Source organism: Dromaius novaehollandiae, chromosome 11, assembly GCF_036370855.1.
Source record: "Dromaius novaehollandiae isolate bDroNov1 chromosome 11, bDroNov1.hap1, whole genome shotgun sequence".
NCBI lineage: Eukaryota > Metazoa > Chordata > Aves > Casuariiformes > Dromaiidae > Dromaius > Dromaius novaehollandiae.
The window spans coordinates 26,345,771-26,416,889 of NC_088108.1; positions in this window are offsets into that span (position 1 = coordinate 26,345,771).

Sequence of the window (71,119 nt, forward strand, 5' to 3'; positions counted from 1 at the left end):
AGGGCTGGCTCTGCAGCCTGGATCCGGGCCCTGCCTGCGTTTCCTTGCTGCGAGGACGGTAATACCGCGTTCACTGCAAAGACCCTGAGGTCTCCATCAGACCCGTCGTGCCTCCGCAATGCCCCCCCCGGCCATCGTGCGAGGAGCCCGCAGGAGCTATGCAGGAACCGGAGCCGGCGGTTCCCGGAGAGGCGTGAAGGATGAGAGTCCTCCCGGGAACGGTGAGCTAGGCTGGAGATAGCCTCTGCCAGGTCTCGCCCCATGGGGCTCTGCGTGCCACGTAAAACTGGGAGCAAATAATTTAGTGGCAGAGTTATTTCAGCTTTTTTAAGAAGCCGCTTGTGTCTGCCCTGTGCAGAGAGCATCGTGCCCCAGCAGGGAGGAGGGGGTGGCTGGGGCTGTGCCTGGCCCCATGGGGAGCGCGGGGTCTGCGCTCCCCTCTGATGGGCTCAGCTTTCCTCGCAGCCTCCTTCTTCACCTGACGAGGCTGAAGCTGTGCAAAACCTGCTGCAGCATCTCCCTCTCAGACCTGGTTGTTCCTGAGCTACCTGGGGCCACCCCACTGCCGTCCACGGAGCTGCAGGTGACACTGGGGACCCCCTGTCCCTGCCCTGTCTCTGCCAAGGGACGCCCTGAGCCTCTCTGCGAGGAAGCGTTGGCATGGGGACGCGATCGCAGCGAGCCGGCCGGGGCTGAAACACCCCCCTTGCAGCGGGAAGCAGCCAGCCTGGTGCCAAGCCAGGCCTCCCTGGCGCTGCTTTAGAGGCCGGCAGCAGATGCTGCCCATCGCTGCGCTTATCAGGGCTGCAAGTGGAGACCCCGTCCGGGTCCCTGTCCCTGTCCCTGTCCCCATCCCCTTCCCCACCTGCTCAAGGATGCATGAGCAGAAAGGCAGAAGCCCTGACCCACAGCCCCCCAGATACACCCCAAACCTTTCCCACATGGGCCTGAAAAGAAGGTGGCATAATGATCTTAATTAATTGACCTAATTGAGTTCCCAGCTGGTAGGAAGCTGGATTTCACGACAGCTGGGCTCACTGCGAGGGAGGCAATAAAAACTTCAGTAACCAGGAGGGGTGTAAAGGGAGCAGTGTGGAGCCACTGAGGCCATTAGAAAATGGTACTGGCTTTCCCTGTTGTCAGGTCCATCTGTGTGAGGGCAAGGGGCCCGCTCACCTCTCTGGGCCCTGATTTAGTCTCTTGGCTTGGGCTGGGCACAAGGTGAGGTGTCCTGAACCATGAAGCCCTTGGGTCTTGCTTGCCCAGGTCAGTGCTGGTCTCATGGTGGTGGGGCACCCGCTGCCTCAGCCAAACCTCAGCCCCTGGCTGCTCCCTGGCCCTGCTGCACCCCCAGCCCGTGCCCAGGGCTCTGGATAAGGGGCAGGCTGTTTTGCTATATATGTATTTATATTCTTTAAAATTGTTTTCTCTTTTCCTCTTCTTCCAGCTCTGAAACTTCCACAGTGATCTGCTTTTATTGGTGTTGTGCAGCCCTTGTCAGTGGGTAATGCTGAAGTGGGTGGCTTTAACAGGTAGGATGTGAGAGCAAATGGATGCCTGGCACTTGACTTCACTTGAGGGGAAGGACAGCTGCTTTCCTCAGTCAAATGGTTGGAGACTGGCTTTCTTTATTCCCCTCTTTTTTTTTTTTTTTTTTCCTCCCCCAAGCCTGTTCCCTAATGGACTTATCTCTCATTTCTGTTTCCCAAATGTTCCTGGAAGCTGGATGTGCCCTGGCTCGGATGCTGGTTTAACAACCAAAAGCAGCGCGGCTGGGTAATGTGTGAACGTGGCCTCTGCAGCCGAGATGCTGGAGCTGCTGTTGTTGGTCCCTGCAGCGCAGTGACGATGCCTGGGATCATGTCTCTGTCGGGTGAGGTGTGGGTGCGAGAGCTGTGGGAAAAGAGGATGCTTTGATCTCTGAGCCCTATCTGTGCTAAAGCATGCTCTTTGCTTTTCCTAGTTAACAAGGCTCCTCTTTTCAGCGTTGTAGGTTGAGGTACCATCCACCTCCTCAACACATTACAGTGCAGCAGGAGGTCTGTGCTCTGTCCTTGAAAAGGTATAATAAAGAGCATAATAGGAAGAAATTTAATTGACTATATAAAGAGGCTCCTTTCAAGCCGAAGTACATGGGGTGCAACCCAGCCATTGATATACAATCTGTGATAAATAAACAATTACTCAAACATCATAAAAGCAGACTATAAAAGCTATATAAAGCTCTGAAAACACTGGCAAAATAGCTATTAAAACTGTGTGTGAGAGAAGAGGGTGAATGTCCATGTGCTTCTGTCTGAAAAATGTGGCTATGGTACGGCTGTGACTGAAAGTGTGTGGGATGCAGCGAGTGTAAGAGCAAAGCGGTGCTCGGAGTCGCCCCTCGGCAAGGGAGACGGACTGAGTGCTGCTGGCAGCGCGGAGGTCGGTGATGGCTGTGCTAGGCTGTCCCATGTCCTCCAAGCAAAGCTATCACAAAACCACAACAGCCACAAACTGTTTCTAGCGGGGGGATTGAACCCTGGCAAGAGGAGATGGTCCGTCTCTCCATGTTCCCGTAGATACTGGCCAGTCCATGCTCCCAAGTCCTGAGCTGCTTCCTTTGCTCTGACAAGTCTCTCCTCCGTGCCACTGTCAACAACAGATTTCCCCATTGTGCAGCTGAGATGCACATTAGAAACAGAGTCAAGTCCAGAGGGACACTGTTGTAGATCAGTCTGGAGCTTTCTGCTGACAAAATTAACTGGAGTGGAATTTTATCAGACTTCAACTGGTGGAGAGCGATCTGGAGTGTCTTCTGCAAAGGGCTGCTGTGAGACCAGCTGGAGGATAAATACCAAAGACAGTGGTGCCTTCCCTCTTCAGCTCTGTTGTTATGGATCCTGTTCTCTTCTGCTTGGCTATGAAGAGAACTTGCATGTGCTTTTCCCCAGCTGCTTTGCCCTTTGATCTGAAGCCAAGCATTAGGGAGATGTCCCAAGCTCTGTGTGCTCAGTTCCAGCCTACGAGTAGCTGAACCAGTCTGTCTTGTGTGCTGTCCAGCTCTCCCCAGTTTGACAGCACTGTCAGCATTTTTTAGTTAGGTGTTTCTTTTTTGTTGTTTTGGAGTTGGGGGGGGGGGGGGAATTCATTGGTTCTTTCTGTACTATTGAAAGACCAAAGTGACAGAAGGTGTGGGAATGAAGCTGAGCTTCATATGGGCTTTCAAGTCATGGCTTCATCTGTTCTTCAGCTGCTAACAGCACTAAGCTACTCCAGAAATGGCAGAGGAGCAGCAGTAAGGCTACGTTACTGGCTGAGGAAGATCATTCCTCTGTGCATACTTTCAGCAGATTGCAAGAACAGGAGAGCTGCCATGTAGCTCCAACCAAAGGTCCATCCAGCTCCATATCCCCTCTCCAGCAACAGACACTAATGAGTACCAAGCGAGCAGCATAAGAAACAGGGCATGCACAGCCATCCGTCTCCTGTTTATGCCCTTCCAGGTTCTGGCAGTCACCAAATCAAGAGATTTCCTGAGCCAGATGTTCTGTCGGGATCATTGTGGGAGTCCTTCATACACTTTTCCTCCTGAATCTGACCCTTGGCTCTGTTTGCCCGGTTATTGCTCCCTCCTCCGCAGCATCCTGTGGCAATGAGTTGCACCGTGTATTTAGGTTCTCTGTGATAGAAGACTTCCTTTAATTTGCTTTAAATCTGCTGCTGGATAACTTCATTGGATGTTCTGAGGGTTTCGTGTTCTGAGAAAATGTGAATAATTGTTTCTTACTCACTTCATCTGAATTGTCTGTGATTTTATTGAACTGTGTCATATTTCCTCCTCTTTCCCCTGTAGCCATCTCATTCCTCCTGGAATAGATTCGTTCCATTCTTCTGGTCATTCTTCTCTTCTTTCATTATTTTCAACATTCTTATAAGCTTCCTTCACAAATCTCCTGGCACTCGAAAATATTCTGCCCCTCATCTGTGCTCCTGCTGCCCACACTGTTCAGGGCTAGACTTTCCCTGCAATTCTTGTCCAAACCCAGAAACCTTCCACTTCCCCTTAGGGGACCTTGCTGCCCTTCTGCCTCCTGCTAATATAAGCCTGGGAAGTTCCCTAGTGAGAGAAGTGATTTTTTTTCTTCTGTTCCACAGGTGATAGAAATCTGTGTGGCAGGGAAACTCTTTGCTAATAAACCTCTGCATACTTTTTTCCAGTGACAATGGCAAACACAACACAAGCTCCTCTCCTGCAGCAGGGGCCATGGGGGATACCCTGTCTGTGACTGTCTTCCTCTCTCTCTCAAAATACTCTGCCTCATTATTAAAGTCGACAGCCTGGGAACATCTTTGGGATTGATCAGCGATGCGCTTTTCAGGCCACCGACACAGGATGCAGGTCCAGCTCCCATCCCCAGGGTCGCTGTGAATTTCCTGTCGCCGTGGCAACTTGAAACGCTTGATACCCGCTTGCAGGAGATGAACAGAGCAAAGCCGAGAGCAGGAAAGCAGCGACAAACATGTGAAGCTGGCAAACAGCAAAACATCAGCACGGCACTCTACCTCATCCCAGAGAAAAAGGAGAAGAGGAACAAAGAGGAGTTGAGGGAAGGAGAGAACTGAGAGGATTTATCACACCTTCACACAGTTTCAGCGTAAGCGCCAGCTTTGGCAGCTCCAGAACGGAGCCTCTGAAACACAGCTGAAAACAAAGGATGGGAGGAAGAGGAACTGGTGTCTCGATAAACACGAGGTTGAAAAGGTGATAGGTCGAGGGATTTGGGCTCCAAGAACTTTCTCAAACCGTAAATTTTCAATAGCAGTGCTGAAGCCAGGAAACCTGAAGTGGCTTTCAGAGATATATTATTTCAGGAGCAGACAAGGTCAGTTCTCAGCCTCCTCCCTAAGTTCCCACCTTGTCTTCGTTATGGCTGCGGTCTGCGCTCGCATGCTCGTGAGCGTGCGCCTGTCCCCGCAGGTGCCCACGCAGTCAGGGACCCCCTGGGGCTGTACCGCCGGCTGCGTAACGCAGCCCCCGCTCCGTCCTGCTCCGGCCCTATCCCGCTGTGTGGTGGTCGGCATGGGCTGGAGCAGGGCCGAATCAGCCCTTCGGAGCAGATGCTGTGTCAGGGCTTCTCTGCTCCCCTTTCAGCTGCAGAAGCTTTGAAAATTGAAAACATCTATTATTGTGGTGACTCCTTCTTTATTGCATTCCTTCAAGAGGCACCCACATACCCTGTGTTAGAGCAGGCAAGATGTTCCTCATTTTCTGAACCTCACCAGATATGAGGAAAAGCCTCCTCGTTTGCTGGAGAGCAGCTCCCCGAGAAGAGCAGCCGCGATAGCCAGGGGTGCATCATCTGGTCATGGCTGACCCAGCCATGCTGGGTGCCCTGGGTTGGAATAAGGGCATGGTGCGCTTGAGAAGAGATTGTTCTCCAATATTTATACCAGAGGAGGCTGCTGTGATTGCCCAGCGTGCAAAAGAAGCCCTTCAACCTTGAGTCGTTTGAACTGGGATGTGTTGTCAGTGGAAGGAGATGCTGGCCAGGCTGAGGAGACATCAGCAGAGATGTGTTGGGGCCCTGCTGTAGGAAGGCCATTGCTAACCCCATCTTCGTGTCTCCCTTTTGACTCAGGAGCCTGTTAGCCCTGAGGGCTGCTGTGCAAGAAAAGCATCTCCCTGTTATCAGGGACTGGCAGCTGTAAATGCAGATATGTGGGCACTGCCTCATTCCCACCATCCCGCAGGGGAATGTGCTGTTATTGGCATCTGCCTTGCGTGAGCGGCTTGCCCAGCGGTGCCGGGGCCCGGACCGACACGCTTCCTCGCCGCAGCCAGGCACAGCTCCCCTAACAGCTCTCTGATGTTGCTCAGAAAAAAAGGTAACAAGGTTAGAGAGAGCAAAGTGATTTTTTTCTTCCCGCGTTTTGCAGCACTGAAGAGTGACAATGATGCAGGACGTCAAGCTTGCACCCTGTCAAGGGATGAGGAATCGGAGCCGCTGCCTCGTTATTTGGTGTCATCTGGTTGCTCAGGACTGTGGCATTGAGGGAACCGCAGCCCCCGCCCCACGCTCCTGGCATTGCCAGCCAAAGGCTGGTCCAGCCTCAGCATTAGCTCCATCGATTACCTTCTCTAAAAGCTGTTAGCGGTTTCTCGGCGGGTTCTGGCGGCGGAAGGTGATATCCACCCTGCTGTGACGAGGCAGACAGCAGCACGGCTCCCTGCTGGAGCGGCCAACAATTAAACCACTCGCCAGGGAACAAATTGCGCTAGCACGGCTTCGGGGCGCGCGGCTGGGTGACGGGCAGCTGGGCTTCTCCTCCGCCCGGGGCTTGGCCTCCGCATGTGGGCTGGGCTGGGAAAGGCTCGGCTCTGCGCTCTAATTGCACTGTGTGCGCAGCCTCTCCTGGTCGCTTTGCTCAGAAGTGGTTGGAGCCGCACGCCGTGACCTCTCTGCGGCCGGTGCCCCCGTCTCCGCCAAGTCGTCAAGCCAGGCGGCACCGAGCCGTAGGGAGCGGCGTGAGAACCGACGCTGCTCCGGGGATGTGCGTGCGCCTGTGTCGGAGAGGGGACCGGGGCGTCTGCAGGAGAGGAGGTTTTCCTCGCTGCCCGGGAGCGAGTCACAGCGAGGGGCAGCCCCGCAGCGAAAGCCCTTGCTGGGAGCCAGGCACAGCTGAGTTTATCTCCAGCGTGCTGACTCTCTCCGTGACCCGGGGGGGAAGCTGCTCTCATTCATCAGCTTCCCTCTCTGTGGCAAAGGGCCTGAAACGAGCAGCTCCTGGAAGGAGCTGTGCAAGCCAACCACATACTGTTTGCCATACAGTTTGCAGGCTAAGCTTGTGTTGAACAGAGCAGATTGGGGTGCAACCCCCATGGCAGAAGTTCCCTTTGCATTTCCTGCAGTTTGTTTCCCTGCGTTTTGTGTCCCTTTTGCATTTGCTTTATGTGGCTTCTCGGCAGCAAGTTCTCTGGCAGGAGCATTTGCGGAAACAGCTCATTTAAAATGTAATCTGGCCCAAGAACTAGTTATTGAAATTATTTGATGAATAATTTACAGTAACAATTAAAGTCAAAAAAATCATAAATAGCTCATGAGCAATTCATGAACCGGAAGAGAGGCTAAAGTTTGTCTGATAAGTGATTTGCTACCAATTAGTCTCGCAGTCCTAGTGCTGAGCTGTGCTCTTTAGGAGGGACAGCTGTTACTGCATCCACACAGCCCGGGGTGCTGCTCAGGTGCGGGTCTGAAGACGCCAGTCTTGAGGGCATGGAGAAGTGGGCACAGAGTGCTTGCGATGCAGAGGACCTCCCCGAGGGAGGAGAGCTGGAAATGTGGCTCTTGTTGTCTTGATACCACTTGCGAGTTTGCCAAACAGCTTCAGACTGGCAAAACGGCTCTGGGTTGAGGTTAGTGAGGTCACTCACAATAAGGGCCTCTTTTGCCCAGCTTTCAGGGGTGAAGGCACTTGACCCAGCCCTGGTGGACCCTGTTCAAGCCCCTCTGCCTCTGAAGAATGTGCTCCTCAGACCCGGAGAGGTCCTGCAGCCATGAGGGCTTTTTTGCTGGAGTTTTAGCCCTCCAGGTGCTCATCTTTCTTGCAGGATCTGTGGGGTCCATGGAGGCCACATCTGCCCTTCCAGCTGGCCTGTCCATCTGTGCCACCTACCCATGGTGTGACGGCTCCCTGATGGGCACAGGGTGACCTGCCCAAGAGGCACGGTCTGGTTGTGCACCCAGGTTTGCTAATGGGCACAGGCCAAGCTTGCTCTTGGTGCTGGCTCCATGAAGAGTGCCAAAATGCTGCCAGGATCCGGCGATGCCGAGGAGCCCAGGAACACCAGCAGGGAGGTGCTACCAGCAAGAGCATTGCCAGTCTTGCCTGCTCTCCCGGTGCCCCTCTCTCCTCCTCAGGAGCCCCTGGACAGCAAAGAGCAGCAACAGTAACAGAATTAAGTTTTATTTGAACTGAAATGAACTATTTCCCCGCTGCTGAAATGACCCCGGAAAAAAACATGTTCTTTTCAGCTCAGACAAAATGCTTTGCTCAAAATGAAACAAAATGTTTCAATTCCCATTTGTGTCATTTTTACCAAAAGAAATGGAGTACCGGAGAGCGAGCAACCTGATTAAAGGGTTGGCGTTCTCACTCTGTGCTTTTTCCAGGGAGTTTGTGTCTCCCTTACGGGTGTTTTCCCTTTGCTGCCCGTGGGCTGAGCTGAGAGCGGGTCTCCGGCGCAGCGGGATGGTGCGAGTGCTGCCCCAGCCCACCCTGCCGCAAGCCCCTCGCCGGCCTTGCTAGCCGTGCCTGCATCTCCCGGGCTTTTCCAGCAGAGCTGCGTGATATATCGTTTCCGGAGAAACCTGGGCAAAGATCCCACCAGTGGGGGCATCTCAGCTCCTGCTGAGAATGGGAACTGTTGGAGCAAATTCTCTGGGATTTCTGCTTTTTCCCCAGACCGTCCATGTATGTCTGGCAGATGCAGCTTGGCTGTGCAGAGAAACCTTTCCCCAAACCTATTCCAGGCTGCTTGGTCCGATCTGAGTGAAGAGGGAGGACAAGCAGCTTCCTGCACCTTGTTCCTCGGCTCAATCTGAGTTCATAATTTTGTCAGTTTGGCAGATAACCGTGTCTGCTTGGGAGCTGGAGGGAGAAGTCAGCCCCCCTGGAGGAGTGCGCACAGGGGTATCAATCACCCAGGAGTGCGTGTATTATTTTTAGTGGGACGCTTCTGCTGGGCCGGGGGGAGATGGGGAGCGGTGGCCTGGAGTGCCGCCGTGAGCAGCTCCGCTCCCAACCTCTCCGCTCGGAGGGAAGCTCGGGCAGTTTGCAGCCGGAGCCCTCCTGGTCCGGCACCGGCTGTGGCGAAGGCCCAGAAATGCAATGGTTTCACTGCTTTTGCAAACGCTGCCGGTTTGTTAGAGGACTCCGGTCTCGGGGGAGTTTTGCAGTTAAACCCCCTGTGAAGTGCAGTGTGTCTCTAAGTTAGAGGCTGAGGCCTGTGCAAACAAACCTCTGCCAGATGTCCTTGTCCCAGCTGGGGCAGGAGAGGAGGGAGAGACGCGGCCGTGGGGATGCTCGGAGAGCCCTGCCCGTGGCGCGGTGGCAGGGGCCACCTCTCCCCGCATCCCATGGCCCCGCGACCGTGGTGGGGAGCGCCCAGTGCTGCCGCTCGGGTGGCAAAGGTCCTGCCCCATCCTCAGCACCCTCGCGGCACCCACCAGGCAAGGGGTCTGTCCTCTGGGCTGGGGGGACCCACCACGGTGGCGAGAAGGATGGACACGGAAGGGGGGACCGTGCTGCTGCGCCTCAGTTTACCCAGCTGTAAACTGGAGGGAATAACAGACCGACCTCCAGATAAAGTAGTGGAGTTAACATTTGGCTGAAAGCTTCCTGCCTGCACCAGGAATGTTTTGTGGGACTACGCTGATAGCTGGTATTTTAGCAGAAAATTTCCGAAGCTGTTTAAAATGGAAATAGAAGACTTGGTTTCAATTTCCTTGACTTTCTCTGTGGAACAGCATCGCGACCATTGCAAGGTGAACAAAGCTTTGATGAGCCGTTCATTTTCTAAGCTTTTTCAAGATTTCAGACTTTTTTGTCCTGACTCGGGATTAGAGAAAAGCCAAAACAAAACAAAGAAAATGTGAAATCTCAGAATTTCCCGGGAGGGAGAAGTCCCGTCTCCTGCTCAGCTCTCCTCGCCCGGGGCAGGCAGTGCTCCCAAAGCCCGGCGTGTGATGAAGGCACCGAGCGTCGCGAGGCGGAGGACGAGCGGCTTGGAAATTCCTCCGGAGAAGCACAGATTGTTTTCCCCGGGTCATTTCCCCCCGTTTATGGCACCACATATTGCACTGCGGAGGAATTTTAGCATTCAGATGGTGACGATCAAGGGAAACGGCCCCAAACCGTCCTGTTTGCATATGCATTTCCCGCCAGCGTGCGAGCAAAGAGCTCCAAGTCATGTTACCGAGCGAAGAGTGATGGTCCGCGGCGGCAGCCCTGGCAGGGTCGCTTTTCCCCCTCGCCTTCCTCGCCGGCTGCCAGCCCGGCTCGTGGCCCCGGCCCCGGCCCCCTGCCATGGGCGGGCAGCGGTTTCGGGGGTGCCGGTCCCCGGCGCGGCCCCGAGGAGGGATGCGCGCGGGTGGGAAATCTCTCCTCCCGCCGGCACGGCCACCTGCTCCGCCAGCAGCGACAGGAGTCCGGTCGGCAGATGACACATTTACAGGCATTTCCAGGGTGAGGGTTTATGTAGATTTATGTTAAAATATTCCTGCGGCTTCTCTCCACATTTATTTTTATTGATTTGCAAATGCAAACCTTTGTTCTGCATGCAGTCCATAAGCCTGACAGTTTGTCAGTAACTTCAGATTGAGCATTTTAATATCTTCTTTCTCCCTTTCCCTCCGTCCCCCCACACCCTCCCCCCCGGCACCGCGGGCTGGCGCTGGGAAGCGCTAGACCAGCTCCAGGCTCCAGCCCCGCATCCCGGTTCCTCCCTCCCGCCCACATCCCGCGCACCGGTTCCTCCTCCGGGCCTGCCGGGCTGCCTCCTCGGCCCCCGTGATGGTTTGATTCACGCAAGAGGCTGAGGGAGAAGAGAGAGAGGGGAGAGAGCAAAAATTCCCCCCCCCACCGCCCCTTCCTTGCTGCCTCCTTGATGTCGGCTCAACCGGGTTTCCGCCTGTCACTTTAAATAGACGTATTTAAAGCAAATGCAGAAATTGCCATTCAGAGCAAGGCTTGTAATAAAGACGACGTCTCCATTTCCAATATATATTTATATGGATTTGGGGTTTTGTCTGGGGGGACTTGGGGAAAGTAGCAGGAAATGCCAAGCGTTGACATGTCCGTGATAGAAAACAACTCCGTCCTTTCAACGTGGAGCGCGTGGTATTTGCCAAAGTGACATTTAACTGGTGGCACAGCGACCGTCCCGCGGCCCCGCTTCGCGCTTGGGTTTCTGTGTGATCAGGCTCTTCGCTAGAAACGCGTCTCCCCGGTTCCCGGCCATCACAGCCCGGATGCCTCCGCTTAACGGGCTGCTCTGAGACACATCCCGAGCTCGCGGCTTCGTTATCCGCAGGCGGAGCGTTCCGCGCGGGGCCAGCAGCCCGGAGCCAGGGCTCCGGCTTCCCAAACACGTGTGCGTTTGTTGGCTGAGCCGCTGAGGGACCGGCAGTCCCAGGAACGCCAGCACAATGAAGCCCCCAAAGCCCGGGATTACACAGCCATTATTGTGTTTAGAATTTGAAAATAAAAGGATATTTATCCCGGATGAGAAATTCCAACTTTTTTTTCTTGCCTGATTGCTATAGTATATTTTTCCAAAGTCAGGCCATTCCAGCAGCCCGAGCCAGCTGGACATTGACCGTCTTTGGAAGCAAGGGGAAAAGCAACATCCCTGGAGCAGCTCAGAGAAAGGAACAGCGGGAAAGGGAAGGTTTCTGAGCTCCTGTGAGGTCCCTCAACTTCCAGAAGACTTTCCCAGCCCTCCCTGGTCCTTTCCTGGGAACGGAGTCTCCTTCACAGGATAAGCCTGCCCTCTCCTGATAGGCGTTTCATCACTTTTGATGAAGTCTCTGCAAGCCCAGGTCAGCTGAGGGAAGACAGACATCTCTTCCTCATGAAATGCTGGCTTTTTACATCTTCTGGAAATGGAGTATCCGTGGCCCTCGTGCTTCATCTGAGGTCGGCAGCAGGGCCTGGGCACATTTCTGTCCCAAAAGCCAACCTCAGACGAGGCAGCAGGGCCGCAGGCAGCGCCGGGGCTGCTCCTTTCCCCAGGACAGCTTCTGGCCATCGCCGCTCCCTGCTCCCTGGGGCTTAACCAGCTTTGCAGCTCTCCTGACAGAGATGTGATACTTCGGAGAGCCCAGACAAATGGGGCCATGGGACCGGCCTGCAGGAGATCTTGGAGACAACCAGTGTAACAAGATATTCTGAAGAACTGGGTCATTTTATGACCATTAATAACATTTGCAGCTACTGAACATAATCCAGGTTTACAGGAATAGCAAGACCCGATGCTGCAGGGCTAAGGTTGCCTGGACTTGTGGAGGGGGAGCATTTTGCTCCCCGTGTTGCAACACTGGATATTTGGCCAGCTATGGCCTGGCTTACTCTTTCCTCAGAAGCAGGAGCTGCTGGAGGCGGGATGCACATTAGATGAACCAAAGGAGACAGCCAGAAAAATAGGGTTGCGCACAACAACGTCTGCTCTGCTACGCAATGATAGAGGCTACTAAGCCTTAAATTCTTCTCCTGACGTGTTAAAGGGAGTGGGGGGAGGCATAACAGTGTTTTACAGTCAAGCTCACGCTCCCTGTGCAATTAAAGACATGTTCCCTTTGCTAGTTCTATCAAATCCTTCAATCTGTCCATCAATATACATTATATACACACACACACACGCTGTTCATCACACCAGAATCCAAATGACCTGGAGTAGCACAGTGCAAACACTGTAGATCTTATATAAACAGAGGTTATATATATTTTCCTCATTTATTCCTCTCCAACAGAAAAGTGGCCTCTTTTGCAAGAAAAAATAAACCAACACAATGGCAATCTCAAGTTCAGCAAGTGTTTCCTCGCAGATTTTGACCATGTTAAGTTAGGTGGTTGTAAACAGACTGACAGCGTGCCTCCCAACCTCTGAAATTCCTTACAGTCAGTTTCCTGTCTCAAATTCACACCATAGGATTTCCACCACGGCCCTAAATTAATGCCCGGCTGGGGTGCGTAATTACCAGCTCCCTAATGGTCCAAAACATCCTGAAGGGCTGAAGTTTCCTTTTTGATTTGTGGCTCTGAGTCGGAGTTGTAATTACCAAATTGATTTTAAATGCAGGCTCTGTTGACAGACTATTGGCAAACGGCATCTCTGAGTCTTCAGCCATTCATAAAAAAAAAAAAAAAGAGGAAGCCCTTGATGAATATACCTTGATGTGCAGCTGCTGTTTATTTAATACAATTTATGGGCAATGGTATTAGGTTTTATCAGGGAGCTGCAGCTTTGGAAACACTGCTTTGGTGGGAGTGGTTGAGCTGAAAAGTCAGGTCATAGCTGCGAGCTGCCGGAATCGCTTTTTCACATGACGTCTCCTCTCCTCTCCTCTCCTCTCCTCTCCTCTCCTCTCCTCTCCTCTCCTCTCCTCTCCTCTCCTCCACCCCGCTCTGCTTGCAGCTCGGACGTTATGATTGATTCAGTGGTAATGGGAGAGTGCACAGGGTTCTTGGGCAGCCTGGCCATAAGCAGGTAGATGATCGACTTCCAAACAATTTCGGAGGCAGCACATTTTCTGGGTGCTGATGCAATGCTGGCAAGTGGCCGAACCATCAGTCACCATCCAGTCAGGCCACGTGCAGACCTAGGGAGCTGCTGGGCAGCTGCACCTCTGTGCTTGGCACGCTGCTTCCCACCCTAGAGCAAGCGGTGCACAGCTGGGCGCAGGGGCTGACGAAGGGCCCCCCCCCACCGCTCAGTCTGGGCCTCTGCTCCCCTCAGCAGCAGCGGAGGTAGGGCCACGATGGCCCCTTCTGTCCAGTCCCACTTCTCCTAGCCAGTCTTTCTCCTGGGTGCAGGTTACCTGTTTCTCCCTGGACTTACAGTGCGCAGCACGACGGGGCCCTGACCCCCTGCAGATCACTGCCGTCGCCGGTGTTGCACAGGCAAGGTGGCTGGCGGAGAGCGGGAGGTTGCACGGCGAGAACTGCGGGGCACTGTCCCAAAGGCACAGTAAGGACAAACGCAAAAGCATTCTCCTCTGTAGCCACCTACTTAGCTTAACACCAGCCAGATCCACTAGTCTGCACATCCGTCCGTCCATCCATCCATCCGTCAGTCCATCCATCCATCAAGAAATTTGTACGTGTCCTTTCCCGCACCAGCTGCTCTCTTCTGAGCTCCTTCTCTTGCCTCAGGAAGCGAGCTGGAGATGTGGGTCGGTGCCTTACCTCTGAGCAGGGGTTCAGGAGCAGGCAGGACACGGGCAACCTGTGGGCAAAGAGGAATTCTCCAAGAGGTGCCCTCCGTGCAAGCTCTCCTTTGGGGCTGAAAGCTCTCCTTTGGGGCTGAAAGCTCCTTCAGAGCTGCTCGACAAGCTGAACACACACCCTGGGCTTGCTGCTGAGAGCCTCCAGCAGACACAGGTCTACCTGGGGCTCCTGAAGGGCCTCTCTCTGCTGTCCACTCAGTGCTGTGTGCGTGCAGTGCTCTCCCCTCCTTTCTCATACTAAGGCTGCATCCATCCTGCCACAAACCTGCCGAGCTCTGTGGAGGACATGAGCTCTCCAGCACTGAGGACCACGTCTCTAGTGTCTTGGCACCTCAGACGCTGGGTGGATATCCAGGAAGAGCTGAGCCAGAGCCTTTGCTCCCTGCATTCAGCCCTGCTGTGCAAGGAAACGGTGTTTCCTGGGAACTGAGCACCTTTCCACAGTGGCTCCATTTTTTATTTCAGCGAATCTTGCACTGCTTACCCATCTGCAGAAAGGTTGACAGAGTTTATCTTGCCTTCACCCAGCACTGGAAGCTGCTGATTAAAGCAGCAAGTATGAAGGATCTTAAAAGCTAAGGTGCATCAAGCTGTCAGCTTCTCCCGTCCCTCTCTGGAGACGGGGAGGATGGATTGCCCTGATGGCATCCCGCAGGCCTGAGATACTGGGTAGCTCGGGGGTGACTCAGGGGGCAGGACCGAACGACTCAAGCCAAAAGGAGGATGAAACTAAACAGAGGATGAGGAAATAAGGGACCCTGGTAGGTAAGAGCGAAGGGTTAACAGGACAGTGATTACTCTCTGGGAGCAGAGGCCAAGGGTACAGCAGTGAGGACAAATACATTTGTCAGGAGAAGGGGATGTCAGCTGTGTGCAATAGCTCATCTGGTCGTGATGATCTCAGAGGCCGGGAATCCGAAAGCAGTTCAGGGAGGCGTTTGGCCTAAGAGCCAAGAGGAGGAGAAAGCGCAGGGGAGCAGTGGGCAAGCCACTCAGGATGAAACAAAGGGCGGGCTGAGGTGGCACCAGGTCCTCATGAAAACCTAAAGCTGGGGTCCTAGTTTGATTTTTTTATGTGCATCCCCTGGGGTGTTCCTGCCAGGACCAGCCCCAGGATGGGCTCAGCACCGTCAGGAGGTGCAAGCAGACAGTGCACGTTTCCCAGATATGTTGTGCTGCATCGCAGTGATCCATGTGCGCTTTGGGAGACCAGCTAAGACTCGCCACTCCTGGGAGCCACAGGTCTAGATCAGCTCCAGGAGCTGCTAATCTACAGTGTTCATAAGCAGGGTGTGGGGAAGAGGGGGAAAGAGGAAAGACGGTGTCTGGTAGACCACAGAGGACAGCTGAGAAGACTGAGGAATTTCCAGACAAGTGGGTGTCTCTGGGGTCAGCAAGGCCTGGGGAAGGGTGTGGGAAGGGCAGGCTGATAGGAAAGCAAATAGTTTGGCTGCCTCCACGGAGAAGTACCTGGTCTGTTTTGTTTCCTAGATTAGTGATGAAGGATAAGGATTTAGTAGAAAGGGAGGGAGAGCTGCAGTTAATCCACTGATTAACCTGAGGAGAGAGAGGCGGAAGCTAAATCAAAGGAGAAGGGCAAAAGAGAGAGGAGCCAGTATCACCTACGCAAACAACAGCCGGAGCATGGAGATGGCTTAGTTCAAGTGAGGTTTTCGGTGCGGGGGCCAAGATCCGTGAGGGATCCAAATGGCAAGATTAGAAACAGCATGTGAAGCCAGAGGAAAGGGGAATAGCACGAGAGAGCAGAGACGAAAAGGGGACAAGGGTGTAAGTTTCCAGAGAGAAATGATGTGGACGTGTGTTGGCATTTCATCTGTTGTAGACCACTGCTGGGCTTCTAGAGGGATTTACTCCCTTTTTGTGCCTGCAGTGGGCCTGGGACAACAGCAATGCTCCGGACCCATGTAGCTGCCCTTTAAAAGTTAATATCTCCATTATTAAGACAAATCCACTGAAGGAAGGAAGGAGGGAAGAGAGAAAAACTTGCTGCTGTGGCACGTGGCAGGCACGACGAGCAGCCCCAGGGCAGTGAACGTCCCGGGTGCATCCTGGCATCAGCCCCTTCTCTGAAGCTGCGTGGGACAGGTCTGCCAGCTGTCCCCAAAAAGCATCAGCGATGGCCGTGCCAGTGATGTCCCGCCAGAGCCTAGCTCAGATGTCAAAGCTTGTGTCATTAAAAATGTGTCTGAACAGAGAAAGAAGAACATGCAAAGAAACCCGCCCTAAATCAAGTCCTCCTTTCTGTGGATAAAGTTCTTCCCCTGCTATTGTGTTGCGAGATTTAATTGTTAGCACATTGTTGTCCAGCATGTGGAAACGTGTGTGAGATGTGTGTCCGTGAGCCGAAGTCGACTCCGGGCAGCCCGGCCAAGGGTGGCGTGGGGCTGTAGGTGTTTGCACAGTTTGTGCGTTGCATTCGTGTGCGCCTCCGTGTTGTGTGTGTGCTGTTGTGTGTAATTTGTGTGCACACACACATGTTTCTGCTTTGGTTACTATCATTACAACGTATTTACCACTGTGCATTTCACGAATATGCTATTTATACTCCAGTAGTGTGTGTCATGCTTTGCATTAGTCCAGCCAAATTACAACTTCAAAGTTCTCAAATTCAGTGGGGGCTCTTCGCCTCTCCCCTGACGGAGGAGCAGTCGCAGGTCTGAAAGGTTTCTTTTTTTTTTTCTTTCTTTCAATATGAAGTTAAGGAACCGCTTTCCATCTGGAACCATGTGGAATTTTTGCATTTGAGATATTTAACCTGACTTTAATTTGAGTCGAAACGTCTGATATTTCTGATAGTAATAACATGCCCTGGATGTGGAGGGGGTGGGGAGCAGGGAGCACCAAAGCCCTCACTGTTCGCCCCGCAGAAGCATTCCAGCCGGTCCCTGTTAAGCGATTCCTGGCATGCGAGCGCGCGGCAGACAGTAATGGAAAGCCTAATCAGATCTGGGGAGCTCAGGAATCGCCGGAGCGGTGGCAGAGTAAGTGGGCGTCCAGGAGAAACCCAATCGTTCTGCATTCGTTTTTCTCCTGGCCACAGTCCACTGCCCGGGCATGGGTGCCTTCCCGCACCGCGGCCTCGGGGCCGTGCCGGGGGCGATCAGGGCGCTGCCCGGAGCCGCGGCGGCTTTGGGATCCCTCCGGCTCCTTGTGCCGGGCGACTGGGGCCTGGCAGAAGCTGACAAAGTGTGACACTCTTTTTCTTTTTTTTTCTTTTCCTGAAATGCCAGTGAAGTGCCTCTCAAATACATTATTGAAATTAGCAGAAAATGAGGCATTTGCCATTTATACCTCATTGGATTCATTAAAAGGAGACTGCATTTATGCTGTGCACATGATTTACCTCATTGCTCTTTTAAAAATATTGTTACTGCCGGGGCTGGTAGAGACCCAGATTAGAGCTATTGGCGAAGTCTGTGCAGTTCTTTCTAGCTGGACTTTCTTAAATTGAACAAGAAGAAAGAAAGAAAGGAAAAAGAGCAAGAGAGACCAGTGAAACCTCCATTTGGAGGCCAAGTCAGTAACTGAAAGCCCACGCTGATGGGTAGCCCTCCGATAACAGGACTCTGGGGACTGTCGTGGACTATCAGCAGCCGTCTGAAAGCAAACCCGCGTGTGCACGGAGCGGCAGGAGCCTTGTTCCTCAGCGGCGGACCTGGGGTTGTGTTTCAGCCTTGCAAGGGTTAAACAACAGTAGTTGGGAAAATAATTGCAAAAACTAAAATTAAAGCTACCCTGCAATGTGGCCCCCTTTTTAAACTTCAGTAATGTCTTTTAAGACAATGTTACTTAAAGGAACATTATGTTATTGCAAATCAGATTTCCTGACTCTGGTGCAGACATTGTGAACAACTCAGTAATTTCACTCCTGATCCTGAGATAAGGACCAACCTTTAACCCACTGCTCTGGAGCAGGGTTTGAATGTCACATATATTAAGGAAATCCTCCCTTCTTCCACAAAGGACCCAGACTGACTGGGGATCAGGAGAGAGGTTTTCCCATCCCAGTGCATGGGATCCAGATTGAGATGGGCCAGAACTCGGACACCAGGCTGGGGGCACGTTGCATGGGGGGAGGGTGACGGAGGTGGGGGCCAGGGAGCAGTTGCTTAGTCAAACACCCGGCTGGATGGAGCGGCAGCGGTGGAGATGGGTCTCCAGCCTGCGAAGCAGGAGCTAGAGCCGCACCCTGGCTCAAGCATTAAGAACTAGCTGGGTTGCTATAATCTGTATTAGATTTAAAGTGTGCAATAAATGTTTCAGCTTATTGATGCCAGACTGTAGCCAGTTCCAGCTGGAGTCACCGATGGATCAGTGCATGATGAGAGACCAAACGGCTTGAAGAGGGAGATGGAGGTCGCAGGGGGCTGCTCAGCATGCAGACCAGTGTCTCGCCTGCCAGGTCACCAAACCTTGCCTAAAGAGCAAACAGGCCCAGAAAATGCAGCCGGAGGTGTCGTGTCAGTCCCGTTACACACGCTGCAAAGCCGTGAGGCCGTCGTGCTGAGGCGCTGGAGAGGCAGGGCGTGCGGCAGCGGCACGTGCCGGGCTGCCGGCGTTCCCGGGCAGGAACCATGTCCTTGCTCCATTTTTTGATCATGCTCTTCTCCGCCCCACACCTCCTCCGTTGCCGTGCTGCCCCGGCTCTCCGCAGCCTGGCCGCACGCTCCCTCGCCGCCTCCCGAGGACGAGGCATCCTCTGCCCACAGACGTTCCCCGCGGGTAGGAGGTCCTAGGCTGGTCTGCTGTCACGTCAGGAGCACACGTAAGAGCTGACTCCTCGTGGCTTCTGCTGAAGGCAGGGCAGTATTTCCGCCATGTGTTGCCTCCACGCTTGCCACAGACAGCCCGAACTGGCCACAGGCCTGACGAGCCACCGCGGGGCTGTGGCCACACTAAACCCCAGCACGCTCCACATTCGGATGTGCTGCTGGTGCAGAAAAGCCCAAATTCCGTCCCTCTGGAGAACAGATTTGATGCAAGACGGCAGACCCCATCACTGGAGACCCATTCAGAGCCTTCCTCCCGCAGGGAGCAGGGTCCCTCCACGTGGTGCCCTGGTGGGGCAGCTCGGAAGTCACTCAGACCCTGCTCGTCAGTGGGACAGTTTGGGTCTGCAGGACATGGGGACCCTCCCAAAGGTGCTCTTTGATCAGCCCAGCCCCTTTCCAGCGTCCCACGGGAACATGGTGACATGTAGGTGCCACCAGTCCTCAACAGCACGAGCAGGTGGAAGGTGATAGCCCAATCCCACGGGCACTGCTGCTGCCCGACGAGGGGCATAGCGGTGGAGGGGTGGATGGGACATCGTCTGGACAGAGTCCAGAGCAGGGGAACAGCACCAGAGACAACCACTTACCTTGCTTTACCATTATGTAAAAGCTTGTGGTGGACTAGAGGGCTGTGCAACAGTGAGCGGTAGGCACAAGCCCGGAAAATGCAGCCCATGTGGCAAACTCTGCTTTGGTTAGAAAGAGCGCGAGGCTTGGAGTAGTCCGGTGGAGTGTGACCTGCTCCCCGCGGTGCTGCGTTATACCCTGGATGCCCATGAGTGCCGCTGGCCCTGACAAGGTGTAGGTTGGAAGAGGAAGTTAGTGTTGAAGCCAGAAGGATGCCAAAAAAAAAAAAAAAAAAAAAAAAAAAAAAGGTGCATTTCCAGGGCTCCTGCCATGGGAGGATTAGAGTAAAACCCACAGATTTCTCAATATTTTCCTGACCCAAAGTGCTGAGTTTGTTTTGCCTTGATTTATGGGATCCTGTTACTCGCTCTTTGTGAACAGCGAGACAATCACTGGGGATTTATTAAAACATTCACAAGTCCAAAATCTCTGTCAGATTTTTGCATGAGTAATAATTTGCCTGAGAAGTCGGAGGAGAAGGCGAGTTGCTCGCTACTCCTCACTCCCTACCCCGGCCGCCAGCAACGCGCCCCGCGTCCAGCCGGGGAGCTGCCAGCAGGGCACGTGCCTTCCCGGGCAGCCAGGCACGAGAAAGAGCAGACGGCCAAAGCCAGCGCTTTGCAAATAACCCAGAGGCCGAGCGGTTTTCGTCCCAGCTATTCGGCGTATGTGACTAATGGATCCACTAGAAGAAAATCAAGTTCAGATAACAAGCAATTCACTGCTCCCAAAGGGCGCCTAACTCATAATGAATTGGCTGCATGTTTAACAGTTGCCCAGCTCCGTGTAGCATCATAACTGACCCAACAGCGTATTTTCCACCACCTTAAGCTCCAAATAAACACCAAACAGACCTACATTAAAATAACATTAAGAAACAAGCCGAATCATGAGGGGAAAGAAATTCCTTTTTTCTTTTTTTTCCTAATTCAGATTGAGCTTTTTTCTGGTCAGAGTCCTGGCAAACAAGCAGCTGAAATCAGTTCCCAATTAGGTTCTTTTGGCTTCTCTGAGCTATGAGAAATGACCTGATCTCAGTCATTTCCCCAAGCCCCTTGCAGAAAAGCCCTTGCAAACGTCAAGTCCGGGGCTCAGATCCGAGGCACTGAAGCTCTCCTCGCTGGCCACCGAAGCCTCGGGATGGCAATGAGCCTCACGCGGCCAGAGTCGCCCATGCCGTCCCTCTCCAGCAGCCCTTTCCGCAACCCACCCCGTGCCCCTGGCTCGGGGTCCCCAGGCCCCGCGGCTGCCGATGCTCCCCACCAACCTCGTCCTCCAGAAGAAACACCCTTGGTAGCATTGTCCTCATTAACCTGGGGTAAAAATAACATCCCCACACACATCCCCATCTCTGGATTTTGTTCTTATTCCCCTTCTGCTCCAGGCTGCTAAACACGGTTGCTTTTAAATAATCGCCCGCTTCGGTCCCAGCAGGGACTGCCTTCTCGGGACGACTCCACCAGCCGCCAAGGAAAGCGGCGTGGAAGGCAGCGGGCTGCGAGGTGCTCGCGCGCTGAGGATGCGCTGGCACTCGCGTGCTGAAGCGCCGGCAGCGTGCAACGCTCTTCCAAGGGCTGCCGCAGCAGACAGCACGGAGCAGCATGCGCCAGGCCGTTCTGCAAGCATATCACAGATTTCTGCTGGCAAAACAGGCTGAAGAGAGGCTACAAAATAAATAATCGCTCTCGTCCGAACTGCAGCAGAAGAGGCAATAAAATGAAAGGAAAGCACTGAGCAAAGCTGTTGTGTCTAACAGGAATCCTGACCCCTGATCCCAGCTCCCCTCTTTTATGTTTTTCTGACTTCAGCACTATTGTGGGCAGATGCCTTTGAATATGATTTATTTGTTTGTCTTGGCATCAAAACAAGGAGTCCTGAGACCAGAAAAGACTATCAAGAGCCCACTTCCGAATTCTCCTTCCCTTTTAATCCGTGCGCACACACTGCCCTGTGTGCCGTTGCAAAGGCTTTGTTACGCCAGTCAGCAGGGGGAAAGAAGCACGCAACAGTTGATCGTCCTAAAACAATACACGTTGCTGGCCCGTGGCCCAAAGGGTTGGACTCTATTACTCTAACTGTCAGAGTAATGGGGCCGGATTCAGGAGAGGAAAGTGCCTCCGTCCAAACCCATCAATACACCCATCACAGCAGGGACATCAAGGGGCTGTGCTCTGAATTCCTCTCTTAGCATCCAGGACTGGGCTGTCCATGCATGCAGGAGCCGAGTCCCTTGCTCTCCAGGGAGCCGCATTGAAACCAAACCTCGCCAGTCACCGCCTGAGCAAGGGCTGCTTCAGGGTTTGGCCCAGTGACGCTATCAGAAATGACTCCAAGAACTTTTTGGTGCAGTTCCAAAAGTCTTTGTGTTTCCCAGCTTTTTGCTGTTGCATTGCCGAGGATGATTTAAGGACAGAGCCAACTATCTACCAGAATGAAATAGTTTCACAAATCGTAAGGCCAAAGGGACCATTAGATTACGCAGTCCAAACTTCTGTACAGGCACAGGCCAATGCTCTGTCTCATCTGTGCCTGAACGCTTCCTATTGCTGCAGCTGCTTCCTCCTGCTGATAGGTTCTTTCTCTCTCTAACCCTCTTCCAAACACCACGGTTCTTCCTGTCAGCTGGATCCAAGACTGAGGAGAAATAAAGTCACCTCAGGCAAAAAAACCATTCACCTTCGATGCTTTCCAGCATAACAGTCTCATGTTCAAAGGGGCTCGGTTGTGAGTATTTGTCTTTCTTCCCCCCCCACCCCAGACCCATTGCAGGGTCCAGCGGTGACGACTGGAGGGGCCGACTGGCTTGGCAAGAGACGTCCCTGGGGCAGAGGTGGGCACGATGGGCTGAGCACTGACAGGAGGTTCATGTCCATTTAACCCCTGGTTCCAAGACAAACTCTGAGGCGTCTGGGAACCCAAACTGCTGGGAAGTGGGACAGCTCATCACCTCCCTACCCCTGGTGCAACATCCTTGGGATTTAATAGTTTTGATTGCTCCTAAGTGAGTTGCAGAGGGCTGGAAAGAGGTAAAGAGAAGCTCCCCTCTCATCTGCCAAGCAGCCTATGTGGGACAGTCTCTCAGAGGGCATTTCCATCCAGAGAGCCTGGTCTCTTGTGGGTCCAAAGCACAAGGGGACAGAATATTGTTCTGCAGTTCCTGCTGTAGCTGCGGCTCTGTAGACGCTGCTTTGAGCACGACACAGATGTAATCAAAAATCCCCCATCTTCTGGCTCAAGGGAAACAAAGGATCAAAGTCCATGGAGACTCTTCCTCAGTGAAAATTAGTTTGCCTGCCCTGAAGACCTGCACACAAGCTGTGATGGGAGCATACTCAGCTGAGCGCACTCAGAGGTCGAGAGCACTGGGTTCCCCAGTCAGAGCAGGCCAATTACATAGACACCATCTCCTCACAGAGGGAAGCTGTGGCCAACCTTCTGCATCGGTGACGCCGTCCCTTTCCCGGCACCCTGAGGGTCCTCTCCTGTTTCACATCTACCTTTTAGCTGCACCACACTGGCAGCCCCTGACGGCTCCAAGGAAGGCTGCACGGAGCTCCTTCCAGGCGCCTAAATGTGCTTCTGCCTCCTCACTATCTACCTGGCTTCCAGATCTTTGGCCTGCAAACCCAGGCCTGACGCATGGCAGCCCAAAATGCAAACCTCACAAGCACCAGATGATGTTTTCTGGAAGCTATGTCACGTACTTGGGTAATGTATATTTATTTCTCTTCCTCTCTCCATAGTGTCCCCCTCAGCTCAGGAACGTGACGTTGAATTTTCTGCCTCAAATATGCAGCTCTGTTTGAACAGGTTTTTCTATTCCCCAATCACTCACCGTCTCCACTGCACAAGATTTATTGACTTTTATTTATTTATTTTGACTCAGTCATTTTTCATTTGGGACAGAGCAATGTGCCGAGTGAAGACGGCCTGGGAAGGCCTCTGCGTGAGTCACTGCTTTAAGCCTTTGAGCTGCTTTGTTTCCTTTGGTTTAATCTCTTGACTGTAGTAAACACATTGGACAAAGCTCTGCTTGTTCGTGGACAACCAGGGCCGGTGCTTCGTGGGGATCAGATAAGGGGGTCCAGCAGTGGGTGGGAAGAATGAGAGCTGCGTATTTCTGCCTTAGCAGTTCAGACTCCTCTCACTCTCTCCGGAGATCACTGCACTTTGCTGATCCTGGCCCTTTGCTCGTTTTGTGGCTCTTTGGCACCGACGGGGAAGTTGGTCCATTGGATGCACGGGATGTCGGGAAGCTGTACGCCCAAGCCGTATACCAAGGTGACTATTCAGAGTGCACGTGGGAAACACAAATATTGGCTCCCTGAGTTGCCGTAACTCTCCTAGTCTGTTCCTCCAGCTCTTAGTCATGAATTTCCTTTAACGCTCGAGTGCTACCAGCAGACACTGCTGCTGAAAGGGGCTGGTGAGCAGCTCGCCGGGAGGGCTGCAGGGCTTGCTGGGAATCAGGAGACCTCCTTGGGATTTCCATCACGCGGGAGAGGCAGGTCAGGGTGTGAAGATGGGGTCAGAGCCGAATCTGGAGCTGCTGAATGGTGCATGTGCCAGGACTGCCACACACGATTGCTTCAGCTCCAAGCGCATTCACCAGCCCCTTGTAAAAGCCTGCAGCCACCGCTTTTCCTCTCCCTTCTGTCGGAACAGCTGTTGGTGGTTCTCTTCCAAAATGGTTGGCTGCTGGCAAGGAATTCACACTGGAAGAGCCTGTTCCAGATGTGCACAGCTGTATGCGTGCTACTGCGGCTCCTTCCGCAGCGCTGGGCTTGCGGTGTGCCAGGCTGAACGGGGAAGCGGGTGGGAAGCCTATCAAAGAGGCAGAGTCCACATCCGTCAGGTGACAGTGTCACCTCATTGCGTGTTGTGGGGCCATTGGGACAGGAGCTACTGTGCGGATGACCCAGTCAGTCCTTCATGCCTGCCAAAGCAGGCACGTCCCCCCAGCGCATCCCCCTGGGCTTTCGCTCTGTCTAGGAGCGGGACTTCCCGTATTTCCTTTGGCAGAGGAACCTACAGCCTCATTATCTCACTATTGCGTTGTTTGTGTTTGTCTAAGCTAAGATTTCCCTGACTCGTTCTCACCCTCATGCTTCTGGTTATGCCTTGGATGCGTGTGCATAACTGCTCTCCCTCCTTCGGACACCTGCAGATATCAGCTGTCCTTACCTTCCCGCCCTGTCCCCCCAGAGCATACCCAGGATTTAGGGTTTGTGTTCACCGGACCACTGACCCTGCAAGAATTATTCTGGAATCTGCATTTCAATCTAAATCTCCAAGCAATTATTCCTACTGATTCCAAAACAGACTGAGATTAAGCCAGGAAGGGGCAGCCTTATTGGAGAATAAGAGTGTTAACACCAAGTGTCTGTTGCCGACAACTCCTGCAGAATAGCTGTTCCGGTAAATTTTTGCAGGGTACCTCTGAGGCCAGATTCTGCAAAATGATGAGTAACCTGGATGTGCTTTGTTGCCTTAAGAAATGCAGTACAAATCTTCGGATCCCTCCAGACCTTTGCTTTCTCCCAGATCTTCCGCAGAAGCCTTCCAGAGCATCAGGGAAGCAGCCTATGCAAGGCAATTTCTCCCACGAACACTGAAAACCCATATGAAACGTCCGTATCAGAAGAAGGAATGATGGTGATTTCTTTTCTCTCCCTGCTTTAAATTGCTCCCTGCCAGAAAGGACCCCATTAGCAAAGGGTTGAAAACTTCGCCAATGTCTTCTGCTGAAAGCTGGCTGAACGAAGACTGAAGCCGGGGGAGTCCTCCCTCGCGGGGAGCGCGTGCGCAAGGTACGCAGAGCCAGACGCGAGCGATGCTGAGAAGTGATGTCTGATCTTAGCCCTATTCTGAAGCATGCAGGACGAGGGCGGAGGAGCAAGTGACCACAGGAAGCTCAAACCGCTTCCTCTGGCTTCTCAGCCCGCAGCTTTGATCTATTTTTAACAAGAGCTGTTGAAACGCGCAGAATTCAGCCATTGGCCATGTGCTGCGTTTGGCAAGGGCAGGGCGACGGGAGGCCAAGGGGAAGCGGCGTGGCCAGGCCTTGGCGGGCTCTGTTCCTGCAGCCCCCGAGCCAGCGACAGTGGCCACCAAGCAGCAAGGCGAGGACCGACCTTCCCCGGTCGCTGCCTCTAGCTGCTGCGCTCCCGCGCTGGGACGGACCGGCCGGGTGGAGAAATGGGTGAAGCGGTAAATGGTTCTAGCTAGTCCCCTTGGCCAGGCAGAGCCTGTTGCTCCAGCATGGTTAGGTTTCTAATCGCATTAGGGAAGGATGCGTTTGTTTTATCATCTCCGGTTGTTGTGTCCCTTGGGGCCCCCTCGCTACAGCTCCTTTGTTTGCGAGCAGAAAACACTTCCAAAACGAAAGCTTGGCTTAGAAATCCTGAAACAGGTTGTAAATCTCCGTGGCCAGCCGACTGACACACACCTGCTGGCTGCTGCGATGCAGCTGGCGAAAGGGGGAAACGGGGAGAAACTTGGTGGGTTTTTTCCTTTTTAATAAAACTAGCATGATTTTCATTCACATTTTCAGAAGAAATTGTGTTATTGCAAACCAGGAGCTAGTAGCAACCCTGCGCAATGGCTTTCCCACCTCTTCAAAACCCAGCAGCCCGGACTGGGTCTGATTTACCCCCATGAGCAGACACCAAAACAGGAGTGAAATAACATCGGATTTGGAGCGACGGTGGGAATTGGGGTGATGGGACCAGGAGGGCGTTCTGGGTGCTGGGATCCTTGTCCTGGGACTAGAGGGAGCCCGAGCCTGAGACACCTCACGCGGTGGTTGCCCACCGTGGACGGAGGTTATCAGAGCAGCTGGAGTGGTTTAGGCTAACGGGACCGCAGCGGCCTGTCCTTGGGGCCACGCTTTGGGGTTGTGTTTGAGGGAGAGATTGTCTTTGACCACCCTAAACAACTGGAAAGTGGTGTTTGTTTTGTTTTGTTTTGTTTAATTGTGTTGGGATAAAACAACCCTCATACAGCGGTAGGAATAGGTTTCAAACAAAAGATTTGTATTTAATTGGCATCTTTCTGCCACAGGAAAGGAAAAGAAATCTGTGCTGAATTGCAGACCCTAATAAAAGCCTCGTTTTTGGGAGTGATTCATTAACTTTACTAGAAGCGCGTTTAAAAAATAATTTAAGAAAGAAAAGAAAAAAGGGCCAAGATTTCCTGTGCCTGCCTGTAATATTAAACCTGCTTAAGCTACAAGGAGACGCCTGTGGATGTAATTGCACATTTCCAAAAGCCTGCGTCCGCACAGCCGGCTCCAAACGGCCTCTCAAGCTACAGCGGTTTCCCCAGCTGCAAAGGGGCAGGAAGGGGGGGGGGGGGAATCTGATGGGCAGGCGTTTCTGTCCCTTTTAATTCCCAGTGCGTAAGATGCGGAGTCATTCCTTTTCCCGCCTCTCCCTTTCCTGGATCCAGATTAAAACAAGAAAATGGCCACAACTCCATCTGGTCAGTGGTGCCAGCACACAAGCTGCTGATCCAAGGCCAAGCTGCTTTCCCTCAAGCCCTGCAAACAAGGCCTTCTGCAGGGCAGGATTTTGCTAAACATTCCCAGCAAATATTAATGAATGCGAAATAATTAAACTGTTTCTGGTGCGATGGCATCATATCTCTGGTCTGATCGCTAAAACGCTGGGCGTAAGTGCACGTACCTGCCCAGCCGTCTGTTGTCCAGACCCCATGGACTCTCCCAGCGTTTTCCGGCGGGGAAGGACAAAACTGTGGAGCTGGGCGATGTCTTTGCAACGGAGGAGGAATTTTTCAACAAAGCTTTTTTTTTTTGTCGGAAAACGCTGATGCATGGAAATCAAAACCTTTTGTGGAAACATAATGATTTCAATGAAAATTTAGTTAGTTAGGATTTCCTCAAGTCCAGGATGGAATTTCTCATCAAAACGAGCGAGAACAACCTCAGGCCCCTGGTTCTCAGCCTGTCTTGTGGATGCTCTTACGCTGCAGTTGTCCCCACCTTGGGCGGGTGACAGGGAAGGAGGGGGACGCCCTGCAGTGACACGTCCCGCGGGGAGGCTCAGGGCCAAGCCGGCCCCGCCAGCCTCCGAGCAGTGGCTCTGGAGCCGGGGGAGGCTGGACGGGGAGCCACGACGGCTCCTCCCCGAAACGCGAGCGCAGAGCCGGCAGGGCTGCGGGAGGGCGGCCCGGCACCCCCCATGCGAGGTCTGCGTTTTCCTACTTACGCCTGAAAGAACAATTGGACTCGGCTGAATCACTGAGGGGGAAAAAAGAAGCCACTGACACCCTGTAGTTAGCAATGAGAAAGCTAAATATAGCCCTTACGAGGGATTGTCGGGTAGAGTAAGGGAGAATCGAGTACACATGATGTTCAGCCACTTCAGTTAATATTATTACACCCAAAAGATTAAAGGAAAACTGCCCATTTCCACTTGCTCTCGCTCCATCCCTCCTCCCCACAGCTTTGCAGGGCTCTGGACCCAATCTCCTTCTGCACCTCCATCCAGGTCAGGTCCGTTTCTCAGTGTCTTCTCTCCTGCCTCAGTCCTGCTCGTTAGGTCTACTTGCTCCTCCAAGAGCCTTCTCCTCCCTCAGTATTTGTCTGGTGGGGTCCCAGTCTCAGATCCCCCCCAACACCACTCTTGGACCAAAAATGCCCATTCTCATGTGCTTCTTCCAGGCTTGGTTTCATTCTTCTCCATTACCCCCCCTCACCCCAGTGTCCCCACCTGCTTGTGCCCATCCCCACATCCAGCTCCAGTCTCCTGCTGCAGCCTGTGGGGTGCTGAGAAAGGGGAGGGGATGGAGCATGGTCCGCCGGGAGGGACGCTACGTTCCCGTGGCCGGTCTGCAAAGTGGCGATTCTCAGAGGCACCTCAAATCATTCAAACTTGGGGCAGCTTTCCTCAGAAAAAGCAAAAAGGCATCGCTGCAACAAAAGCTGTTCCGTGCAAAATGCTGAGCATCTGTTCCACATCATGCGAGAGCAAGAAATTCTCAATAAGATAGAATAAATATCATTGGAAATTGAGTTGTTTTCTTTCTTTAATGGTAATACACAGTGTTTTTCCTTACCCGTGTTCTCAGAAATGCCTGTACCGTGTGGACTGGAATGTTTCCTTAGCTTCAGCCTGAAGCAGATACCAAACATGGGAAATTTCAGCCCAATTGATTCAAGTCTGGCAAAGCTCTACACAAGTGAATGCAGAGCCTCCTAATGCGAAGTGTCAGGCAAACTTAATCATAAGTGGTGGTACACAGAAAAGATTGTGCTCTAACCCCTGGAAAGTTGGCACAGCAGCACCACATACTCACTCGCTCTTTCCTATTTAGATGTTATACAGTTTGTGTTTTCTCATTGCATTGTTCCACTCCTCCCTCTAGCTTTTCTTTTCTTATTTTTTTCTTTTTGGCTTTCTGGCTCTTGCGGCTATTTGGCCAGAGTGAAGCAGGCCAAGATTTAGATGACAAATCGTCTTGTAGCATCTGCTAGGAACTGATAAGACAGAAGTCTGATAAGGCTAACGTGCTGCCCCAGCTGGACAGTGGGAAGATGCTTTTATCCGTGGGCTGGGGGGTTTCGTTCTGCCCTCTGAATCCCGAAGCTGTGGCATCCAGAGGAACTCAGCTGGGCTACAGCCAAACGCCCCAAATTGGAAAATCAGGCCTAGGGCTTGGGAGCCTTGGGCAGCCTCTGCCTTTGAGTGTGGTGTTTTCTTTCCAGGCTGTTGACTATTTCACAAGGTTAAACACATATTTAAAACCAAACCACAATCCCAACTAGTCATTCTGCCTTGAATAAGTGTCTGCAGCTTTTTGGAATAGATAACAATGTTGTCTTTGTTTCTTTCTCGCTTTCCTCCCTCCCTACCTCACTCTTCCCGTTCCGTCTCTCCTAGCACGTAAACCATGATAGCAACAGTATTTCATTCCACAAATAGCCAGGGAAATGGGGCCGAGCATGTGGGTAGTCGAAGGGAAAGCGTGTACCAGTTTGAGAACGAAGCAGAAAGGAAAGTCTGCTGTTGTGTGCAAGATGCTCTCGTATCCCCCCGGTCTGTCTCTGAGGCTTGACACGATCTGTGATCTCTGTGTGTGAAAGCTAAGGATGGCCACAAAATAGGACTTTTTTACTCTCTCAGGCATCCCTCCTACCCTGGCGGTAACAGGGTGTGTTACCACAGTGTCTGCCTAGTTTTCGTCTCCTCCTATTTTCAGCTAAAAGTTCGCGCTGTTATAAAATAATGACACTCTGGTAGAGAAATTCCTGCTGAATCCCATGGGCAAAACACTCTCCTCAGAATTCAGCTCTTGTGCATATAATTATTTCTTAGAAAGGCCACTGCGTTGCTTGAACCTCGTCCAGTGTTTTCCCTTGATGATAATACTCCGTGCTACCCTGCAAGAGATTTCAGCTGCGCTGTCTCCGATGCCTCCAGGTCGGAGTGGGAGGCAACCGTCCGCTTCCAATGGCAGCAGCATCCAGGGCTCTGGGGAGAGGCCTGACCAGCTACCACCCGCCAAAGAACCAGCTGTTGTGCAACAAGGATTTGGAGCACACAAAAATAATGTAAAACTGGAAATCCCGGATGCGTACAAGCCTCCCGAAGAGCTGTTGCTCTTGTGAACTGCAATGCAAGATCACATTCTTCTGCGGAAGCAACCTCGTACCAGCCACTTGAGCAGACTTGTCAGCGCCTGGACGAACTGACACTGGGTGCCCTGACGCAGAGGTGCTGTTTTGGTTGTTACCAACAAGCAGAGATGAAGACATGAGATGGACAACACTTATGCTTGGTTAGAGCAATGACTGCACCAACATTCATTAAAACCTTCTGCTAGACCCACTTCTTCCACACGGGTGAAGAGCTTCTGGGCAGTTTTAAAAATGCCCTCCTACCCTTCAGTGTCTTCTGTGGCTCCAGCTCTTTCCAGCCTGGAATTCAGTCCTCAGGATGGCCCTCTAGCCCTAGCACCTCCAAACTTAGGCTGTCTGAGTCCAGTACAATCTAGCTAGTCTGTGTTTGAAGAGCAGACAAAGTTTGCACTAACATACAATACCGGATAAAATAGCAAACGGACTGGCAAAGAATGGGAGTGTAAAGAGAGCAGGGTAAAGAAACGTTTCATGTAACTATGAGGACTTCCTCGTCATCCGTGGAGCCACAGTGGGAAGAGTCAGTCTTGAATACCCCAAAGTTACACTTCCCCCAGACCTGAACTGCCCCGGTGTCAGGGGGGTTCAAAGACTGTGTCTTGGCTTACACCTAATCTCCTGTTTATAAAAACGGGTCAGAAGAGTCAGTCTTGAATACCCCAAAGTTACACTTCCCCCAGACCTGAACTGCCCCAGTGTCAGGGGGGTTCAAAGGCTGTGTCTTGGCTTACACCTAATCTCCTGTTTATAAAAACGGGTCAGCCCTCCTCGGTCTGCAGTCTGACATTGTCAGAAGGACCTAGTGGGGGGCAGGAAAGGGAATGTGAAAGGCTGGACCCTATAACTGGAGGCACACAGATGGATTTTGGTCTATGCCCTGAGCCAAAAGAAGGATCAAACCCTAACAGAGAAGTGTCCTGGACAGAAGATCTGTTATCATCAGATGAAAATTTCAGTAGGCCAAGAGCTGTGCCTTTGATTTGAAATGAATCAATCAATCTCCTGAAAATAACACCAACATTTCAATATTTCTCGTTTAATACGATCTATGAAATATACCGTGCCCCTTCCTTCGGCAGTCAGGCTTAATCATTAACCAGTCACTTTAAATATGTTGCTGTGATCTCAGTCTTGAAGCTCACAGTCTGCTGAATACGCACGGGCCGTGCCAATAAATTTCCTCTTGGAACCCACCTACGACACTGCCCGTCCTCAGCTGTTATCTGAGGCCTGGATTCCTCTGAAGTCAGACCACAGGCTGGAAGGAAAACGCTCTGGCCAAAGGCCTGGGAGACAAAGTGTTGACAGGGGAACATTAAGAGGGGCGTGGGGGACCTCAACACCCTCTGGCAGAGTGTTAACAAAATTGGGCCAGAGATTTTCAAACAAACAGTCCATCACGCAGCCCGTCACCCCGCTGCAGCACCCACCCTCCCCTCTGGTCTGCGGCTGCAGGGGGTGAACACAGCTGTCTCGTGAGCTGGAAGCAGAGAGGCCGGCGCGCACGCAACCAGCTCCGCAGCGCTGCCGCCCGTGAGCCCCCGGCGGGACAAGAGCAGCCCTTGCGGGAGCCGGCAACCCCCACGGAGCAGTTCTGGCCGCACGCTGCTCTCTGAACACGCGGCATTTTGTCTTACGCTGTGCAAAGGCTCTGGCCGCGGCAACCTCGAGCAGCACCCTGCTTCCAAGGTCCAGCGGACAGCCCCCTCCCGCCTTCCCCCATCCATGCACAGAGGGAAACGCGTGCTACCCGCTCACATCACACATCTTTCCAGCAAATTGCACGGCTGGGAGGAGCTCGTCCAAGTCGTGGTGGCTGCCCCGGAGCGAGGAAAGTTTCCTTCTGTGCCTTGCCTCTTCCTGTCATGGGTTCGGTGCTGTCAGACGGGTTGCAGAGGTCTCCAGAGGTTCCTCTCGCTGCTGGCAGAAGCCGGCCCGTGTCGTGGGCTGACCGTTGTGGTTCGCAGACCAGCAGCAGCGCCTGGGCACTGAGCGAGGAGCTCTCAGACCCACCCAACCCTTAGGTATATATTTAATTCTGTAATCATGGGAACAGTTTCGCTAGCATCAGGGAGGCTGTTCATTTTGCACGCGTCAAGGTAAGCGAATGCCTCCGTGTCTTCCCAGATTAGGGCCCCCAGGTCCTGGTTAGGCACCCAGGCCTCTGAGCTTCCCCCAGCCGCTACCGTGCCGCTGCTCTGCTGTCCTCGCACAGGGCGAGGACACCGGAGACGCAGCGTCCCAGCTCCCAGGTGAGGCGAGACCACGGGCAGGGGCTGCAGAAGTGTGGCAGGTGTGGTGCTTGCTCCACCGCTTTGCTCGAAGAGGTCCTCCCATCCCCGGCCGCTGGGGATTCTCCAGGGTTCCCTCTCTCCCTCTTTCCCCCTCTCCTCCTTCCTCTGTCTGCTTTTTCCGTTTGACACTGGAGCCTCAAAAACTGCTGCGCCCTCCAGACTCTTCACCGCTTGTCTCCCCCCCTCGACGCCCCCTCGTCTGAGGAGGCCACCTCCTCCCACCTCGACTAGTATCTTAAGACAGAAACATATTGCATATTCCTCCATTCCTTATCCTGTGAATGAATTCTGTGACACATGCCGCAGACACTTGTCAAGCCTGCTGACAAATTTTTTACATAAACTTTACTCTGTCAAAAATAGACTTTTTTAAAAAATCGTTTCATGAGGACATGTCAATTTCAAGGAACTTTTGGTTGGAAAAAAATCAGAATGAATCATGTTGGAGTTGTTATCTTGATTCACACTTTCAATTTTACATGACAGAAAAGTAGCTAATATAATTTTTGATATTTCATGTGCTTGTTTCATTGGTACTCATCAGCATGCTTTGATACCATCGAAATTAAGGATTTGCCTATAGCTAAACCAAATAACTTTCTCTTATTAAAACAAACTTTTGGTTCACACTGAAAGAATTTTACTAGAATTTGTATTTCACAGGAAATTTTAGCTTTTTATGGAAATCCAAGGTAAACACAAATTCTGAAATATTGATATTTCCTGCAGGCTGAAAATTATCCGGTTGGGTCTAACATACCTATTCCCATACAGACTACTGTTCCCGTCTTATCAATCAGCAAAATTGTAGGTAGAACTAATATAAATATACATTAAAATAGTTAAAATATGAACCAAAATGACCTGAGTTCCTGTGGCAAATACAAAGGACAAAAATAAATAGATCTGCCATGTATTTTAAGAGCAGTAAAGCAATCCGAATGGAATCATACTGGTTTAATTTCGCTCATGTATTCAAAACAAGCCCAGCTTTGGAGGGTCCCTTTCGTGTGAGGTGCAGTCGGGCTGTTTCCTGCAGCGACCGTCACAGATGCGTTGGGGTGGCCGGGAGCTGGGGCCGCGGTGGCAGTGCGACGTCGGGCTGGGGGGGCAGGGGGCTTATCGGGACCCCCGGGGGGTTGCGCTAAACCCTGCAAGTTCTCGCTTTGCTCGTCCGGAGCAAGGAGGGCGCCAGGGACGTTTGGGCCGGAGCCCAGAAAATGGATACGCGGTCCAAAATCTCCGTGTTTCCACCAGGACCACGCTGCAGTCTGCACCGGGATGGTCCCACGGGCGCAGGCGGGAGGTCCCTGGGGGGAGCCAGGGGGTGCCGGGGGGTCCCGGCCGGCTCTCCCCGCTCACCCAGGGCTGCGGGAGGGAGCAGCACTGGCAGCCAGGAGATATGCTGGATATTTTATTTATTAGAAATGAACCTTTCTGCAGTCCTCGCTTCCCTGAAAAAAAAGAAAGAGCAAGAGAAAAAACAAAACCTCTCAGGCTCATTAGAGGCAAATGTTCCCACTTAGGAAAAACTGAGGTTTTTTTCACCCGCTGCTTATAAGAAACAGCAGACCAATGCTTTCTCCCCTTCTGTCTCCCCCCATCCCCACCCCAGCGTCCCCAGCTGTGCTGCTCCCCCCGTGCCGCTCAGCTCGGCGCAGGGGCCCAGGCGTGCGCGCGTCCACCCCCGGGTGCGCGGGGTGCAGGTGCACCCAGCCCCGCACGGTGCGGAGCCGGCTTCTGCCTCGGCCTCCGAGCATCCTCTTCATCTTGCCGCGCTCGTCCCGCTTCCCCTGCGGTCAGGCTTGGGCACGGCTGCGTTGCCGAGTGGCCGTGTCCCGCTGCAGGGAAGGTCGGGATGATGCAAGGACTGAGCATTTGGCTGCTTTCCCCTCATTTCAAAACACTGACCCCCACCGCAAGCGCAGCCATCAGTTTGCAACATCTCGAGCTGAAAAACATCAGTGCTGCCTTTGGGGCGCAGGCAGCAGAAGGGAGCATGGACTGAAGGAAGAGCCGAGAAGGTCCCCCCCCAGCTGGGCTCCCCTTCGCCCGGCGTCGCTGGGGAGAGCCGGACCGGCCAGAGCCGGAGGCTGAGCCAGCTCCCGGGATGGGGACTGAGCTGCAGGGATACAGGCTGGGGGGCACCAGCATCGGTTGTGCAGCCTCCCACAAGCTCCGGAAAGTCCCCAAGAAGTGAAACTTTGCAGCGGAAAGAAATGCGAGCTCGCGGGGAAAAAGCGGGAGCTCCAGGGCGAAGGGTCTCCGGGCAGCAGCCGCCGGGGACGGGACAGCCAAGAAGGGGCCGAGCCGTGGAGGTGCAGGGATGGGAAGGAAAGGCTCTGGGAGCATCTAAAAGAAATCTACCTCTGTGGGGCATAAAAATAAGCTTTGTTTTAAAAAGCAAACAAGCAAACACATGTTCAGCCCAGCTAAATACAAACTCTCAAAGTTATTATTTATTATTTCTACTAAGGCAACATTCAGGGACTTTTTTTAAGATTGAAAGGGTCCCCTGTGTTCTGCATTGTAGCAATATGGAGTAAGAGACAGGCCGTTAGCTGGAGATCAGACACAACAAATAAGAATAACAAGAAAGAATGAAGGGTGGGAGACAAAGGAAACAATACGGAGGCTGTGTGTTTGCATACGCCAGCTATGTACACATCAAGAGGGGTTTGAATGCCCCATGATTTAGCAGCTTTTAAACTTTTCTGTAAATCCAGGTTTGAACAAGAATAAGGACATAAATCAAAATATTTCATTTAATAGAACATTGCCACTCCCCTCCTTAGTGTTTCTATCCAAATGCTCTGTGCAAGCAAGAGCATTTTTTGCTGTGTGCCTCATGCTTGCATGCTAATGCAGAAGTGCTGTGAAATCAAGAACTTGCACCACCTCCAATTTAACACTGAAGTGCGATTACGGTCAGGAAAGTGATTCTGCAGGGGGAAAAGAATACTATCACCTCTGTAACACCTCCTGGTTCCTCACTGCTTGCTTCTCCATGGCCAGGGGATGGAAATGTGCTCTGCTTGCAATTTGGAACATGATTTCTCTATCTGCTGCCTGCCCCCGGCTCCAGTCGCTCTCTGAAAACCAAGCTGTTCACTCACTTTCCTTCCCGCACCTTCGCCCAGTGCCGCGGGGCTGAAGCTCTGGCAACGGCGATGCAAGTCGGCCATGGGTGATGCCGGGGCAGGAACGCTCCCGTCGGCCCCCGCCGCCCACCCAGCCCCGGGAGCCCCTGCGGGACCGCGGTGCCAAGGGAGGTCCTTGCACTCGCTCATCTGGCCATAACCGTTGCGCACTCCCGTTATCCCTGGAAACACAAGCTACCCGCTTTTGATGAACTACCAGTGGTTATTAGTGAATTGTGCTGCTGTCTCGGATTGCGGATGGGAGTCTGAGCAAAGGGTGCGAGGGCACCATTTGGTAATGCTACTTACCCTTCTTCCCGCACAGCCAAACCTCTTGCCTTTAGTGCTAATCTGGTTTTCCCTGTGCCTATAGCAAAGCTCCCAACGAAGCCAACCACAGGCTCTTTTTCATGAGCATGAACAACAAAAATCCCTTGTGATTATTATTAGTTATTCACACACTGCTTCAGGGCTGATGAGCACAAAACTCAGAGGAAGAAATATTTTTTCCACACAACAGAGAAGCTTCTGGCCTTAGTGAAGTCAACAAGAATTTTCCTACCAGCTTCAGTGGAGCCAAGTTCTTGCTCAGCATGTTCGCGGGCCAGCTCGCACCAAGGCGAGAGACTTGAGCACTTTGAAGGGGTCAGGCTCCAGCTGGGACAGGTATTTTTCTCTGTGGGCAGCAACCTGAACTGCTGTCTCTGGCTCACAGTTTTGCCTATGGTTGTTTTCAGGAATAAAGAAGGGGAGAAGTTCCATACACAGTGGGTGGCACGAGAGAAGAGTTTGAGGGAAAGGAGAGCGGTAACGAGAGAGGAGCACAGGGAACAGCAGGATGGCGAGGAAGCAGAGATCAAGGCAGGCTGGAGATGCACAGATTGTGCAGACCAGAACTGGAGACCTGAGCATGATGGGGAAAGTAAGAGGAAAACAGAGGTTCAGCAAATGGCTTGTGGAGACCTGCATATGTGCTCAGTATACTGAAATTTCCCCCATGGGAGGCTGGTGACATTTGGTTTTCCTTCTTATCAGTGACCGACCAGGTCATAAATGCACTTTTTGCCTTCCTTCCCACAGAAGTAGGAGATATGAGCAACATCAGCTTTTTTCCAGGCAGCCAGACTCATATCTTGGGCATCGCCTTTGCTTCGAACCTTGCTTTAGGTCTGTGTATCCAGCATTCCTATGTCTCACTTAACAGCTCTGAGATATGACCATGCCTGTCTGTCCACAGTGAAAGCTTCCAGGCTGTTATCATTTCATGACTTAATTCTTGACACATCCTTTTCTCAAGCCTTAACAAATGTGAAAGTAGCCTGCTAATATCCATCTAGATGGCTGTTACCAAGATAATTTTTCTGGCCCCTCACTGGGACTGCAGCCAACCACAGCTTTCCTCTTCCTCTCTGGATCCACCTTTTCACTCCCGTCAGAAAAAGGTGTTTGTCTTCATCTATCAGCCTTGCTTGGAGCCAGCTCCCCCACCATACTCCCTCAGTCAGTAGTGCAGGGTCAGCTGTGCCTCCTCCAACCCGTGATACCAGCTTTTATCATTCACGACTTAACATTTCCAAACAACCCTATATTTCTTCATGCTCCCTCAGATGGGGAAGGCTCACAGACATCTGATAATGCACCTTCTGATCCCTCATTAATAGGCTGTTTTGCCACACTGGCCACAAAAAGTGGGTGCTGGCATCTGTGGCTATTGCCTGGCTGGCTGACCAGGACTCTCTCCCTCTTCCCTTCCTCTGTATCCATCCATTACCTCCTGCCTTGTCCTTCGATTGGCATATTCTGGGGCTACCAGCCGACTTTTGCTTTGGACACCCCCGGGACAACGACTTCGCAGGGCATGGTGCGCACTTCCAGGTGCTCACAGAGGGGCCCGTTGCCCTCTGACTTCGCCAGCCCCCAGGCTTGGCTGCATTAATCAGAAGGAAGCCTCAATTAAACGGATCTGTGATAGCACTGAAAAATTGAGAAGGGGAAGCCTGATGTACAAACAGAGTTATAAAAACTCAGCTCACATAAACACACACAAACACGCACACGCACACAGCAGACTCACTTCATGGTCCTCAAGCTGGAAAAGTCCTCATGTATATCAATGGAAAAGCTATGGGAATTAATACAGTAAACCTAAGGGCAAGAGCCTGCCGCTCTCGCTTAGGCTGCGCAGCACCTTGTTCTTGGAGCCACCCCACTGATTTCAGCGGGACTCTCCATGGAGTAAGTCATTGCTAAGTATGAATAATTGGTCTGGCATGCAGCCTTCAGGGCATGGGTGATGGATGAACTTTAACTTCCACAAGTAAGATGAGAGCCAGGCTGGCTGAAATAAGAAAGGTGCTGACTTTTCTCCCTCACCTGGAATAGAAATGGAAATGAGACAGTTTTCAAGATAACACAGTCAACTTCATTCTCATTTTTGCTACACATTCTGCATCTACACAGTGCATGCACTCTGCACACATTTCAGGCATCTGCCTCCTAGGAAACACTCCCAATTATCTCTCTCCTCTCTCTGCCTGCCCCCTTCCTCACAGCATTATTCGTTCAGACGTGTACAAAAGCTGTTCCCTAAAAGCAGGTCAGAGCATTATCAGTGAAATTGTTTTCTCTCCAAAAATGTTGTAGAACTGCGTTGACCCCGTGGGTCATCAGCCCTACCACCTTGTATAGTGGTACTTCTACACCCGTAGTATGTGTAAAATTAGAAGGGGCTGCAGAACATCTACTTCACAGACCATCACTGGCCAGTGATGCCTTTCCATCTCCCTGGAAGAAACTAAACCCCTGGATGAAAGATCAAAAGCAGGGCATCAAAAAACAAGGAAGACGCTAGAGAAACCTACAGATATCGCAGCGTTCGGGGTCTCCGTGACACCTCATGGGAGCACACCGGGTGCCTCCGTCAGAGCATCTTGTCCTCACTTTGTCGTTTTCCAACAAGATCGTTTAAGGTCTTATAATACGTCAGAGTTTATTAAATGATAAAGCTGAGTGAAACACTTTAACCTCATTGAAACAAAATATTTAGAGAAGGCTTTTCAGTGTTTATACTAAGAGTTTGGAATTTTTATTTCATTGGAAACGTGGACCTGCTGACACTGTTGTTCAAATATGGGATGAAAGAAAAGTCTGAAATAGTGGTATTCTTGGCGGAATGGGAATTTTGTATTGCAGCCAGCTCTAATAGTCTTGTCTTATTTTGTTCTGAATAGAAGATAAATGAGAAATCTTTAAACTTTCCCAAAGAAAATTTCTAGCCTAAGTTTGCAGACCGCAAGGTTGTGGAAAGGGGAGATTATTCAGCTGACCTCCAAAAATGTGGAGTGATTGAAGTGTCTGAAGTGATCCGGCAGGAGCTCAGTGGTTCACCTGTCACTGAGCTGGGTGACGCTTCCAGAGCGGAGCCAAACTTTAATGAGGCAAAGAGACAGGCCTGAAGGCAGTTCCACAAGAGCATGTGCGTGTGGATGTGAATGAACCCAGGAAAATAAATGATGGCATGTAGCCATTAGCAGGTTACAAAGTCCATGAGTTTCTCCTTTACCCCCCACCAAAGGAAGATGCTTTGGGAAAAGTGTACTAACCGTAGTATTTTAATTCAGAAATGAAGTCCATGGGAGCTGCAGTCTGATCACTCCAGCCTTCCCACGTCGAAGCCGGGGGTGTCTCGGCAGACTGCTTTGCTGTGACACACAGTCTTCCTTCCTTCCTGGCTGGGGCTTGCTCCACGGGACCCCCGGCCCTAGGGGCTCTGGATGGAGAACCTGAGAAGGGTAAAACCTTCCTGAGCTAGACCACTGCTTTCGAAGCAGTGCTCCAGCAGCGGCTGTTTAAGGAGCATTGTAAAATGCAGGTGAATAAGAATAGCTACTTTTAGCAATATTCCCATTGGCTTTAGCACATGTTCAGGGTGGGGGGTGTTATTTTTTTGTTTTAGCTTTAGAAGGATTTGTTCATTTTCAAATTGCCCTTCCAACATCTCTTCTCCACTGGTTTCTAGGAATGGCCTGGACTTTTCAGTTCCAATAGTCTTTTTGAGACAATGTGGAAAATTACATTTCCCTAGCACGAGAAGCTTCGTCGTTCGCCGAGCTGCAGACACAGCGGAGCGGAGGGGTGTTTCCGCGGGGGATTTGGCGGGGAAGGCGGTGCTGGGTGCAGGCTGTAGCCGTCACCGGTGGTAGCAGCTAGGTCTGTGCTGCGTTGCAGCTGCTCCTCCGGCCCAGATGTGACCCAACACGCTGGGTGTCTGGGACCGGATCGTGATGGCTGAGAAACACGTGCAGTAACACATCAGGAGCAACTGCAGGGAATGGCAGGGAAAAATGACCATTCGCCTTCCCCTCAGCTAGGGCACATGAGTGTTACAAGATGCTGGAAATACGTGTGGCTGCAGGTGGAGGGAGGAAGGCAAAGCAGTGAACTGAAGGCAGAGAATATCTATCTTCTTCCTGGTGTGGCAGAAAGATGGAAGAGTTTCTCTTCTCCCTCCAAGGAAAGAAATAACAATCCCAAGGAGCTAATGCATGTCCGGGTTTCTGCGAGTTCCCAGCACAGTGCACTTCTCTGTGTGTAGCAAAGGCCTGAGCTCAGCTCCTTGATTTCAATGGCTTTTGAATCAATACTTAAGTTCTCAGGTTAATGCAGTCAGGAGCTCAATTAAAGGGAAAACCAATGGTAATAAGAATAAATGCAGCTTTTGGTGGAATGAACAGCAGATCTCCTTAGTAATCTGGCTTACGGAGCAGCAGGAGCAATCGAATCCCAGCCCTTCTGTCTGGAAAGCACTCTCAGAGGCAGTCCTCTTCACGGGACCTGTCACCGCCCTTGCCGTGAGGGAACCGGCACTGCAAACAGCCCGTAGGCATCACAGCCGCCTCCTAAGCTCAGCCGCGGAGAGGGCCCCGGGCACTGCAGCCACGACAGGGCGTGGGGACGGGCGTTAGGAGTCCCTCCGTTTTGGATTAACGTGGCCATGAGAAGAGGAATGTCCAGCTTAAACACAGGTGATTTTGCCTGTGTGGTGCAGTGTGTGCGCAGAGCTCCTCGCCACTCCGTGCTCCTGCCGGATAGGTTGGCAGGAAAAAAAAAAAAAGTGGATGAATATAATCCAAGTAAAGAGGAATATTCCTGTTTCCTGACTAGGACCTGAAAAGCGAGTGGGAGGAGGACAGAGAGAGCTGATGTGTGATGGATTGAAACCCTCTCCCTTTCCATAGTAATCTTCTGTGATTAGCTTGAGAAGATTTTGCACAGCTCCTGTTCACTGTGCATGACCCAGTGTCTTCGGCCTCCTGTGAGGATGTGAGGAAGAGGCAGCACTGGGGAGATCTGGCTCTGGAGTCGAGTGGCCAGTCTGAATTCAGCAGGGTGATTTATCTGAGACCTGCTTGCAGCAAACAGACGTAAATGAAGTGTGCGAGAGAAACAAACATTTCATGGCAGGGAAAGAAAGCAGTGTGATAAGTTACTCTGTTCTTTAATAATGACTTTGCTAAGCTGGCAGTTAGAATCAAGAACTTCATTTCTCTAATCCAGATGGCTAATATATGTAGATGGCTTTCTTAAAATCACTTCACAAAATACAATTCCTGGTGGTTGCAGAGTTTCCTAAAAAAGAAACCAGTTTGGGTGCAGACTCTGCTCCTGTTGAAAGGGCTGTAGGATTGAGTGGAGGTGCTGTGATTTCTGGGTCCAGCTCCAGTGAAGGAACCAAGGGGTTTTCCTATGTTAAGGGCTGGTTTTGAGAAACAAGCAAGAATCCATCTTCTACAGCAAAAACCCCACTGGCAAAAATCCTCATTTATCCTTTTGTAAACATCCCTTGCCTGCTCTGGAGCTCCCTGCTTCCCCTCTTTCTCCTCAAGGCATAGCTGGTGCTAGGATTGCTGGATTTGTCTTTTAAACACAAAAGCAACAGATGAAAAACACCCAACAAAGTTAAAGATCAGTTAGTTTGCCTGTCCACTTGCTGGAGAGTGCCACCCCCATCTAAAGTGTGGCCATGCGCACAGTGGACTTAGCAGAAGTTGCAGGGGAAGGGAGACGAAGGCAAGTCCCTTCAAATGGACTTGCAACCAATAACAATATTTAGCTTTTATCGGGAACTTTAGGACACCTTCTCCTGCATGGTTCCTTTCTCCTCCATCGTGCTGTTCCACACAAAACGCTGGGCCTGGTCCAGGTCGCAGCTTCTTCAGTAAGGTAGGATGGGGAAGATGGACCGTGGAAATAAAGCCCACTTTGCTCCTTTATTTCAAACTTGCAAAGCAAACAAACAGCTTTGAGCTTCAAAAACTATTTTCACTTGCTTCTCCATTTTGGAGTGTTTCTGCACTTCAAGGTCCAAGCACAATAATCAATATATTGCCATGGAAAGTCTGTTTTTGTTGCATTTTCAGTCTGGTTTAGAGAAATAATGTAGAAGGTGGCCTTCCTTTTTTGAAATGACTCACCATTTCTGAAGCATTTGCTTTTACAGTGCCCTGGTTAAGGCACAGTGGAAAAGACTGATACTTGGATGCTAGGAGCTCAGCTATACCTTAAGAATCAAGGGGTGCACATCAAGCAGCTAAAAATCACTAGTTCTTTTTGGCAAAAGTCAGTCATGGGACTTGGATCATTGTGCAAAAAGCTAGGTTCCTGGGGAATGCTCCAAGCAAAGCCTCACGAGCCCTTTGATATTTCCGAGTGTTAGTCCTTACTCGTCCAGGAACTAAACAAGCTAGCAAAAATAACAAGTAGTCTCAGTCTTTTGCCTGAACTCGAAATGAACATAAACTGAACCTTTTCCATGCAGCAAAACTGTGTGGTTAATGATTTTAAATTCCCCCGGCCCTCATTGATGTTAACTGATATCAGAATGCCCGTGACAGATTTTATATTATATCTGATCCTGTGAAACAAAACAGTTCTGGGGTGCTGGATGTCAGGAGACTTGCAGAGCAAACAGCCAGCCCGGAAAGTGAGACACTCAGCTTTTCAGGTGCAGACAAAACCATCTGAAATTCGTCTCCCTCTAGTTCTCCCACGGATGCGTTTCTCAGCGTCCTTGTCTCTCCACTCGGATCTGGATATAGGCCTCGTCGAGGATCCCGCAGTTCTCGTTCAGGTCCGCGTCTGTACAAAAATGCCTCTTGCAGTCCCCAAGTCAGGGAAAATTCACTCTGGAGTGGGCAAAGGTCCCCCCAGGACTGCTAAGAAGTCACAGGTGGACAGAGGCGGTGGAGGAAGGGGACCGGGGCAGGCAGTTAGCCGTCGTCTGTTCATACCAAGGCGTATGAATCTGCTACTGATTAAAGCTTTTTTTTGGTCTCTAGTTTTAGAGATATTTAGACAGATAAGAAATGCTTTTTTCTAAAAACAAAACAAACAAAAAAACCCAACTCAGACTGCGGAGGAGAGAAATCAAAAAAGGCTAACGAACATTACAAGACTTGGGGACTCCTCTTCCATCACCAGATGTGAAAGTGTCCAGGTGAATGATGGAGCAGTGCTCACATTCAAGGCTTGCCCCTTTTTAAGCCCAGCTATCCTGTCCTTTCATTAACCCTGGCAGATTTATAGGTGTTATTCTTTGGGCAATTATGCCAGTTCTTGAACTTTCTTTGCAGTCTTCAGCAATGATTTAGCCTGGTGGAAAGTATAATGGAGATTACTCCATGGTGAGGGGTGCTTTCTGATTTGCACTCAAAGCAGAGACAAAATTCATCTACTTTCACACTTTAAAGGGTGAGTTTAGTCTCCAGACTTAGCTCACTAAGTCTTCACCAGCCAAAGGAATGTTCTATGGTAGCTTTGTAGGTCGAATAGTTATTTTGTTAGAGGAAACACTTAAAACTAAAACTCTGCAGAATTTCCCCTGAGGTTATGGTGTTTGTTTAGGCTTCTCCAACCAAAGAATCTCAATCACTAGAAACTGCAAACCTCCCACACACATTCATTCCTCTCACATAGCAGGCACAGGCCATTTTTAAAGTTTATATAGAAAACAACAACACAGAAAAGAGCTGCTCCCTACATATGTCATAACCTACAAGGAAAAGCTGAGGGACTGCATCTGCCAGCCCGGTGAGCTAGATTTGGGGAGTCAGAGTGGAGACAAGGAAGAGGCTGAGGGCCAGGGTAAGAGCTACCAAAGTGCACGGAAAGCACCACTGCCAGGAATGGGCAAGGGGAGAGGAAACGTGGGGAGACAGCAAGGAGGAGGATCTTGGAGTTGCTGCCCCAGCTCCATGGCAAGTCAGGCATTTCTGGGAGGAGGGCGAGATGTTTGGGAGGAGTGCGTGGGAGGAGGTTACTAGAGGGTTAGGAGGACTATGAGGGGCAGAGGATGAGTGGGAATGGAGGAGGGCAGCGGGGGCTGTGCCTTCCTCCTATTGACAAATGCAAAACATCAACTCTGACCTCATACTTTTTACATCTAATAATAACACATTATCAGTACAATGATGATTATGGGGATAGTTCACAGTTAATCACGCCAAAGACAAAGTTTAGGATGTGCCCTGGAGTGTGACAAGAGTCAGTTTTGCACCATGTCCAGTGATCGTCTACAAGCTGTAAAGGAGATTTTGGGGACAGAGAGATGTGAGAATGTTATTTGGACTTGGATTTGGCCTGGAGGAGAAGGTCGTCTTGATTTCTAATCTGCTTGACTTGCAATGGTCATGCCACATGAGTGCCCTTAATGCTGATGAAACACTATGTCAGGTTCTCGGCTAGCAAATGCTGGCAGCATCCCTTCAAAACCAAGGGAGCTGTGCCAGGTTACACCGGCTGAACACTGACCCCATTTTCCCCAGAAGTTTTCGCACTTCAGGAAACGTTGGCCTACTTGAGCTGTCAGTCTCTTTTGGGATGCTGCCTCTCAGGACCACACTCTTTGAGCAGTTATCCTGCTATTGCTCTGCTGGTGCTTGCAGAACCGTGTCTTTATTGTTAGGACACCGGATTTCTGGGTAAGGAGGGCTGGAAGCAAGTCAGAGCTAGGAAAGCAATCAATTGTTAGTTAATGGAGTTACGGTAAAGATGTTATCCAAAACCACCGTGGCTGCCTAATTATTCATAACATCCCTCTGGAGAATCTCCTTTTGGCAAACTGTGAATCTGCTGCTTTGTTTTCATAATAATAGCAGTTGCAGGGCTTTAAATGAGAGGGTACAAATGACCATGCAGCCACTGACAATATGGCAACTACTGAGCATTGGATTACATGGTGATTTCCATGCAATATCCAGGTTATTACATAGTAAGTGCCATGTCGTTACAGGCTAAATGAATGATTATCACCACTGCTTGACAAATTCACCTGACAAATTTTGCCTCCTTCTCAGTCTGTGGGATATCTGCAGTCAGAGTGCTCTTTCCGCGGAAGCATATTGGGGATGTTCTTGTAACTCCGCAGATTCACCTAGATCCCATCGGCGTGAGCACTTGTACTGCTCCGGGTAACAGCACTTGGTCTGACAGGACATATAAATAAGACCATGAAGCCTGGCTGTCTGTGTGTAGATGTGTTTCAGAAACAAAATGTTGGTGGGAGACCATAGGATTTTTCAAATACCCATGCTGGTGAAAGAGACTTGAGTGTTCCCAAAAAAGGGAGCACAAAACCTCAAGTGCAGGAATTGGAGGAGGAATTGGAGGAGCTGTTTAAAACTTCTGAGCTAATACTGGCAGAAAATTATCAGCAGTCTTCTCTCAGCTTTATAATTTCTATCTTGAACATTACAAGGTAGTTATGCCCCAGTTCTTCTGCACACGCACTGTGAAATAACTCTAACTCGTGAACGACTGTTGCCTTCTTTATGTAATCTGCAGATATTTAAAATTGCTGTGGCTCTGCTCTACAGTCCTCTGACATCTCTTAATTAACTTGCATTAGACTTGATTGGGCATCAGTACTTAAGGAGTATTTACACAATTCTGCAGGGCAAGAGTTTAGCTGCTCATGTAACTCAGGTCTTGTGTAACGCCCCTGATCTTTGTAGAGAAAGATCACGACCAGGTTCATGATATTTGAGATACGTCCAGCATAAATATCACAGGAAGGGATATTCAGCTGTAGGCAATCAGCATAGCTTCCCAAATTCGGAGTTTTACAGTGGAGAATAAAAAATCAAGCAACAAACTGAAAGATTGGGGGAAGGTTATAATACAAATGAAAAATGTTTTTCATCCTTTCTCCAGTAAAATAACTGAAAAGGTCTCAGAAGCAGCCCAAATAGTGACAGTTTCAGCCCGAAAGAGCAATGCTGCAGAACACCGTGAGCAAATAAAAGAACGTGAGTGAGGAGGTTAAAACAGCCAACGTGCCGCAACCCTGAGTGTGTCAGTGCCACCAGACCTGTATCATGCTCCCCCAACCTCAGACGACGGCCTCCTGGGCCAAACTGCCTAACAGCTGCAAGTAGATTTTCAAGCTTAACTTTGTAATAACCCTTAGCTAGTTTAAGTACTTCAATCAGGCCACTTCTTAATCACCCTCTCTGGTGGCTGAGTAATCTCAATTTTGTCAGTCTTTCCTCCGATTCTGTTAAGCCTCATGCTCTGTGTTGGCCCTTTCCTGGTAGAACTGTGTCATTCTTCAGCTGAGTTGACCAGAAATGAGCACTTACACTGTACGAGTTGTCCAGTCAAGTCCTTTCAAGTGAGAGCAGTTCCCTGGGCTTTAGATAATTATAGTCCCCATATTGCTGTATCATTAGCATTTCTTTTCTGCTGGTGTCCTACTGGACACTCAAATGCTGCCTGGCTTGGTCTGAAGCTCCAGATCTGCTTCCCATGCCATGTCAACACATTCCTTTCCTCTATCCTGCTCTTGCTAAGAATTGACCATCTACATTAAATGGTGCAAATGTTTGTCTAATGTCTCTTTCCCAGGCAACACTCAGAGGTGAAAATAGATCTCGCTTTGATAGGTAGAAATGGGCAGGTGAATGCCTGGGTGCCACATGAGAGCTTCTTTTCGGAAGGTAACACGTGTCTGTACCCCAGCTTTCCACACGTGCATTACAGGCCCAGCAGGTTTCACAGCGGGACTTCTGCATCTCCATTTTGCCTGCTGTTCAGCCACTTACATTCAAGCTCTCTCTTGCTTTGGTCCTGCAAAACAAAGCTGCAGAGGCTTGGCAAGTTGAACCAGATTTCTTCTCTTTTTGTCATGCACAACTAGAGATCTCAGCTTCAATACAGCATAGTTATTCTTTGGTAATTAGCGCTGTGTTTTTCCTCTTCACCACTACTGAGTGTGATATCATGAGATCATCATCAGCCTCTTGACATGATGATAATTATCCTTCAGTAACTTTAAAGATAATCATAATCCACAAGGACATGCAATTTTCCTGAGCCTTTACAAGGTATTTGCAAAGCTCCTGGTTGTCTGGAACTGGAAAAGGCATCTGACGAGGCAGGGAGTGACTTTGCACCCGTGAGATCCGGCATCAGCCCTGCGGGTGATGAACAGGGCCTGTCAGGTTAGTCAGCAGAAGCCGCAGGCCTGGCTGGTCAGGAGCTGCTGCGCTAACGAGAGGGCAGAAGCTCCTCGTCGCCATCTCCCCTCTGCCCCGGCGTCTCCTAAAGAGGCAGTGGAAAGTCGGGACACACTGGAGTGACCCCAAGGGTCGGGGTGACCGGGCGGAGCAGGGATGGCCACGGCTCACCCGCAGGGCTCCCCTCGCCCAGGGAAGACGGAGCAATCCTCCGTCCCTCGGCGCTGCTCCTGCCTGGAGCGTGCCTGGTTGTGAGATCTGCTGCAGGTGCTGCCGAGAAGCGTCCGCTTCTTTACAGAGCTGGTCCAGACCTGGGATGCAGCTAATTGCGGTGAGTCCTCCGAAGTCACGCAGCGAGGGCTGCAGCTGAGCCCTGACCTCGCTGAGCCCTGACCTCGCTGAGCCCTGAGCCGAGGACGAGTCGCTCCCAGCTCCGGAGTGGGACCGACCCCTGGACTAATGGGGCAGCTGAGACCTCCTGCCCGCTCGGCTCCGGTGGGGAGAGCCGCATCCTCTGCCCGTGGCCGCGGTCTGCTCCTCCCCGGCTGCTGCGCCGAGCAATACCCGTCCTGAGACTCCCAATAATCACCGGAAAGGCAATGGCTGCCCTTCTAATTACAGGCCAAGACGAACCGTCCCTTCTGGAAGCCGTTCAGGGCAGGCTCTGAAGCCTTTGGCTCCCTCCAGTCACTAGAAGCCACATTTTCGCTCCAATTTAGAGCCCTGTTCCTGGCGATGCTGCTGCAGCTGTTAAGAAGGAGAATTAGGCTTCATCAGGCAGTGCTGACATTTAGCATCGCGTCCCCCCTCCCATTCTCCTGTGCGAATTTCCTCAGTCGCTTTTCAAAGCCAGCAATAAATGGTGCATTAGAGAGAAGGAGAGAGAGAGAGCGAGCGAAATGAGCTTTATTAGCTGTTTATGGAAGAAATTAAAATTGTTCATTAGTAACCACGGCATCAGCAGCGCCCCTCCTCCCGGGTCCGTCCGCGGGACCAGCGAGCGTTGACGGCGGAGCCTCTACGGGCCCCGGGGACGCTCGCCTTGGGTCTGCTTGGGCAGACTGGATGCCTCCGTGCCCTCCCGCCGATGGGCACCTGGGGGGTGAAGGGGGAAATGTCACTGCTCCAACCCTAACGGGAAAAATCTTTTTCTCTCCCAAAGCCTGAATCACTCAGCGAGCTGGCAGGCGGCTTGTGCAGGCGCAGCGCAACCCGGCCGCTGCCCCGCTGAGTTCCCGGAGCAGCCGGCAGCCCGCGACACCCCTTCGGGGCAGCTAACCAAACGCTTGTCCGGCCCGGCTCGGCCGTGATCCCGCCGTCCCGGGGCCGGGGAGCCCCGCCGTGCTGGGAGCCCCGATGGCACACGGCAGGGAGGGGGAAGGCAGACCGGGAGGACTTCAAAGGCTCTGTATCTCTTCGCGCAGCTGCCATAAAAAACAATCCAGGTTTCCGTTCCTGAGTCCCAAGTTGCCCTCGCGAGGGACATCTCTCAGGGCAAACGGATAAATCTTTCATCTCCTGCGTCTGGGTTTTATTAAATGCCTCGCACATATATGTAAAATACAGAACACTGATAAATACTGGCTTGTTACAGGGAGAAGCATATAGAGATTAACTCACTGTATTTAACTGAAGCTCTATTCTTTCAATTAAGATAGAGAGCTCGGAGGTGCTCGGAGATACAGAGAGGCTAGTCCAGATGGCACAGCCCGTAGCAGCGCAGAGCAGCCCACTTTAAAGGCAGCGTTTTGTAAAAGCGATGGCCTCTCTCCGCACCCTTGGGGACTCCAGGATCCACGCAGCAGAAGCTGTTGCAAAGCTCCAGATCATGAAAAGGCTGTTTAACCTTGCTGCGGGGAGCAGAGCGAGTCCTGCTCCGGGGCAAACCCTTCGGGGCAGCCCGCGGCCCCGCTCGGCACAGGGAGCACGGCTCTGCGTCAGCTGGCCCGTGGCAGCCGTGCAAGGGGGGCTCGAGAAGCCCCAGCCCTGCCCCGCATCACACCCAGTAAATCTGCGCTAGGATTATTGGAGGGATCCTGGGAATCTGACAGAGATTTGGATGAAAATTGTGTCTCCTCACGCAGAAAATAGGCACACCTATTTTTATTGCCAGGCCTGTGAGGAAGCAGCCAGGCACTTGGGGATCGTGAGACTTGCGGACCATAAGGGAGGTGCTTACGGCTTGGTTTTACCTGAGCTGTTGGATCTCCGGCCACTCACCAGGGAAATCCAAGTCCCATGGAACTGCCAAATGAATTGGCCTTGTTCAGCCGACAGCAGCAAAGGCTGGAGAGAGATGGGGCTTGATTACCCTCTTCAGACCCATAAAACATGGCAGCAGAGGATACGGAAACAATCTGTTCTTCATGTCTGTGCTGGAGAAAGACAAGTCATGGGCTTAAGCTGCAGCAGAGGAGATCTGGCTTCACAATGAGAAAAACCTTTTCCAGACTTGGATGGAGGCTCAGAGGTACGAGGAGCCCAGGGACACAACGGAGGCTCCGGCGCTGGAATTCGGCAGCGCTGTCGGGGCGGACGCGGGCACGGCTGGTCTGCTCCCGAGGGAGCGCTCCGCATCCTCCCTGCCTTCTCGCTCCTCCCGCCGCGTGCGGAGCCTCGAGGCCCTTCGGCAGCCCAGTGCAGACGGTGAGCACTGCTCCATGGCGGGGGAAAGCGGCTTGCACAGCCAGGGATGCAGCCCGGGAAGGGGCACGGGGAGAGCTGCTTTCGGGGAGCAGAGGAGAGTGGCAGCCAGGTTGAGGTGTGTTGGCAGAGCTGAGAGGGGGACAAGGGCAAGTTCAAGAAGTCCTTATGTCCCTAACGCCCGACCTACGTCCCTGCCGGTCTGCGCACCCCTAACCCCCGGCACTGCCATCTCCAGGGCTTCCACCGCAGGGTCCCACAGGAGCAGGCCCGCAGCATGGAGGGGCCATGCAGACCCTCCAGATCCCCCCTGCAGAGACCCCGGCATCTCTGCACCGATTTCGCCACTCACTGCCATCACGAGCTTGCAAAGCAGCAGCCATGAGGCGTGACATAAAGTATAAATAGGAACAAGAAGCCCAAGAATGAACTTAAATTGCCCTTTGGGGTAGCCAAGTGCTCAGGGCTTCTCTAATCAGTAACCTATCCATTCCCTTAACCTCTGCAGTTGCAACAAACACTCCTAAACAGACAGATTTTCCATTAAGCCTGGAAGAAATGGCAAGCTGCCTTAATGAATGTCAAAGTTAATACCACGTTGGTTATAGACTGAGACTGCAATGTGATGGTTTTATAAACCCATTCCTTCATTATCGTTATCAATATTATTCTTACTTGATTCCCATCTGCAAGCCAGATTCATATCCAGGCAGATAGCCTTTGTCTGTGGCTACTTTACATGGGAGCTGGCTGCCTAAGGATCTGTAAGCCATCCTGTACCAGTGCATTTTAAAAACAGTAAAAAGGGGAATAAAATAAAATAAATAAGGCAGGTTGAGCACATAAAGCGTATGTCTGAGTGAGTGCTTAGTGCGAAGCATCAATGAAACGGCTGGGACTCTGATTGAAACCAGACTCAGGAAAGAAGGGCTGTAAACGTTTTTTCACTGCCTGTCCTAAGAAATTTATGTCTCACCCACTCCATCATATCCTTCAGGGCTGCCTTTTTCGCAGCTGTCTTCAGAGACCATCCGCTGAGCCCCCTTATAAAGTCCACCCCATGATGTCACCCGGAACAATAACTCACTCACCTCCCGGCATTGTGCTCGGCAGACAGGTACCCTATAAATAACGGGCCAGAGCTGGGGGGATGCCTGTGAGCAGACCTTCTCAGGAGAAGTTCTGAAAGGAAGAGAGAGAAAGTATGTGCCTGTGGTGGAGGGACCAAAATGGGTTTTATTAATAAATAAAGGCAAAACCACAACTGCACAAAATAAATGGGGCAGAAAAATCACTAACATTATTTCCAGCAGAACCTGCTTAGGAGAGCCGGAGTTAAACCCCTGCTGCCTGTATATCCATTATACCTACCGGAGCTCGCCGAGCCTTCTGGAGAAATCAGAACCTTCTGTAGCAGCGAGCGCAGCCTCCCTGCTCCCCAGCCCAGAAGGTCGTTAGCTGAGCGTGATTAAAACGACTCAGCAACTGGGATGAGTTCTTCCTTCAGTAGCACCCAATTGGTCATCAGTAAAATTTGCTCTGACTTACCAGTTTTTTGGGGGGGCCCACATCCTGGTCAATTAGTGCTCACCCATCAAATTTCTAGAGAGCAGGTGTCCACATCAGAGAGTGCCAGGCCCCATCGAAGGCGTATATGCCTGCAGTTGTGAAGTTGAGCATAATTGTTTCATTCTGCCTGATAACATGTGGTTTTGTGATATTTATAATACAGTGCTATTAAAAGGGGAAAAAAGAGATCAACTCAAAATCCCTCCACCGCAGTTGGCTCTAATTGTCCCTGTCCCACCACTTCCCCCTTTCCCAGTCCTGCTTGTGGGCTGTCTTGGCAACAAAGCAAAAGCCTGAATGAGCTGTTGAGATGAAGTTTATCCTTTAGTGAGATGGCCTGTCTTGGGGAGGACTAAGTGCTCTTGGATTGCCTGGGAAGCTCGGACTGCAGTTACCTGGGGCTGTATCTGCTTAGCAATAGAGATGGAAAAGCTCGCCACGTCCACAGCACACTTTTGTTGTTGTCAGTGGAGCCATATCAGAGGTAAACAACGACCTTTTCCTTGCATCCCGCAAGAATTTCATCAATTAATGCCACCAGTGGACTGAAGTCAGCTGGGATTGTTCTGGCATCTAGAAAATGTACAAACTGAGAAGAAGGGCCTGCTCTCAGATCTCAGCTGCTTGGCATTTCTTCTCTTTCACTCATGGATTTTCAGGGATTAGATTTGTGGCCCCAGGACACTTGTTGAACTGTGTAAGTTCCCTCCTCACCTTGACTGGTGCCAGGAAAAAGAAGAAACGAACAGTACTGTGGGACAGACACTACTCTGAACGTCATATGGTCGCAATAAAAAAGCTTTGTAGGGCAGGAACAGATACTCCACGCTCTGTAATCTGGGCCATAGATCCCATTGCCTGGAGGAGTGTCACATTTAGGGTCTGTCACGCAGAAATATTCCCAGGGACTAGAAATGCTGGTCAGTCATTCCCGACAGCCAGGGCCCCTGGCAGACTATGGGTTGTAGTGGTGCACATTCAGGGGCTGGAGACCGAACTAGACTCCGTTACCTCTGCTCTCCTCCTCCTTCCCATCTTCCTGAGTCTGCAGCTTCTGCTCCACATGCTGATGAGACAGGACGAGGAAGGGCACTAGGAGGGTCTCTGGGTGGGATTCCCAGGACAAACAAGAGCAGCAGGAATCCCCCTGATGAGCCCACTGATGGTGTTATCTTGTAGGATCCAGTTCAGCAAAGCCATTGCCGAGGCTGGGACCAGCTCGGATGAGCAGTGCTGGGAACAGCAGAGGTTAGGTGGCCTTCTCAAGACCTTGGCTGGGCCAGGAGGCAAACCTAAGTTCATTCCACTCAAGCGAGTAATCAAGGGGACTATGCATCGCTCAGATGAGTAGATACCAGAGCCAGGGAAGGTGATAGCATCTTTCTTCCTTTCTTTCCTCCCAGACTGAAAAAATAAAAACAAACAGCCCATCACGACAGGACTATCTAAAAGCTGGAATGTGCCTGGCTAAGGTGGCTGGACAGGTCTGTGGAGTATGTTTTAGGCAGCTGATGGAGAGATCTTTCTTGCAGAGCTGGAGCCAAAGAGTAAGATCCGTGAAAAGGGCTTTCTGCGTGTCTTCAAACCTCCACATCATTTTCAGGTAGTTAACCCCCTTTCTCATTTTTTAAATTCTGAGTTGCATTCTGAGCCCTCAAAACCACTCCAGCAAACGGCTTAACTTCGTAGAAATTGTCTGCGATGGAGACGGAGGCCTGTTGCCATGGCACCACGGCGGTCGGCCCCGCTTGCTCGCTGGGCAGCTCCTGGAAGGCTTCACCTCTCCAGGCATCCTGCCGCTTCCGAAGGGGAGCGCCGGGCTGGCGATGAGCACGCCGTCCGTCTCCTCCCGCGAGGGCAAGTGTCCTCCAGGGCCCCCGGGAGCGATGCGCCGGCAAAGGCGGGGTGGGAACCCGGTGCCGGGAACGTCGTCTTTTGGGTAAAATGCCTGGTGATCTTTGCCAGGCCTGCTGAGGCGAGGGCTTAGCAAAAGCAACTCCCTGGCAGAATTCTTGTCTGGAAAAGAAGAACTTTTTTCTTTCCTGTGGAGCCTGAGTGGTCTCTAATGAGGATCATGAGGCCGGGATTTGGGCCTACCTCTGGGCCTTTATCTCCCAGCTTTCTCACTCTGCCTTTCATTCCTCCCCCATTTGCAGCATCCCTCCCCTGTGTACCCCCGGCCTGTCTCGCGGTGGCTAAGTCCCGTGCTGGGATAATTACTTAAACATTGCCATGGTATTTCGTATTTCTCTCTGCAGAACTTCTGGGGTTTCTTATTCTTGTCCCTTCATCGCGCTGCCGTGAGGGTTTTGAGCGCGAATCTGCATTATTTCCCCATTCTGTGACACAATAAAGACAATGTTATTAAAAAAATAAAAGGAAGGGAAGTGGCTCGTGTTTAACCTTTTCCAGGCAGCCGGTTCGTCCCGCTTGCCGTTGTCAGGGTGACAGGAGCAGGGCTGCTTTGCATGCGCTGCACTGCAGCTTCCCGCGCCGGAGCTGCCTGTTGGAGCTGTCAGCTCCCATTACGGTCCTGAATGGAGGCGGTTGGTCTCCTTCACAAGGCAGCTTTATTTCTTTGGATGGAAATCAGAAGAAGTGGGAGAATGAGACACTGCATGCGCTCGAATTCCCGGGCTGTGATGTTTCTATGTATAATTTTACATTCAGTCCTCAGAGTGAAGGGGGTAGGGAGCAAACCCTTTCTTTGGGAGCAGCCTCAGGGCCTCCTGATAGCCCTCTTTCTTCAAGTTAGTTGCATTTCTTGGTGTAGGATAGATGGAGGTTTTTATCACCTGGTCACTGCTGTTGCACGACTCATTATGCAGGAATTAAAGCACCTAAAGGCTCAGTGTCTGTCCAGGCGCCCTTGGACCGAAGTGTTGATGATGGATCTGGCCCTTCCGCTGTGCTCTGCTGTGTAGCACATCGTGATACCTGATGAACTGCGCTATTCTGGGTGCAAAACATGTTGTAATGTGCTTTCAGCATGTCTGTGAGCCTCTCGTCTTCTCGAACTTGTGGTATCCGCTGTCTAGGCGTTCGTGCCTGGCATCAGGAAAATGCTTCCCGGCAGCTGTGCTGCAGTTTGGGGGTTACAACCTGAGCAGGGGACCCACCGCGGGGCCTCCGATGCCCTGTCCCGGTGTCTTGGGTGGCAGAAGAAGTGCCTTGGGGAGCTCTCTGCTGACTTTACCTTTGGAAACAGGCAGTGCAAGGGGAGCAATGTGTCACTGCAAAGCCCTGCAAAGTAGCAGAATATTGTCAAATCTAAATGCTATCAACAGCTCTATGGCTAATCAAGTGTTAGAAAACTCTTCCCAAACTACGTTTCAATTTTTCCTTTTCTGGAAAATTTTGGAAACATCTGTGCCTGACTCTTATATTACTTTTATTTTGATGTCATCTTTCGCTTCCATTCCAGGAGTAACTGCGCTTCCTTTCCCCTCCCCCCCAGAATATATTGTAAATCTGTGTCATTACCTTCCCAGTAGTTCACACTTTACTTCTTTCTGAACTCTTGAATAAATACCATCCGGTCTTGGTGATTTACTACACTTTCTCCAGTTGCTCCCTGATTTCCTCCTCAGAGACTACCATCACCGTTAAGGTCACATTCTGATTTCCTATACACAATGTCTTTGAAATGGAAACGTTTCCCCTCATTGTCTTCTATAGTAAAGATCAAGACAAAAAATGCAGTCCTCTGGGCTTTTCCACACTCCAGAAGTGTCCCCCCACCAATGACCGAATACGCTCCACGATCACACAAGCATCACTCTTGTATTTGAAGTCCTGAAGCACTTTTTCAGGCCTATTTAGATGTCTCCAAATCTGTTCTGTTCTACCATTGCTTCTCACCCATTTTAATCTACAGTTTCCATATCCTCTCCCATTGGTTGTTTTCCAATCTATTAGGATATCTTCCATCATCTTTTAAAGGGGGATTTTATGTAACTCTAGTTAGCGCCAAGTCTATTCCCTTGTCCGAAAAGGATTGCTCTTCTTTTCCCTTATTCACATAGACGCACAAGCCAGATTGATCCCATCCACATTTTTGGCATCCAACTGCAATGCCTAAATTAGGAGGCTAGAAGCTCGTGTTCAACCCACTGGATGAGAACTGTCCTCTGGAGGTGGCTGTGTCTGTTGATTATAGAGGACGCGCAGGGAGAGCAGGCTCTCCTCTGAGACGTGCTGAGTGCTTAGCATTCCTGGGCTGAATGCGGGCCAGGTGCCTTGGCCTCGAGCCCTCCTTCTGCAGCTCGGTTCTCGTCTCTTGCCAGGTCCACACCAGCAGAGTTCCTCTGAATATAATTTTCTGATGTTCTGCTTGTTAACGGTTGCCCACAAAGTTTTAGAAGGCTCAGATGTGTGTCCAATCTGTTGGTTTTGGTAGTGTGATCAGAAGGCACCAAAAAGACTTGTGACTATCTTGAAATGCTTTTAGAAGTTTGCCCAAATCACTAATATTTTGGAACTACAACCTTCTCTAAGATTTGAGTCATTCCTCCACAAATTTGATTTTTTTTTTTAAGCCACGTGATGGATAGCGTTTGTTATACGCTGGGGTGATAGAATTTCTACTGGAGCTTAGCTAGCAAAGAGTGTGGTATAAGATGTACTGAATTATTTTAGCAGAAGTATGTTTTTCTCTGTGCCCTTTTTCACATTCTCTCTTGGAACATGAACTCTGTAACATTTGACATTTTAGCCGAACTTTCAAATCCATAATGTTCAAGTGGGTTTGAAATTAGGTGAAAAAACAGTTTGTTCATCCTGAAAAATCATTGAAATGGATTAATAACAGCTCCCTGCATTACACTGGGAATCCTAAGAAACAACACATCCAAAGGATAATGAGAATTTTTAGGCAAAGTAATGTACTTCGCTGTACTTCAGTTTTGCATCTCATCACAGGGCACTGTCTGGCAAAGGCGGCCCCTGGTTCTCATTAAATTTGTCACTGGCATTGCCCCTCATTTGTATCGCCCATCAGGAGATCATTACAGAGACCCAGTGGCTATTATTTTTACATTAGTAATGAAACAGTGAGAAAATTGGTGGCACAGAAGTAATACAAAACCTGAAGAGTGCCGGAGAGTTCTTCAGATCCGAATGCCCGGCCGTCGTTCAGCAGTTTCTTTCTGATCTCTCTCCTTGTCTCACCTTCATCATCGCACTGTGAAACCTGAACTTCTGCAGCAGTGCTCGGCAGTTCAGCCTGGAAACCCTGGAGCTGCCTCTGCTCCTTTCGTGGACAGCCCGGGTCAGGAGAGTTATCCCTGCAGCAGCAGCAGGTCTCGAGCGCAGTCCCACCTCCAGTTCCTACCTAGTGAAGTCTCCAGGGTCTGCGGGGGTGAACAGAGTATTTCTGTGAAATGTAAGAAAAATCTAGACAGGCTGAGAGTTCATTTGCCAGGTGGCTTCCAGCTCCATTTCAAGGCTGATAAAACCATGACAAATACAGAGCTATTGAAGCTCTTACGCTTGGAAAGGTCTGAGCACCTGTGTGCTGCCGAGCGCTTGTTGGGTCATTTGCGTTTTCACATTTCCCACAATAATGGGGATCCTTCACTTACGGAGGAGCACACGCAGCTGCCCCAGCTCCCTTCCATGGTTCTTGGAGGAGCTCGTTCTTCCCCAAGGGTGAAATCAATGGGTTTTCCTCGAGATGAGCTGGGGAGCAACCTTTGCCTCTGGATGTCAGTGCCAGGTCACAGCAGTGTTGTGCATGGACAAGGCACAGCCGCGTCCCACCACCAGCTCCCAGTCCTCAAGCAACAGAGATCCCAACGTTCAATCGACCCTCTGCCACTTCCTGCCCTGCAAAGCGACTGCTGTGACTGTGAACACTTGTTTTCTGCAAGTTTTCCACACCTGTTTTCTGCATTTATTGGCCAGTCGGAGAGAAGGACGCTTGGCAGGTCCTTTCCATTTGGGAAAGCCTTTCCTATGAAATGGGAAGGGATGTCCAGCACCCTCGAAAGCATATTTATCATTCATTGAGATAGCTGAGCCCAAGCACAGTTTGTGGGCCGTAAGATCAGCCAGCTGTGGGAGACCGTTTGGCAGAGCTTTTAGGAGCCAGGAAAATACCCTAGAGTAAGGGTCCTGCAGTACCGTGTGCTGAGATGACATCCCTCTGCAGCCCTTCGAGGCTTCTCTGGTACTTCTGGCACAAAGCGATATGGAGACACTTCACAGTTTGAAATGCACCTTCTCGGTATTAACTGCTGGATATTCTTACCCCCATTTCCAAGGCGGGTTACCGAGACTTCGCGTTGCAGCTAGTCAAACAGCTCACGGCCACTTGAATGGTTTTTCAGCCGTGAACTGGGGAAGGGGGAGGGCTGTACCTCATCAGTGTCTCCATTTATATGAAGTACTAGCTTGACAGGGAGAAAAGATTATGGTAAAACATGAAAGTGTTGACTGTGGCAGTCCCTGACCAGGAGGGGTTAATCACATCGTCAGGACTCGCAGCTGCAGTGCGATGCAGCACAAGAGGAAGATTTGCAACTATTTCCTCAAAACAGCATTTTACAAATTAAGATGGATGTAATTTTAAAATGAAACTAATTTTATATTGAAGAGTGGAAATCTTTCTCTTGGAGAAAATAATAAAATGAATTGTTTTTGTTTGCAACAATTGTTTTCCTCTTGGGGCGAGGGAGTTTGAAATAAAGAAAAAAAATGCTACAAACAGGCAGAATATGCCAGTGTTTTCAAATCCAGATTTTGTACCTCTCACAAACTGCTGATGGACATATTTTGCCTAGCTCTAATTACTACAGTATCTGCTAATAACGTGTGACTCATGCCTCTAAAACAGTGCTCACCTGTTGCATGCAATCAGCGCTGGGAAAGCAGCAGCCTTGATGTTTCTAGCAATTGGGTGTAAGCGAAAACAAGAAAAAAGATACAGAAATCCAGTGTTTATAACCTGCCTAACCTACCCATCAGCTGCCCTTTCAGCATCCAGCATGGCTTTTGTGTTTTCAGTGTTTTCGCTGCTTAAATACATTCTTCAGCTCCTGCTCTGCTCTGTTGATGTACTTTGTGTGGTTGATATTTCTCTGGGGTTGCTTTTCCATTGTTGTTTATTCAGGGCCAAAAGGCAGAATGCATTAAAGCCCCCAGGGTGCCGGTGATATTTTAGGCTCTCGGAGTAATTCTTCACCACAGTGTTAGACATCCTCTCCCCCTTCATTCATTTTGGCCGTTTCTGTGAATTTTCGGGGCGGGGGGGCTCCGGTTTGGCTTTCCAGCTGCCCGTATTCATGTGCGGTGAACTATGCCTGCACGCGGGGGGAGCGCGGGAAGGGCAGCCCGGACTCCGCGCGGGGCTGTCGGCGGACGTGGGGGGACCCGGTGCCGGCCGGGCTCGCGGGCAGCGGAGCAGCCGCTACCTGCCAAGCTGCAGCGACGCATTTGGGTTTTTCCCCTTTCAGGTGTTCAGGGAAAAGCACCGTTCAGACCCAAAATAAGCACTGACAAGCCAGGCCCTGCCTTGCGGTGGCTGAGATTTTTGCTCCTGTTTGTCCTGCTTTCTGTGCACTCTGCACAGCTCAGCTGCAATGAGGGGCAGTCGGGTTTTTGTCCCTCTCCTCTCTCCCGACCCCAGTGAACTGCTGAATTTAAATGCCTGGCATTTTCCACTGGAAATAACTGGGAGGGGGGAGTCACCAAAATGCAGCCGCACAGCAGGCTCAGGGCACGGGAAGCTCTGCGTAGACCCGCGTCCGCCCGGCGCGAGCAGGAGCTGGACCAGAGCTGAGGAGAGGGGAGCAGAGCCCGGCCCAGCCCAGCCGAGGGCTACGTCCATGCCGTGCCCGTGTCCCTTGCTGCAAGGCACTCGTCATGTTTTACCGCTTCTTTGGGTCCCAGCCTGGGTGAGGAGCTCCTGAGGCTTTCAAAAACATGGAATTTTGGAGAGAAAGGAGAGCAGGAGGGGCTTTAGCACCCTGGCATTGCTCTGCTGTGCAGCTTGAGGAGAAGGGGAACGGGATGAGTGGAAACTGTTCCAGGGGCACGATGCCGAGGTCTGGATCAAAACAATCCTGAGCCTCGTGGGCAGCAGCCCTCAGACCCCAAATCTCCCTGTTTTAAAGGGGCTGAATCAGTTCCCCATGTTTAAATCCCACAGCTCAGGAGAACAGTCCTGGCTGTGGCTGCACTCACATTTCCAGGCTGCCCTGCTGCAGTAATGGGCTGAATATTTGGGAGGGATTGACGGTGTCTCTGGAGCCTGCGTTCCTCCGGCTTTGAACCGGCTCGGTGGCTGTAACCGTACCCGGCAGCCGGTCTCAGGGCCGTGTGTCATCTCCCCAGCACGGGCTTCCTGGCAGTGTGGAAGTGCTCAAGCAATCCAGCTCCAGGTCCAGTGGGGCCACCAGGTCATGTTACCCTGTCCTTTGAAGAGCAGTAACCTCAGGACACCATCAAAATCTCCCCCAGGCCTCAATGCCCATACTTCATATCGCAACACTTAGTGCCAGCCTCTGGCATGGTGGGAAATGTTTCCTGGCCGGCAAATGAGCGCAACCACGTTGACTTGGTGTTCTGTGGCCCCTCCAGGCTGGGGACGCCGAGATCTCCCTTTTCTTGGTGCCCCTGCCAAGGCCGTTGTGCTTCTTGTCCTCCGCTCCTAGAAGGCTCCCTCGGACGAGGGTCCGTGAGCCTCGTCTTGGTCCAGCTCCAGCTGCAGCATCCGAAAAAAAAAATTGCTGATGCGAACCATGAAGAACAAAGACGCCTGACCAAAGCCAGTGGGAAATACTGGAGCCCAGACCACAGGCCTCCCCCCTCCGTCCTTGGGACTCTGCTCAGCGGTCGGCAGAGCCGCTTTCCTGGCTCCTTTCCCCTCCCCCTAAGCCCCCAGAATCTGCGGTTTCTCCTCTCCGCTGAGAGCCCCTTTTATCTTTGTTTTTATAGTATAAATACGTCGTCCACATTACGGCTTTATTCAGCGCATGTTAGCGAGGGAGCAAGCAGAGCCCGTGAACTGGAGTGAACCCAGCGCAGCCTCCGCCGTGGGACAGAGGGACCTTTCATGCAACCCGGGTTGCCGAGTCGAGAGCTTTCTCCAGCATTCTGAGAGCAGGCGGCTTTAAGAAACCCATTTTCTACGAGAAATACTGTCCCAAGAGCTCAGGCAGCACAATGTATTGCTGTCTGGAGTCGTTTAGCATCCCAGACGCTTCCCAGGCAGCCACGGGCTGTCCCAGCGAGCACGACGGCGGCGTGCGGGTCGCGGCATACCCTTCAGGTGACGTCTTGATGCCACTGCCGACGGCTGCAATGGCCGCGCGGAGGGAACCGAGAGGCTCCGCAAAGGGGGACACGGTAGCCTCGTTCGCCAGAGCAGGAGGAATTTTCTGTGGTTTGACTCCCATGGGGCAGCAGAAGAGCGTCCTCGGAGCCGGGCTGGGCTTGGAGGCACGATGCTCCCCTCTTTCCCTGCTCTCCAGAGCGGAGCTGATCACGACGGGCGCTTCTGCTAGCGTGCTTCCACCAAAAGCATCTGGCTCCCCAGGCTCCTCAACATTTATTCCCGGCTTTTGCCCCTCCGCTTTTCCTGGAGCGGGTGATATATGACCGGTTCCGCATTTCCACTCCTTTAAGCTGCCTCAGTCAGACGTGATTCACGCCCTGTGCGCCAGGACCTGCGGGTGCCCGGGGACCTTCTCCGGGTCACAGGGCTACTGCTGGATTTCCTGGATTGTCTGAATTCCTCTTGCAAAGTTGCTACATTTCTTAAATTCTATTTTTGGATTAATGAACATTTGGTAACAATACGAAGCCTGTTTGCAGCCAGTGGGGTGACCCTCCTAATGTCTTCCCCATGCCTCCTCTTCCCTCCGGGCCAAACTCCTCCCCAGGACAGCCCTAGAGCCTTTCCCGACTTTACCCCGGGAACGGGATCAGCTCCAGGTCTGCCCTAGCGCATTTGCTGGGTCCGCAGGCACTTTCTGCATCCTCCACCTGCCACAGAGGGAACGGACAGGAGGGGAAGCAGATGGAGGGAGAGCTGCAGGGGTGAAGTGTGAGAAAGGCAGCAAGAAAGAGGAAACATGAGCACAGCATCAGGAAATTCTTCCTAGCAGAGAGAGGTGTCAGACTGAGCAATTGCCTTCCCGGGAATGGGGAACAGCCCCGTGTCTTTAGGGGAGAAAAGGGAGATTCAGATTAGAGCAGACTAAAGCCCGCCGAGCCCGGCGCTGGCTGCGAACAGACAGACCGGGATAAATGGCCTCTTGTTCCCCTCCGCAGAATAAAGGCGGATCCATGTGTTTCGGCTCATACTGTTAATTTTCCCACAGTGCGGAGCCAGAGCCTGACTCTCGCTGTCTCCGAACTACCTGGCACCGTCGCTTCTCACGAGCTCGCGGAAATCGGAGCATCCTCCCCGTGATCCAGGCTGGCGGCGGCTCGGCAGCACCGCTCGAGCCCGGGCTGCGCCAGGCTGCCTTGGCGGGGTCACTGCGGTCCCGGGGGCCTTCGCGAACACCATTACCGCTGCTTCCAGAGCAGGCGAGGATTTCTGTCCCGCGTGCCAAGGGGGTGGGAAATCCGTGACACAGTCTGCGCTATCTGCACCTCCACCCGGAGCCCCGCACGGCTGCGAGCGCCTTCGCGCCGGGCTGGTACCGTGCGGCTCCCGCGCAGACCCCGCTGCCTGCGTCTCTGCCGAGACGGCATTTCCAGCCGCCGCAGGGTCCCCGCCAGCTGACACCCTACAGCGAGAGTTGCTCGTGGCTTGATGCAAAACAGGGGAGAAAAAAGTCCCCGGTGACTTTTTGCCATTTTCATCCCCAAATAATTTTGCAAAGGGAATTTCTGTATAATTGGATTAAGTGTGGGGAATTCATCCTTGCTGACAGATTGCCCAGGCACCGAACCAAAATCATGTGGGGATTTTTGCTTAATTTTCTTCCTTTCTTTTGTTGCAAAAAAATATGCAAATCGTAATTCAGGTTTTTGGCCAAAACAGATTCATACAGCTCTGATCCAGAGGATGGATTGTTCCCCATTAGTCCCACAAAAGCCGCTGAAAACCCTTTTTCCTCCAGTTTCACTTTATGGGTGTGAGTAACTTCTAAATGGCTTTTTTCTGAAAGGGTAACATTTTTTAACAGCAACCCATGTTTAAGGTAACCTAAGCCGCAGCAGATTGCAGTGATATATACACTCTAAAAAGGAAGAGCTATTAAAGAGATAAGATACTTGGGGAACTTATTCTCTGCAGAGTTAAATAGCGAAGAGGGGAGATAACTTCAGAGCCCCGGTAAAGCCACCGAACATTATGTGAATAAAGCCGTTAGAAGAATCAATTTTCCTTCCCGCAGAGATTCTGTTTTTCCGAGTGCGATGTTTATACGTTGGCTCCTTTCCCACGACACAGACACATTAAGCTCTCGCGCGGGGCCCCGTCCAGCGCCGGCCGCGGCTCTCGGGAACGCGGCGGACGAGGAAGGGCAGCGTTGCACCAAACCTCCCCGAGGCCCCGTCGCCCGATGGCCCGCGGTGGGCAGAGCCCCTTTTAATGCCACCTATTTATGGAGCTCTATGGGCTGTGCCAGTGCTCTTGGCTCAGCCCCAATCTCATAACGAGATTACTGAGTTTATTTTAGTGGAGAAAGACACCAATAAAAAGGGTTTAGCAGCCCCTCCGAGGCCGGCGGCCACCCCGAGCGCCCGGCCGGTGGGATTGCTCCCGGGCTGCTCCGGCCGCTCTCCGGGCCGAGGGGGCCGAGGCGGGAGCCTCCTCCGGCTCCGCTCCTGCGCGCTGGCAGCGTCTTCCCAGGTTGACCCCATGTATTATGGATGCGCTAAAATCTTCATGTTCCGAATGGCATCTGCATTATTCATGGCGCTGCTTATAGTTTGTCTTTAAAAGCCCTGCAGCCTTTTAATGAAATGCTCCGATTTTAACATCAGCGAAGACCAGATATTTTTGTTTAAATTTTTTAAAAGCAACCTCTATGGATTTTTCTCCTCCTTCTCCCTATTCTCCCCGTGTCTTTGAAGGCTCAAGGCCACTCGGAAGATGGGGTGGTCGCGGTGGAGGAGGAGGAGGGAGGACGCGACGGCGTGGGGCTGGGGGGAGGCTGGAGGCCCACCGCGGTGGCTGGGATGGAGGCGCGGTGTCGGGACGTGGCGCGGGTCCCTGTGGCCACGCGCCTCCTCCGCGCATCCCTGCGGCCCTGCTGCACGGCAGCCCCCGGCAGCAGCCTCGGCACCTTCGGATCCCTTGGGAAAAAAGCCCTGACCTCCCACTTGCTGGAGGACATGGCCAAACTGGAGATGGTCCCGGAGCGGCTGCGAGCGTCGGCGGCTCGGAGCGGAGATGGAGGCGGTGCAGCCGTGGGGGCACCGGCACTGGAGCCCCGCGACCCGCCGGGGCTGGGGGTGCCCGGGCGGGCGCAGAGGTGCTGCCGGCGTGGGCGCAACCCGGCCCGGGCTGCGGGGCTCCGCTCGCCTCCACCTGCACTGAATTTGGCCTAATGACTTAAACACAGATCCTGTTTCCATGCAAACATCCCCAGTGTTGTCCCCGGTGGCGGGGGAACTCCTTAAATCAAAGCCCCGAGACCCGATAGCCGGGGCCGCAGCTATGCGCTTTATTGATCACATCTGCGGGGCCGGGCCGGGGCCGGGCGCGCGGCCGCCGCGACTCCCCGGGGATGGGCTGCCTCCCGCGCGGCTCTGCCGCCGCCCCGGCCCGCTCGGCCGCTCGCACCGAGCGCTGCGAAGCGGCAGAGCGGGAGCAGCAAGGCGGAAAATCTGGGCCAGCACCAGCATTTCTGAACGCAATACCAGGGATTCCTTCTCTTTCTTAGGTTCCCGTGAGTTTATAAGCACGTTAAAGGCGGTTATTATTGTTTAGCATGGTTTCGTACTGATTCCTTGTTACCGCTGAGACCGGGGGAATAGAAAGGTTTGAAAAAAGCAAGAGATTTGAGGAATTTCCATCTCCCCTGACACTTTAAAATGTGATTAAACACGAGGCTCCAGGTGGCCTGGCTGCGGGCAGTGCTGGGACACCGCGGCCGTGCTCCGCCGGGCCGCCCCGGGGCCGCCCGCTTCCCGCTGCCCCGGGCTGCTCCAGGAGCTATTCCCGGGAAATAGCCTTGCCAGCGCCGCCGGGGCCGTGGGAGCGATGCCGTGCCGCCGCCGGCCAGCGGGTCCCGCTCGCTCCCGTAATATCCCTTTCCAGGGCGGAGCTGCCCGCGGACCTGCCATTCACGCTCGGCTGCAGCGACGCCGTTGCCGGCAAAGCGCGCGGGTGGAAGTGATGTCTTAATTCATTGCACACTCTTAAATAAAAGTGGGAGAAAGAAAAGGAACGGCTCAAGGTCAACACTCAGCGCTGAGTGGGATTTCTTCAACGGATTGTCTAAAACGGGCTGGAAAAAATAAATGAAAGCAAACTGATGGACGTGCTATACTGAAGTAATAGGAGGGCGAAGATGAAAGGAGAAGGACCCGCTTGACTGCCGACATGGCATGAGAGTAAAATCCTTGCAAAAATATTCTGAATTTATATTTTAATAGCTGACCTGAATGCTTAAAAAAAAAATTGCTGACCTGATCGCTGCAGATGCTGAAGCCATTTCTGCCCAGCTGAAGCTGGGAGAATCTTTCAAAAATTATGTGACAAATGAAACGCTCAAATCCATGCTGAAGCCGATCCAATTTACTTGAAGTCAGAAGAAAGACTCTCAGTGACTTCCCTGAGCGTTGGATCAGGCCCCCTGAAAGCATGTGGGAGCCTTTCAGTTTGCTTTGTTTTCCACAAATATCGCTATGAGTGCTTTGGGGTTTTTTGTTCACTGGAATTCTTGGCAGAAAGTGAACATTGCAAATTGCTGGTGCAAGTACATTTGATCAGAAATGGTCTCCAGAACTATTCAGACAGTCCCAAATTGCTACCATTTCCCACTTCTTTGTAAAAAAAGCATTCCCTTTGGCGGACAAAATAATAGCACGACACTTAAGTGACCAGGCCGCAGAGGGCAAGTAGTCACAGACAGCATTAAAGGGGCTGATTTGCAAGCAGGTTAATACAGCAGTGAAAAGCAGCAGAACAGTTTCAAGCAATGAAATAACGACTAAGAAGCCCCAACTGTGTTTGTAGATACTTCATATGTGAAAGATAGGGCTATATTCACTGAGTATTCATATGGACCATGCTCTCCTCCTTATAAATACAGCACTACACTTGCTGGCAGAAATTTATGCTGTGTTTTAATAAGATTTAATTATTATTTGATTTCTTTTAAATAAGCATTTGAATGAAAGAAAGAGCTGAAAATTGACAAAATATTGCCGGGTGGGGTGGAATTATTCCAGGTGAAATAATAAATCCACAGGAGACCATATTCAAAAAGGCTAACTGAAACCAGGGCGTTATTTGATCAAGTTTGATTATCCCTGTTCAAAGTGATGAACCTATTTTTTCCAGATGTGGACGGAGCAGACCTGGTGGGAAGTGGGAGCTATCGGATGTCCAAGAGGCGTCCTCAGGAGATGCCTCCCAGCCTGGCAGGTGACGGAGCCTTGGGAGCCTCTTGCGTTTTTTTCCAGACAGATATCTTGAACCGCATCCCCTTCTCTGCTGCTTTGCTTGGTTGTTTTCAGCCAGACAGTGAGATCACAGGTAACAAATGCACATTTCATTCAGGCTGCCATGTCGTAAACAGTGTCAGAAATAATTCCCGGAGTATGCGTGTGACAAACATCGAACATTAGCTGGGCGTTTGTATTCCGATGTGACACGGTGGAGAAAAAGGAGCTGCCTGGAGAGAAGCAAGAACCAAATTGCTAGGAGACACAGATAATGCTATTGCCATATTTTTGTCCAAAACATGGCTTTCTGGTCAAAAAAAAATACTGCTGAAAAAAAGATGAGTTAAAAGGCAGGCGGATGCCTTGGAGGACAGTCCATGAACACAGTGATTACAATTGTGCTGACAGCTCCCTGGACTGCAGAGCTACTGAGACTGATAACACTGTTAGTTGCAGGGCATGAGAAATGCTCTTATATACATAGGGATTTTGGACCACTGAATATCAGGGAAAGGGAGTATTTAAGTGTCCTGCAGCGGCAGGATGAGCCGGGGATCGGTACGCTGTGGTGAGAGCGGTAAATGCGTGCCATGCCGCGGCACGCGAAATCACGCGGTACTGCTCACGTGAGCAACACTGCGGGAGCATCCCTACGGATGCAGGAATCCAAAAGCGAGGGAAAGAGAGACTGAGGTTGTCTTTTATCTGAAATCCTCTTCCTCCACCCTCCTTGCAAGCATGGAGTAAGTTCTGAGCTTCAATAACAAGATCACACAGGTGGGTCTGAGTGTGTGCGAGGTCTGTGCCATGGAGGGCAGAGGATGTACATGCCTCACCTCCCCACTTTGGTTTGTCAGCGTTCATGGCGTGGTCTTATTTACTGCGTTCCAGTAAAAAAACAATAATAAAAGCCTAAACCGCACAGCTGCCCCATCATTAAATGAATCAGCAGGTCTGAGTGCCCGGTTTGAGGCAACTGAAATTTTGACGGTACTTGGCCTTTATATAATGTTTTACAAGTTCAAAGGGCAGCTCTTGACAACATCCTTTGCAGCTACAAATCTTCATCGTTTCTGAAACCAGCTCTGCAATCTCGGATTTGCCTTCCAGAGACCAAGGCACGCGTGGGGCACCGTAAGCACCACGACAGCCTGGCTGGAGGGACCAGCCGGCATCACCGGCCCCTTCTGCCCCTGCGCCCTCATCCCCAGCCTGTCTCCCTCCTCCTGCATCACGATCTCCGTCTCTGTCTGGATAGGGCATTTTAATGGCAAAGGTAGAGTGAATCTCCCTGGGAGAAGAGCAAGCTGTCATTGTTCAAGGCTTAGGATGTGGCCAAATCCAGCCACATTTTCAGGCAGAAGGAAGCAAAGGGCATATTCCAGACACAAAGACCCCTCCCGGTTTTGAAGCCCTGCTGCAAAGAAAGCTGATGAAGAACGAGAACTTCTCAAAGAAACTTTGCCAGAATTTAGCACATTCTTTCATGGGATTCATTCTCGGGAAGAGATTAACCATTTTGGCCAGAGCTTCCCAGAACGATTTAGCTTGAGGCAGACACCGACATGGAAAATTTCATCTCAAACAATTAAAGTTTGGCAAAGCTGTAAGCAACTGAAAACAAGGTCGTGTAATGTGTGGAATGGGGTAAGCTGAGTAATAAACATTGCACCCAGTGCCCCATTTACTAATTTATTTCTGTAATTATTTTGGTAATCACAGAACACTTTTAATACTGTAAGCATAATTAATGCGTTATTAAGAGCTGATGTGCAGGCCATAAACCTCCACGTGTCATAAGCAGAATAATGTGCATTTGCACACATTTTTTCATCCAAAGATCTTAAAGCATTTTCCTGAAGTAGACATCATTAACCCCAGGTTACAGATGGTGAAACTGAGACACAGCGAATGTGAAGCCAATTGTCTCTTTCATTGCTAATGTCCCTGTCTGGCGGATCACTCAGACTGGGCGTCATGCACCAGAATACACAATCGGCAGGTCGTGTTGTCTTGGGAAGGATCCTCCGCGTGCTTAACTGACACGGGGAAAAAAAACGCCCAGTTCCCCTCTGCGGAAATTCACCTTTTGCGCTGGGCTCGTGGTTATCCAAGCCATCAAAGAATAACTATTGTTATTTATTGCTCTGACCAAAGCTCTAGGAACGGAGGTAAAAGGATAGCACTTGCAGTCGCTGGGGGAAAGCAGAGCTGCCACGTGTGCAGAAAGCTGGCAGAGCCTGCGCGGCCGGACAGAGCGCTCCCGCCCCGGCCCCTGCCTGGGGACGGGGTCTGGGAAGACGGAGAGTCGGAGCGTGCGCGTCGGTGGAACCGCTCTGTCCTCATAGGCAGATGGGCACGGTAGCTTGTGAGTCCCCACGATCACCACTTCAGCGGGAATTTCAGGGCTGAGAATAAAATATATTGGCTTCTTCTCATTGCTCCTTTTTTGCCCAGCCTTCCAACTGCAGAGCAGCTCAACGGGCCTCTTCTCTTCCATTTCCCTGAGGCAGAGGAGCAGCAGAGGCACAGAGATGTTTTCTGGCCCTCTTAGCTCTGTAAGTCTCCAGAAGCGGAAGCTTCCCAGTGCAGTAGCAGAGAGGTCCGCACGTGTGAAACCCATGCAGCTTTCCCACCCCAAGTGTCCCGGGTGTCCGATGCTGAGGGCACTGGGATGTCCAGTTAGCTTCCCTTCAGTCTGGGCTGCAGTCAGCTGGCGCTTGGCATTCGCTTCTCTCCTTCCCAGGCTCCGGATCCATTGCCAATGGATAGCAGGGGATGAAATGAATTCACTTCTGTTTATGCAGGTGCTAGTTTGAAGAGCAAATGTTATTGCTTGTAAAATGTCTTGCAATTCATTTCCTGAAAGAGCAGCATACCAATATAATGTGGCGAAGCGTCAGCCATGGACGTGCTGGCGTTGATGTCCAGCTAAACATCTACCAGCACGGCGGAGTCCTGCTCTCAGCATATCGCCCCTCCTAACCCCGCTCCCCGAAGGACATAAGGCAGTTGCAGCTCAGCGTGGCCAGCCAGCCTTCCGCGCCAAGCAAGAGGCTCTCTCTTAAAAACCCTGCTGGAAAGGAGAGCAATTTTCCTTCCCGGGTAGCATTTTACCTCTTCCAGACTAGATAAACTCAAGACTTTCTAATGGCTTTTCATAAACAGAAGAGAATAAAACAGAAGAGCGAAACCTTCAAGAGCTCTTAACCTGCCCGTCATGACACTCAGCTGGACCACGGGTGGCTCGGCTTTCCAGTGAACGCTGATCTGAGGATATGCCAAGGAATATTTCTCTAAAGGGGAGGCCCTGGAGCAGAGGGCAGCTTGCCCGGCGCTGGGGGACCCACTCCGTCCCCGCGGCACGCAGCACCCAGGGAGCTCGTGCCTGCTTTTTGCACGCTGCACTGCGAGCTGTTTCAGGGTCTAGTTGTCTTCCTCGATCTGTCTGGTTTTGATCAGGCTTTCCATCCCGGAGCTGAAAGACTTTTCCTGATGACAGTTTCGTCAAAACGATTACATTTCGACACAAATCCTCGATTTTGACAGCTCAACATATTCTGACAAAAACCAAAACAAAACAATGTTCTCTTGGAAATTTCTCAACCAGCTGTAGCATAATGTTGATGAGATTGTACATATTTGGGTGAGAGAAGGAATGGGAAACAACCGTAAGCTTTCCTAGTTTGGTTCCTGATTGTATTTCAAAACGTCTGACAGACCTGACAAACTCTGCTGCGTTTCGAACGAGTCGATCTGGGTGAAATACAGCTGCTGTCCATCAAGTTAACGCTACAAGAGAACAACTTTGGACGGCAGGCAAAGAAAATCACAGTCGCAAGAAAGCCGGGAGGAAAATGTTGGTTCTTTTCACTGGAGTTGGTCCAGGATGTTTGCCGGCGGAAAAGCGACCAGGGGTTTCGGTTGTTTGAACAAGGCAAGGAGGTGCCGACCACAGCAGCGTATCTCCAGAAGCTCCCCATCACCAGTGCAAACACTGCGTTTAATATTAATTGGCTAAGAAGTGTCATCTATTTGAACCCATCTTTGCTTTTCCTATATTTTTTACATAACTGCAACATGCTTGCCTGCGGTTTTAAGGCCCTTCAAGGCTCTGCTTTTTGCACATTTCCTACATTCACATTTCCTGCAGGCAGTTGCCTCTTCTGCCCTGTTCTTTCTCGTCAGCTCTTTATCTCCTCTTCTCACACCTTCTCTGCACCCTCCATCTGGAGAGACAGAGGTGACCAAAAAATACCTGCTCTTGTTTCAGCAATAGCAGTGGTTTTTGTTTCACAAGTTGTTTTGGAAAGAGAAAGAAATTTTAAAAATGATTTTTCAGGAAGTTATTTTGGTAAAGAAAAGTAGTGTTGATAAAAAGAAAAACTCTCACTGGGTTTATTGTTTTTAGTAAACCCCAAAATATTTATCAAAGCTGCACGCTTACCTAAAAAAGCCATCAGGATGAAATTAAGAGAAAGCACTTTTTAAAAAAGTGCTGCAGAAGTGCTTTTGGTTAAGAGACAGGCTTTGCCTGTTGTGCTAGCGAGGCCTGGCTGGGTTTAGCCTGCGAGAGCCAGAGGCTCACAGGTGCCATGGATGGAGGCTTCCCAGCCACAGAAAATGCTCTTCCCTTTAATAACGCTACCCACAGACTCTGAAGGTTTGTGGCGAACCACCTACGCCTTGGATGGGGGGAATGGAAAGAGAAATACTCGCTCAGCAGTGCCACAGGGCAGGCAGACCTCGTGCTGGCTGGTATGTGCAAGGCTCTCCAGGGTGAGAGGAGCCAGTGCGTTTTTCTGCTCTCCTAAGCAATGGTGAGACCACATCTAAAGCAGCCTGCCACAGTGAAGCACACGTGGGCACCTTCCTTTAAAAAACACACCTAAACAAATTGGAAAAACTGGGAGAAAAGTAACATGTGAGGAAACTGGAAAGGACTTGGAGAACTGCTCCTCCCTCCCATCTCTTCTTATGTCCTCCCACGAGCTTTTAATGGCTTTTGTTATAAGTGACAAGGCCTCGAGGCAAGGCCTGATTCCTCCCGTGTTTACCCCAGGAGAAACCGCCTGGGGACGGCCAGAGCGATGGTACTATACGGAGGGAAGCGTCACACTGCCCCATGCGTGTCTGCGGCACCTGCCAAACACAAAGCGACAAACTCAGGGCTCCGAGATGAGGGGGACCTGGGAAACCGCACGAGGCCAAGTCTCCGTAACCTGCTCTGCGAAAGGACCTGGGCTGATGGCTTTCCCGAATGCTCAAGGCCAGTGCAATATGTAGCTGGGTTTCACCTGCCACATTGACATTTAGGG